This window comes from Equus przewalskii, chromosome 8, assembly GCF_037783145.1.
Source record: "Equus przewalskii isolate Varuska chromosome 8, EquPr2, whole genome shotgun sequence".
In the NCBI taxonomy this organism is placed as follows: Eukaryota; Metazoa; Chordata; class Mammalia; order Perissodactyla; family Equidae; genus Equus; species Equus przewalskii.
In genome coordinates, this window is record NC_091838.1 from 82,078,225 (window position 1) to 82,147,548 (window position 69,324).

A 69,324-nucleotide genomic window follows, 5' to 3' on the forward strand; every position below is an offset into this window, starting at 1 on the left:
TTTGGGCCCACCCAGTTCAAATGCCCCCATGTCTGGGAAGCCTTCCCAGAGTCCTCTGGGTCTGGCTGATTGCTGCCTCCTCTGTTGTGATGGACCAAAAATGACCACAGAATTCCTCCCCTCCTCACATCCCTGCCCTTTGCGGTCCTCCCATCAAGCTCAGTCATTTCCCGCTCCTTGAATCTGATTGTGGCTTTTTGGCCGATGGGACGGTAGCAAAAGTGACACAAAAGAGGCTCAAAAAGCGCTCGGGCCTTGGGGCGTGCCCTACTTTGCGGTTTTGGGAACCAAGGAAGTACCACCCTGTGAACGAGCCCGGGCCAGCCTGCCAGATGCTGAACGGCACGTGGACCTGTTACCTCATTACTCCCATGGACCGCCAGCCAAGCGCCAGACACGCGAGTGAGGCCGGTGCGCATGCACACGAGAGCCCAGACGATGTCACCAGGGGCAGAGAGCAGCCATCTCAGCCAAGCCCTGTTCAAATTGCCGACTCACGGCATTGCGGACACATAAGTGGTCCTGTGTTAAGCTACTGCGTTTGGGGATGGTTGTTACCCAGCAGTAGCGAACTGACACCCTGAGTTCCCACAGCCCTTTCTTCCCACGTCTCTACCACGGCTGGGCCGTGATGTGATGCTCCCTGCGGAGAAGTGGTTAAGAGGGCCAACTTCAGAGTCGGAAGGGCTTGGATTCCAAACCCTGTTCTGATGGATCCTGGCCTGCGGCCTGGGTGTGTCACTTCACGTCTCTGGGGCTGAGAGGGGAAGGGACGTGTCTGGCCTTGTGGGCGCTCAGGCTGTGCACCCCCCGGCCCCAGGGCCCGTTGCCCCGAGGCCCCTTCCTCCGCACCCGGGGAGTCACTCGTCTGGAAGGCTGCTCTCCCGTGATTTCTGGGAACGTCTTTATTCATCCTTCATCTTGGCACTGCTTGTTGACACTCCAAGGACAGTCAGACAAGACAAATGTCCCGTCTCCGGGCCCCACAGGCCGCCTGCCTCCCTCGCTGTAAATTCCCTTCTACCTGTGGAACGGCAGCGGCGCCCACGCGAGCTGGAGGAGGGGCTCTGGAAGCGCTGGCGCTGCCCCGGAGCCGCAGCTGCTGGGGAGAGAGAGCCCCTCGGCTGGATGTGCTCGCAGCCAGCCCAGGGGAGCCCCCGACCGCGCGCCTGTGCCAGCCGTGCCGTGCGGAGCCGCCGGCCCTGAGTGCACCTGGACCACCTGCCTCACGGTTAAACCCTTGTCGCTGTGGTTATTGCTCCTGCGTCCCTACCTCTGTCCTCGGTTCCCCTTCCTGTCAGATGGGGTGATGCTTGACTGTTCGCGCTCAGTGGTGCCCCGTGAATGTGGTTTCTCGTCCCTTCTCTGGTCTCTCCACCGCCTGCCCTGCGGGCTGGACCACACGCACTCCCTTCCCCCGGCTCACTGGGTGCGCCATGCTCCTTGAACAATGTCGTGGGTGCCTCCTCCTTCCTGGACTGTGAGCTGGGACCAGGGCAGCGCTGGACCACACATGGGGAGACCTTGTCTCTCACCTCAAGGGGCCGCGGTCTGGTTTGAGGACCAGAGACAGGCACTCAGCTGGTGCTGACCAGGCAATTGGACTTCAAAAGGTGTTTGTGTCCTTTCTCGCTGAGCCTGCCCACAGCCCAGTGGTGTCCACAGAGAGGGACTGGACAGTGGCTGTGGCCCAGCAGACCTGAGCTGTGGAGCTGCTGCCTGGCTGTGTGGCCTAAGGCAGGTTCCTTGGCCTCTCTGGGCTTCAGTTTCCCCATCTGTAAAACGTGGTGAGAACAGTGTTGGTGTGAGGCTGGAAGGAGGAAGCGCATGACGCAGGCTTGCGTGGCACCTGCTGCACTCCGTAAGTTCAAAGTCTCTGTGTCACTGTCCCCATTTTCTAGACCATGAGACTGGGGTTCAAGAAGTTAGGGGACTTGCCTAGGGCCTTACCTCCATGTGGGGAGAGAGGGTGTGCCCGGAAGAGGGAAAGATGGCCACAGCGAGGCAGTCTGGGAGGGCTTCCTGGGGGCAGTGGCACCTGGGCAGAGCCTCGAAGAATGGTCAGGACTTGGCTGGGCTGTGAGGTGGTGGGAATTTGCCCAGTCCAGGGAAGGAAAGAGAGGCCCCTTTCACAGCCGAGCCTGACAACAGATGGACAGACCTTCTCCCTGCACGGGCCTCCGAGGGGGTGAGGCGAGGACCATCCTGGCCACCGTTCAGATCAGGCTCTGTCCACGGATAGGCAGCTCTCTTGTCCCCACCTCCATGTAGAGGGACCCGAGGTCAGAGAGGGTGGGCAGCTCCGAGGTGCCCTAACTCAGGGTGAGGGTGGCGCTCGGGACTGTCCCCAGGACCCTGACTCCTGAGGCCCTGGGAGGGGAGTGGCTCCGGGGGGGTGAGAGTGTGGCATCCGCTCTGCCAGCTTGGAGATGCAGCAAGTTGAGCCCCGCAGACAAGGTGGGCGGTCGGAGGGCCGAGGTTCTCAGCAGCCGCGCTCTGGGGACCCGCGTCGCAGCCTGAGAGAAGCAGGGCGGTGGCTCCAAGTGCGAACGACCCCCTGGTGGCCGAGCCCGCCTTCCTGTGACGGCATTGGCTGCCCTCTGTGAATGGCAGCAGAGGGACATCACGGTGAACGGCCACCGTGTGCTCCTCTGACCCCCACCGGCAGCTTCCCCGGGTTCACCAGGCACTGGAAATGCCGACAGAGGGGCCGGGCTGGAGGGGGCGGAGGATGTGGTGGGAGGCGGGAAGGAGTGCAGAGACTGGGGGCATTCCCGGGGCACGAGCCACGTGCTGGGCTCCGTGCAGAAGGCCCTGTCACCCTCCAAGGTCTCTGAAGGGTCATCGTCCTCCAGCCCAGGAGGGAGCCAGATGGGGGCAGTGGAAGAGGGAGGGAGTAAGTGTGGACCACCCGTAATGTGAGGGAGCTCGAGGACACGCTATGTGGTCCCCTGGAGGCCGTGTGTGTGTGACTGAAGGCAGGTCACCGTTGTCCTTCCGGTGAGGAGGGACAGACACTACAGGCCACAGTTATGACTGGGTTTTCCAAGTGAGGAAACTGAGGCTGAGAGAGGTGAGTGACTGGCCTGCAGTCATGGCCCGCTCCTAGGTGGGGGCGCCCAAATAGGCATCAACCTGGAAGAGTCCGGGGTCTTCACGGACCTTTCCCCGTTTCCATCAAAGGGAGCGAGGCCCCTGTCCTTGCCTGACCCAGACCGGCTCTCAGCGTGTCCTGGTCTGAATATAACGAGGTAACTGGGGTTGCAACCGGGGCCCTGAAGGGTGGGAAAGACATTTGCACGCGTGTGTGCGCCTCTGTGTGCCTGAGTGTGCAAATGTGTGTGATTCTGGGCTCCTGGCCCTCCTTGCTCCGCTTTCCCTCAGTTTCCTCCGTGGCTCTGGTCCAGCCCCTGCCAAGGAGGAACCCCTTTGTGGACTAACCACAGGCTTTCCAGGAAGAGAAGGTAACCTGCTTGCACACCTCCAGGGCCAGGAGGCTCACCACCTTGAAGACAACCCATTGCTTTGCACATCGCTGGACTGTGAGCAGGTCCCTCCTTGGACCGAGCCAAGCCACACCCCTCTCCCTGCGCCTGGCCTTGCCCACGAGAATCCGCCAGACGGGGACCGTGCCCTGGGCCCTCCCCCGAGAGCCTCGCACTCTCCTCCTGGTCTGGCCCTGGTCACTTCCCTCCAGGCGTGACCCACTGAAGGCCCAGCCCTGCCCTTGAGGGGGCCTCCATCCTTGACAGCACCTCTCTTCACCTGCCACCTGCTCTGGTCTGGACTGGTGTGCAGCAGATGCTCTTGTACACATGTATAGCACACACACACACACACACACTCATGCATAGACACAGACCCAGACACACACGGACACAGATACACCAGAGACGTGCACACAGCACACACAGACACAGATACACAAATGCAGGTGCACACACACACATGCACACACAGGCACACACATCTCTGTGTGGGACACAGCCCCGAGTGGCCCTGAAGTGCCCGTCACATGTGCACAGCCCAGTGTTCCGTCTCCCAGCAGCGGGGGGCAGCCACAATGAGTGCTTGTTGGGTAAGGGCCCTGGAAGCAGCCCCCGGCCTTTCCCTGTATCCTTGCTGAAGCAGGCCTGGGCGAACACGCCACCTCCCATCCAGCTGGCTGTCCTGTCTGCTGCTGAGGGCTCCTGGGGACAGGACGGCACACCTGCACCCTCAGAGGTGGCTTTCCCAGCCCCCTCCCACCCGTGCTGCCAGCCCTGGGCCCTCGTCAAGCCCTGGCTGGTGCAGGCTGGCAGCTGATGTGTTTATTTGCCCGGTGGCAGGGGCGGGCGGGAAGGCACGGCGGTAATTGGTATATTTTGTAAGCAGGCATCTCTCGGCAGCTTCCACCGCAGGGTGTGGGCCGCCCGACCCCGTTAATCACGGCCCGAGGCCTGGGCCTCCCCGCCTGACAGCCTCATTTCTCTCCCCTGGCAGGATGGAGCCGTTCTGGCCCCTAATGGCATTATCTGTTATGCCCCGACATGCTGCTTGCTCTCTCCTGGCACGCAGATGGAGCCAGGGCCTCTGCCCAGGGCCTGGCGGGTAGGCGAGGGGGTGGGAGAGGGAGTGGCAGGCAGGGGATGGCCCTGATTCTGGGGCCTGTGGCTGGCCAGGCCTGGTGGGGCCTCAGGGGCCTCGTCTTGGTTGATCCTCAGCGCTGGCAAAGACACAGGCAGAGAGGCTGATGCCCCACGTGAGGTCATGCAGCGGGGGGAAGGGGGTTGATCCCTGATTCCCCCAGTTATGGCCACCCATGGTCAGGACAAGCCACGCAGTTTGCAGGGCCCTGAAAATGAAAATCAGGGCCGCTTGTTCAATTATTAGTCATTTCAAGAGGGCGACAGTGGAGCATTAAAGCAAGCCGTGGGCCCTTGTGACTGGGACCCTGTGACACTGCACAGGTCGCGTGTGCTCAAAGCTGCCCTGAACACGGCGTTCGCACATCCCCGTGTGCACTCACAAGTGTGCACAAACACAGGCACCACGTGCAAGACATCAGGAAGTGCCACGGGTCACGGCAGAGGGACCTGGACTCAGGCCCCGCTCTCCTGCCCTCATTTCCTCCCCTCTAAGAGGGACCCAGGGGCAGTCGGGCACCAGGGCTGCGAGGGGGTCCAGTGGGGTAGGCAGCTGTGTGGTCCCAAGCAGGGCTCCCGGGGGCAAGCCTGTCTGGTGTCATCACTAATGTTGTTCTCAACGACCGAGATGATGGCCATATATGAGAAAGACAGCAGCGGATTAATCCTCACATGATTAATGAGCAGCCCGAGGTGTGCCGATGTGATTAATTCCTGCATTTACTCCACATGTGCTCGCACACACACGCACACTCAGCACCGCTGGATGCCAGGTTCTTGCAGGGCACTGGCTCTGTCCTCCCAGTGCTCCACCCAGCCTCACTCAGATGTCCACGCTCTAAGCATTCACTCATCCATCCATCCATCCATCCTTCCACCCACCACCCACCCCCCATCTGCCCACCTATCCACTCATTCACCTGTCCATCCATCCACCTATCCACCTTCCTTCATCTACCTGCCTCCCCACCCATTCACCTGTGTGTCCATCCACAAGTTCATCTGTCCATTCATCCACCAAGTCCTCCATCCACCCAACGTCCATCCATCCACCCATCCACCTGTCCATCTATCCATCCATCCATCTACCCGCCTCCCCACCCATTCACCTGTCTGTCCATCCGCAAGTTCATCTGTCCGTTCATCCACCAAGTCCTCCATCTACCCACCCGTCCACCCATCCACCCATCCACCTGCCCAACCATCCACCTGTCCATCCATCCACCTATCCATCCATCCATTCATCCATCCATCCATCCATCCATCTACCTGCCTACACACCCATTCACCTGTCTGTCCATCCGCAAGTTCATCTGTCCATTTATTCACCAATTCATGCATGCATCCATCCATCTGGGAACTCTCATTCCTTCAGCAGGCATTCACCAGGTCCCCTTTGTGCCTGTCCCTGGGGGTTCACACAGGCTCTGCGCTGGAGGCCGTCCCAGGTGGGCAGAGGGGTCAGTGGAGTGAAACCTCCCTCCCGCCCTGGGCTCCGTGCTGCAGCCAGCCGAGTGGCGTTTGGTGGCTGTGGAAGTGGGGCCGGGTTGGTGAGGTGACTGCTCTGGGGCGTGAGGAAGGACTCACTGAGGGGATGCTTGCCTGGGCTCTGAAAGGTGAAGAGGAGTTTTCCAGCCTGGAAACAGCAGTGTGGGCAGAGCGAACAGGTGTTCAAGGTCACCGAGGCAGGAAGGGGCGTGGGTGGTGGGGGTGGGACCTTAGCTCAGCAGCACGTGTGACTGTGGCACCCAGCATGCGGCTGGTCTGTGGGCTATGAACCCTGCTGGACCACCGAGACCGGGGCTCAGCCCCTCAGAGCGGTGCCACCTTGGGCCAGTCACTCCCGCTCTCTGTGCCTGTTTCCTCGTCCGTAAGATGGACGAGCGCTAATACCTTCCCTTCCAGGATGCTGTCGGGGGTTAAAAGCATTAATTCAAGTAGGACCCTTACAATGGTGCCGGGCATACTGTTAAGGGTGCTGTGTTAACATTAGGACACACAAAACTTCTACATTGGTCTTTATGTTTAAAGTTATTACAGCTTGATGGGAGAGTCTGACTGGCCCAGCCAAGATCCTAGTTGAGAGAGTGAGGTGGACGAGGATATTCAATACACAGCAGACATGCAGGAAACCCTCCTCAAAAGGGGCAGTGGGCCAAACCTCCTTAGCCATTGATCCCAAGGAGTGACTTGGCCACCAGTATTTCTGGAAGATTCTCTTGTATGTTATGGCAGGAATGTGTTTTCCACTTGTTCATGGACCAATCAAGCTGCGCAGAAATCCTTGAAACCCACTGTGGTTGGTGCAGCGATGGACGATGAGCAGGACAGCTCCCTGGGGCCTCGGAGGAGAAGCCACTCCTGTTTGAGGGTCAAAGAGAGCCGTGAAGACTAACCCAAGTTGTCCAGGCAAATGGGAGAGAGCATTCCTGCAGGAGGGGCCAGCATGTGCCGAGCCCGGGGGCGGAGCAGACCAGAGGTGACATTGTGCACCTTACAGCAGAGAACAGGAGGTTTGGAAGGAAGGCCCAGGCTGCAGGTGGGGAGACTGAGGGGGTGGTGGGAAGTCCTCGCCTGTCCGGCGCCCACCGTACAAGGACACGGCTCACAAACACCCCCTCTGAGGCAGCCTCGTTGCTCCAGGTCCTGAGAACTGCAAACTGCAGCTCAGAAAGGTTGGGGGAGGGGCTCGGGGCCCCCAGGGGTCAGGGCCAGGCTGGACCTGACCCCAGTCCTTCTGGTTCTTGGTTCAGAGTTCAGCACTCTCTTCCCGTGCCACAGAGGATGGTGGGGGCAAGGGGTGGTGTATGGGAGCAGAGGGAGGAAATGGGGTTTGTGTCTCTGGGTGAGGGTTCCAACCTGCGCTTGTCCCTTTGTAGGGAGGCCAACCCAGCCTGCTGTGTGGGTGGTGGCTGGACCCCTCGGCTGCACCCCTCGGGAGTCAGGACAGCCAGGTTGATGGTCCCTGGGAGCCATGGCTGAGGGGCTGGCAGGTGTAGAGTTGGGGCTCACAGGGCCTTGCTGGACAGGCAGCCCTGGCGTCTTCCGATGGCCTGCCCAGTGTACGGCTCCACAGGGGCGGTGCCTCCTGAGGTCCACGGAGCCGGCCTCACGGAGCAGCTCTGCTCCACGAGGCCCATGGGAGGTCTGGCCGGTGCCTCTCCTCGCTCTGCCTCCACGGCCCTCCCCAGGCCCTGCCTCATTGTCTTTTGCGAGGACACCCACTCAGCGGCCTCCTCACCAGTTGCCCTGCCTGCAGCCTCACTTCCCCTCCACCCCTGTCACAATCCACTTCTCACGCCACTGTGACACCACCTCTCCTGCTCCAAAACCATCAATGGCTCCGCACCCCGAACCTGACACACCCCCCGAGGGCGTGGGTTTCAGTGGCTGCTCTCCTCCTCCGGCTGCTGCCTCCCCCGGCCTTCCCCAGGGCCAGTGCTGAGCCCCGGGCACCCAGCTCGCCCGTCCACACCTGCAGCTCTTCCTCTGCTCTCTGCAAAGCAGGTGAGGGTCCTCTCCTCCTTGGAGCTGTCTATAGCTCCTGCAGGTCCTGCTCATCCTCAGGCTGGACTTGGAGGGACTTGGGTGACAGGCCCCCAGAGCTTCAGCCCCATCCTCCACCAGCCCCCTCACCCGCTGAAATCCCACCACAGGCTCCCCAGACTGTGCTCTGGGGGCAAGGAAGGATGGCAGATCTGCTGGGAGTCACTGCCCAGCCCCCGCCCCCCTTGGGGACTCCAGCGCTATCAGCCTGCCGCAGGGTCTGGAAGCCCAAGATAAGGATCCACTGGACTCAGTGCATCCCAAACCCTCGAAACCCTGAGCTTGGGGCTGCTTTTTCCCAGCATGTGGGGTGACTTGTGGTCTCTGGGTCCCCACCCTTTCCTGCTCCCGTGTTCCTGGGCTCACTGGGGTCACCTGTCAGAAGCCCCCAGAAACCTCTTTGCCTGAAGCTGATTTGGCTCATGAATCTAGAGTCCTGCATATTCCTGCTGGAGACCTAGGGGTCCCTCTGGCCTCGGGTACCGGATGTCCTCAAAGGCAGGTGAGGTGCCTCTTAGCTTGGGGATGGCCTGCTGTGAACTACGATGCCTGAACAATTGAGCCAGAACGCACGCCTTTGAGAGAGCACAAGGGTCCCTTCAGATCAGACCCCGTCAGATGGGTGCTGGGCACGGCTGAGGGTCCAGGTCCCAGATCTGGTCAGTCACCAGGGTGATAAGAACAGGGGTCCCAGGAGCCTGGATGCCTGGGTTCAAGTCCTCGCCCCTACATGCACCACTACGTGACCTCAAGCGAATTACTTAACATCTCTGAGCCTCAGTTTCCCCATCTGTAAATTGGGGAATCTGTACGTTTGTTGTGAATTTATAATTAGTTCACAAACATAAGGTGCCTCATATGTGAAAGGCTCCTGGCATTTAGTTGGCTCTACTGATGGAATGTCCAGGGTCCTCTCCCCAGCCTGCTGTGGTCCCAGCCACCAAGGCTAGGCCTGGTGTTTGCATTGCCGCTTCTCCTAAAAGCTGTAGTCATCGCCTCCCCTGCGGGGCTTTGAAAAGGAACGTGACCTCCCCATCCTTTTGCAGAAGAGCGAGGCTTTCTAAGATCAAACAAGGCCCTGCTACAGTTTCAAGGGGATATCGATCTGTCACAGACACACAGGCCGGCGGCCAGCAGCATGCGCCCCCGCGGAGGGAGATGAAAGACCTGCCTGGTTAGACGTCTTGTGTTCTGACTCATCTCTTTTGACCCTGTAAAGAGGGTCCGGTGACTTTAAGGGGGGCTGTTGCCAAACCCTGTTTCTAGAACACCACGGGGAAATTGTGGGGTTTGCCACTGTTCACCGGAGGGGCCAAGTCGGGGTGGACACTGGCCACCTGATGGCCAGCTTGGAAGGAGAGGGGCTCGGCAGGTCAGCACCATGGACAGCACCACGAGAAGGCGGGGCCCACGGCCTCAGATGCGGGAAGCAGGGAGGCGTGGGCCAGGTGCTCGTAGGTGTAGAGATGCCAGGCAGCCAGCTTCCTGTCGGATGACCACTGGGAGGGACAGAGCATCCTGCACCCCATGAAGGGCTCCCTGTGTGGTTATGCTGGTCCTGGGGGCCACTGTGCAGGGTGAGGGAGGCTGGCAGGTGGGGCACCCCGGCTCAGCGTCCTGAATGGGCAGCGTCTGTATGAACAGAAGCAGAGAAGGAGAGCCCCCTTGGCCAGGACACGTGCTGTAGGTCAGGGAGGAGCCCCGTGGGACTCCTTGGAGGGGACGTTTTTGGCCCTGCACTGCACGCCCTTGGCCAGTGCACGCCCATGCCTCTGCTGTGTCTCAGCTGTTCTCCCTGGCTGTCCTGGAAGCCACAGGATCCTCAGCCTGCACAGGGTTGGCCAGAAGATGGGTGTCTCCACCTTCTGGAGCAGAGCCCTATCTGTGGGGACAGGAGTGGGCAAACAGATGTCTAGCCTCTCCTCTCCAGGGCAGCACTTCTGAGATGTGCTCAGCTCCCAAGTTATGGCCTCCAAGCCCCCGAGTCTTGTGCATCTGGAGTGATCCCTCTCCTGAACTCGGCCAGCCCCTTCCTCATGACATGGATGAGGGCCAGACCCACCCAAGTTGACAGTCTAGGTGTGAATGCACCAGCTGGGCAATCTGGGCCTACCCTTGGCCTCTCTGAGCCTCACTTGCTGCATCCATGAAGTAGGGGAGTAGCACCTCATTTCCTTGGCTTTGCTGAAGGGTAAACGAAGTAAATATGGATAAAAACGAGACTTTGCACATAAGGTTCTGAGCGTGGGGCTGGGCACAGGCTGACTACACACTGTGTTGGTTCAGCCCTGGCTGTGGGCCCCTCTCGGGCCAAGGGGCTGACGCCTGGGCTCTCCTTGACATCTCCCAACAACCCCACCATAGATAACATCCTCCACCACATCCTGGCTGTGTGACCTGGGGCACGGTGTAGTCTCTGAACCTCGGTTTCCTCATCTGTGATGGGAGCACTCACCCCCCAGAGCGAGATTGCACCTGCGAACATAGGTCGTTTGCCACCCGCCATCAAAGTCTGCGAGAGCGGCTAGTTGGAGGTTGTGGTCTGAGGAGGGAACTGGCCAGGGCGGGTGCGGTCCCGGGGAGTGCCTTTTCCTCCTCCTGCTGGCTGCGGGGCCCGCTGCCCTTGCGGTCTGGTCAGTGCGGAAGGGAGGCGGCCTGCCTGGGCAGGGCTGCTGTGGATGGACTGGTCTCAGAGGGCCACTGCTAGATGGACGGCTCGGCCATGTGGAGCACTGAGTGGGACCCCCGGGAAGGAGGAGAGAAATATGGCCTTTCCTCCTGCAGACAGCGTGGCTGTGGCAGCGAGTGTCGGACGCTCAGGCCAGTTATGTTCCCTCGTAAAACAGGGCTGTCATTCTCTCCCCACCCCCAGCAGAGCCCCGGGACCACGTGCCCTCTGAGTCACCTCTGGAGGGGCAATTCCTCCTTGGAGCTCCTTGGAGGACGCACGACCTGGAGGCTGAGGGCTCCAGCTGAGGGAGACTGGGTGACTTCCTGGGGGTGGCAGGGTCAGCAGGCCATGAGGGGGATGGTCTGGGGCTGGGGAGGCCATGGGAATTGGCTGGAATGTCGATTTGAGTGGGTGAAGGATGGTGCAGCGGGCCTGGGAGATGTGGCCTGCTCGGTGCGGCCAGGGCTGGACAGACCTGGGAGGGGACAGCAAACTCTGCTCCTGGCTGCATGGCCTCGAGCTGATCCCCTCCCTGGAAAGGGGCCGGGTCCTCCCCACCTTGCTCAAGTGGGGCCACCTTTTGTGGGGTCTGACGGTGCAGTTTGGTGCCCAGGCCATGGTTCTGGGGCACACCACCCTGTGCCAGATCAGGGCTGCAGGATCCCCCCGACACTGGGAGGCCCCTGGGCGCCGTGTGGTCGCAGGGGCATCTGGGTGTAGCTGGATTCGTAGGTCTCTGGTGTCTCTGCTGCTGTTCTGACACTTAGGTCCCTGTGTCTCTCCAAGAAAGGAGGCTGCAGGCGGCATTTCCTAAGATCTTTTGGGCCTAGAATCTTCTTCAGTAGCATCTCCTGGGGGTTTGCGTTCCCGAGGCGGGAGTTTGGGGACTGCTGCCTTGGGAAGGTGGCGCTCTTCCTCCATCGTTTCGTGAGGCAGCAGCTCAGAGGGGCTGACGAGCCTCAAAGTCTCGCCTTCCCAGCCCTGCACTGAAGCCCACGTTGCCGCCACCTTGGCGCCAGGAGACCCTTGGAAAGAAACAGTGAGGTGTGGGCTGGGACAGCGAGGCCGCCATTCCGGGCTGAGCCACCGGTCATGCCCAGAGCAAAGGCCAGGAGGAGGGACGGCTTCCAGGGACTGGCATCCCTGAGAGACAGGAGGTCCCCAGGTGGGGTGGGGCAGCCTGGAGCCTGCTGCGCAGAGGCAGAGTGTGGTGGGGAGGTGACCAGGTGTCCGGGGAGAAGAGGCTGCCCAGGAGTCCAGGTGCTGACCTGGGCCTGATGGCTGGGTCAGGGGCCCCAGAAGGGGTGGGGTTTGCCTGAGGAAGTGGGGAGGCCCATTGGGTTCCCCCAATACCTTGGAGTGGCCCCTCTTAGCCCATTCTTACAGAAGAGGTGGCTGGGGCTCAGAGAGGCTGCACAATTCCCCAGGGTCACGCAGCCGAGGGCAGGGCCAGACCTCAGACCTCAGCCCAGCTCCGTGGAAAGGCGCAGCCCCACAGGGCCTGACCCTCAGCTTCCACTCTCACTGGCCACCTTCTGAGATTCCCCGTAATTCTCCCCTTGCTCAGACAGGCTCTTCCAGTCCGTCCTGTCTGTGTGTTTATAGTGGGGAGCGAAACCTCTTCAAGGTAGAGGAGTGGTCATGTCCCTCGAGGGGCTTAGTACTGGGGGCCGGGCCATCCTGAGGCTCCTCCTGTCACGGCTTGGCGCTGACCCTTGGCTGGACATGAGCCTTCTCGTATACAAAGGTGGGCCTGGGTTCAGTGGGTGACAGGAGTCGTTGGAGCTGGAAAATCCAAGAAGACCTGGGGCGTTGTGGAGGGAGAAATGACTAGGGGTCCTGGGGAGGCCCCGAGCCCACAGAGGTGCGCCTGGTCCCTCTGCAGTGCACTTTATTTCCTCTGGGTTTGGGTGGTGGGGGCAAGGGTGGTGGCCTGGAAGCAAAATAGCCCCTTGGGAGCCGGGGGTGGGACCCAGGGGTGGGGCCCAGGGGTGGGACCCAGGGGAAGGCGTTATTTGCTCAACGGGAAAGTTTGTGCCTTACGTGCTGAGGTCTGAATTGGAAACCTGGTGTGGTCCTGTTACAAACACCACACTCTCGATGTCACATTCATGAAACCCACCTGCACCACGGGCCTCGGGCCTCGGAGAGGCACCAAGGCACAAGAGATTTCTCCTTGAGCATCTATCTGTACGCACCCTGCCCAAGATGCCCAGCGGACGCGGCCTCCTTGACCCTCACTCTCTGGAGGCGGGGGCTGGGCAGGTGCCCGGGGGGCAATGTCTCCGGGAGTCCTGGACCCGCTCTCCCTTGGTGTCCCTCACGCTCTCCAGAGTTTCCTCTCCTCCGGGCCTGCTCCTACCATCTTGTTCCAGGCTCTTCTTCCCTGGATCGTGCTGTTCCCGGACTTTGGCCTCCACCTCCCCTCCTCTCCTCAGCCAGGAATTCAACCACGGCAGCATCAAGTGCTCCTCTGACTGCAGACCTATTATGTGTCAGGCACATGCTGGGACCGCAGCTGTGGGCCAGGTGACAGTGGCTGGGTCTGGCCGTCTTGTACCCCTCGTGATGCCTAAATTCTCCTTGGTTGGCTGCAGGGCCCGGGGCAAGTGCCCAGGGACCCTCATCCTGTGTTCTCGGGACACTGGCATCCCAGGGCTCTTCATCTGGGTGGTCCACGGATGGTTCACAGCATCTGGGAGCCTGAAACCGTCTGCTCATTTTCTGTGTGTCCTCTCTCTGGGGAGAGGTTCTCAGCTTTCATCAGGAGCTCAAAGGCGCCCAAGGCCGAGGGAGGACCAAGCATTGTTCCTGCCCACTCCCCTGAGGGGGCGGACATTCACACCTCAGGATGTGACGATGTGTCTTCACTGGCCACTGTCCTGCCCAAGCCCCTGACGCCAGCCCAGACCCTACCCCCACTGAACAGCCTGAGCACCCCAGAGCTCCCTCCTGACACCTCCACCTGGAAGCCCCCCGACCCCCAGCATATCCCACTCCCCTCCCTCCTCTCCTCTGCCATCTCCCTCCCACTCTCCTGGGGGCCCCAGCACTCTGGTCCCCTAGGGGTGTTCGGTCCTCAGTGGGGTCCACGGCTCCCTCTGCTCAAGACCTCTCAGCCTCTGCCCGCCGCTCCCCGCACCCCACACGGGGGTCCTGCCTCTCCTCAGCTGCCACGGGGTCTTCTTGGAAGAACACACCGGATCTTCCTTCCCTCTCTCCTGCTGGGAGAACGCCTCTGCCCAGCACTGCCCCGCCCCCGTGGCTGCAGAGTCAAGTGGGGGCTCCTGAGTCCTGTACACGGTCCCCCGCCATGGGGCCCCGCTCCCTTGCAGCCCCGTCCTCCCATGTCCCTTGGTCCCCCTCAGCCCAGCCGTCCTGGATCAACAGCTCCCAGGACCCTCCAGTCCCCTCGTGGCCAGAGCCAGGTGTGGGTCCACGGCTGGGTCAGTTTGTCAGAGACGCGTCAGAGGGGCTGCTCAGGCCGCCCCCGCCTGGAAACGCGCAGCCTGTCCTCAAGCATATTCCAGACGGGCTTGCACCTTCTCCAGGGAATGGGACAGGTGGAGTGTGTCGAATCTGTCTGCAGGTGCGCTGACCCCCTGACCTTGCCGCATGGACTCCAGGCACTTGGGTCACAGGGGCCTGTGCTGAGGCCCGAGAGAAATGCAAGAGCATGCGGGGTGGGGCAGGAAGACGGGAGGGGGACCAGTGGTGTGATGATTACGGAGCTGGCACTGATCATAAACCATAATCAATTTAAAACCCATTTTCTAGGTATTAAACTTCACTACCGTTTGATACCCCTGGTCCTGAGCGTGGGAAGAGCTGCCTCTGCCTGAGCCACCCCCTCGGACATGGCTGGTCTGGGGCTGGTCAGGGCGCCAGAGGACACCAGCATCTCCCACGAGGGTGCTGGGGCCTGGGGCGGGTGGAGCTCAGGCCTGAAACCGTGGCTGGGGGAGCTGGTTCTGGGGCCCCCACTGGCCTGCAAAGCCTCAAGTGAAGCTGGTGAGGTGGTCTGGCCCTCGGCACCCAGGAGAGACCCTTCTGGAGGCGGAGTGGGCAGAGCCTGCAGCCCCAGGGCTGTTCAGTGCCTAGTGGCCAGTCTGTGCGATGGCACAGAGGCACAAGCCAGCTCTGTGAGGCCTCAAGCAGCCCCAGAGGAGGAACTGAAAGGGGGCCAGGCGCGCCGAGAGAGTCCAGAGTGGGGGAGGAGATATTGTCCTCTGGAGGTGAGTGTGCATCAGGGAAGGATTCCTGGAGGAAGTGGCTCTGATGTGAGGGCTGGAGGGTTAGATGCCTTTCAACTCCCTGCGGCCTTTGTCTTCCCAAAATACCGTCGTGGTCTCACCTCCTTTATTTTTGCATCAAAGCATAACCACCCCCAGCTGGGCTGCATTAGAGTCTCCCGGCTCACAGACATCCTGCTCCAGAGACAGGCGCGGCTTCCCCCCGCCAGGTGGGGTGCTAAGACACTGCGGTCAGCCCCGTGGGGTCCAGACCTGGGGACAGATCGTGGGAGGCCGTTGTCCCTTAGAGGGGTGCAGGGCCCAGCAGTCACACCTGGCTCGGTCTGTAGATACTTGATCGAATAACAATTGTTACCAAAACAGCTATGTGTTTCTAGGGTACCCACCATGCCCTAGGCCGGGGCCACCTGCTTTCTGCAGTGATCCCGGGTCCTCGCTAGTTTGGGGAGTCCTCACGGCCGAATCTCACAAATGAAGAAGAGGCTCGACACGATCGAGTGACTTGCTGAAGGTGCCAGCCCCCCTGAGTGGCGGTGTCGGGACTTGGTCCAGGCCTCCGGTGACAAATGCCACCTTTGGAGCAGGCGCTGAAGTCCCTCTCTCCTGGGTGGAACCTTCTCTCGCACTATGAACTCTCGTCCCCGGGGCCTCGGTTTCCCCATTGGTCAAGGGAGGGACCGCCTGTTTGCTCCCAGGCTCCCTGCCAGCACCCATGTGCCCCTTGCACCCCAGCGGTCCCTGCCTGTGCCCATGAGCCAGAGCCCAGTCCCTGCCCGGCCCAGCTGCGTCCCCTCCCCTCCCGGCACCCAGCCTGGAGCCCCACCCAGGGCTGTGCTCCCTTTGGAGGGAAATGGTCCTCTTGGGCTCCCCTGGGAAGCAGCCCTGGGGTGAGGAAGGCTTCCTGCTCCGTTCCCTCTTCCAACCCCGACACGCCCGCCGGGAGCTGTGGGTGGCGGATGGAAGCCGGCAAGTTGTGTGAACTAGGGCGCGATTCCTTTTTAGCAGACGTCACACGAAACAGCTTGAGGCCCCCTTGGAAGGTGCGCCAGGCTGCGAGTCAGGGAGGAAGCGGTCTCTCCAGGGTCCACGGATGGTTCCAGGTGCCAGGCCCTGTCCAGACCTCTGTGGGGTCTCAGCCTGCCGGCCCCTCAGAAGGTCTTGGGGCCACGACTGTGAGGGGGCCACTCAGAAGGCCCCAGCTCACTGTCCCCTGCCTGCTGGGGGAGCCGGGCACCCCCAGCCAGGGCGATGTCCTGGGATGTGTCAGCGGGGGGCGGAGCGGGCTGAAGCCCCCGTCCTTCACCCTCCGTGCATTTGGGCAGGCGGGGGCTTCTCGCGGGGCGGTGGTGGCTTGCTGACTCCGGATTCTGAGAACTGGGGTTTGTCCCTTCATTCCAGAAACTTTTTCTTCCTGGGAACTTCTCTGAGCCGGTCAGTGTCGTGGGTGCAGAGACTCAGAGTGGACAGCAGAAAGGCCGTGCCCCGACCGCGGCGCCCGTGGAGGGAGAGAGGACGCTGTTTCCATTCTGTGGGCCTTTCCACGTGCCCAGCCTGGCGTGAGCCCTTTGCAAAAGCGGCCACATTCAGTCCCGTTGACAAGTGTCCAGGTGAGACCACAGCCCTCATTTGCTGACGAAGAAGAAGCCGGGCATGGCGAGGGCAGGTGATGGCTCATGGCCACACAACTCGGAAGTGGTGGAGCCGACATTGGAGCCAGGCAGCCCCTGCTCAGGTTTCCCAGCTCCCAAACCCTGTGGGATGCTGGGAGCAGGCAAACAGGAGAGAGCAGAGCATCCCGGGTTACAGAGAGCTCTGGGCACGGTGCAGAGTGTCAGCGCTGCTCTGCTGCCTCAGCGGGGCATCAGGGTTGGCCTCTCAGAGGAGGCAGCTTTTGAGCAGAGACCACGATGAAGAGGAAGGGTGAGCCCCTCTGATGTGGTGGAGGAGAGATCCAGGGGGAGGGAGCCCCAAGGAGAAAGACCCCGCCAGGCTTGATGGAGTGAGGGGGCCGAGGGGTGAGTGCAGGAGCGTGGCCCGGGGAGGGCCGGCGGTGGGAGGGCAGGCAGGTCGTGGCCATGAGCCTGTCCACCTTGGCAGAGCTGCCAGGGGCGGCTTCCAAATTCAGACCTGGTGACACCTCCCAGGGCAGCCCTGTCTCTGGCCGGACGCCCGGCTTCTTGGTGGCACGTTCTGTGACCCGTCCTCTGCAAACTCCCAGCCTCATGACCCCCCCCAGGGTCCCATCGCTCGCTCCACTGGCACAGGCCCGGCCCCCCACTCTCCAGGGCCCTGGCATTAAAAGAAGAATCTAGACCCAGCCGAACTCCGCCAGGGGCCCCTCTGATTTCATCTCCTCCCCCATCCCTCATCCCTCCTCACCCATCCCCAAGGCCACCTCCTCCAGGGAGCCTGCCAGGACCCCAGGGGAAGGCATCTGCTGCCTTCTTTGGGCTCCCACAGCATTTTCACCAGGATCATCGCCCTCTACTGCCAAGTGTCCCTCTCTGGGCCCACGGTCCGCCTCTGCTTGTGGAGTGAGTGTTTCTCTGGGGTCGCTGAGGCAGCAGCAGCTGGGAGTGGCCCTCTTGTAGCCCCCATGGTGCCTAAATACCCCTCTGTTGGCTGCAGGGCCCAGGGACTCTCACCCTGAACTCTGGGGACACTGGCATTCTGGTAGCCAGGACTCTGTGTTCCCGTTGTCCCCTACCATCCCCAACAGACACAGCAAAGCCGGGCACCCAGACCTGGTGGGAGGCCTGGGCAGTGGAGGTCTTTGGGGGTCTTCTCTGGGTCCTCTCTCTCCTCACAGGTGGAGGGCGCTCCGTGGAGAGCCAGAGGTCACCCTCGGCCCCGAGGCAGTGGCACTGGCCCACGAGGGTCCATGCTGCAAGCCTGGAGGATGGCCAAGGGGCGGGCAGAGGTGGGAGATGCCCCAGGGACTGGCAGTGACCCGGTCAGAGGTCTGGAGGCCTGACCAGGCGAGGCTGCAGGCTGTGACCGGTTCACACTGGGAATCAGAAAGACGTGAGTGGGGCCCGACATGCCAGAGGTCAGGAAGATGCTGACCTTCTGGCCTGGGAGACCGAGTGCAGGTGCCTGGCGCGGGGCCGGCAGGAGGAATCGCCACCATTTCTCGAGAGCCTTCCGTGCGTCCAGTGTCTCCCTGGACACTTGTCCCTGTTGCCTTGAATGCTCCCACAACCCCCAAAGTGCTCTTGTTTGGGTCACCCGGAGGGAAGGGGAAGAACGATGTGGGGCCCAGGCCCCCAGCTCTGAGCGGGAGTTCTTTCTCCCCTGTGGTCCTGGGAGCCCCAGCCAGATGGCGGCGGGTCTGGGTTTGGACAGCTGAGTCAGGCACCTGCGAGGCCTCTGAGAGTTGGGATTGTGGGTCTGGAACCCGGTAGTGAGGGGAGGGTTGGAGGCAAGAACCCCATTGATGGGGCAGGCTCGGTGACCCCAAGGAGAGGGGTCACGCATCACGCCTCATTGGAACCATTGGTCAACCCATCCTGAAGATGGGTAAACTGAGGCACCAGGTCTCAGGGCTGCAATCCAGCTCAGAGCCACGGCGGGTGCCCCAGCAGCTGCTGCACACAGGGCCCTTGGTTTATTCCCATTGGTCGAGCAGCTCCGGAGACGGCTCGGGGTTTTGTAGGAACCATGACAAACTGGTTGAGAGTCTCACAAATTATTTGAACTCGATTACCAGGAAGGAGGAAAAATGAGTCAGAGCTTGTGGTGCGGAATGGCAGGGATGACGCGTCGGGAGGCGTGGGCAGCTTGTTTCTCCTCCCTTCTCAGGGCCCCGAGAAGGCAGCTCCAGCTGGGAAGGTGGGAAGGACGAGGCCGAGAGCCAGGAGAGCCTGCAGGGAGGACAAAGGCGGGGTTCTGGCCCCTTGAGTGGACAAGGACACACGGGGGGAGTTGGAAGATCCTGCTGACCCCAGATCTTCTTCGTTTTGTAGAAATTTCCCCTCATGCGAAGGCATGATGGATGCTGAGCTTGATCCCCATCATGTACTGAGCCCTGACCCTGCTCACACACTGAGCCCTGATCCCCCTCATGTACCGAGCCCTGGCCCTGGCCACACACTGAGCCCTGGTCCCCCTCATGTACTGAGCCCTGGCTCTGGTCACACACTGAGCCCTGATCCTCCTCATGTACTGAGCTCTGACCCTGGTCACACCCTGAGCTCTGACTCTGTCACACCCTGAGCCTTCTTGATGGCCACACGCTGAGGTCTGATGCCAGTCGCATGCTGAACCCTGACCTGGTCTCAGGGTGAGTCTTGATCCTTTCTTCCAAAACCCCCCACAGAGATCACAACTGGCCACGCGGATGAGACAGACATTCCAGACACAGTTAAATAACAGCACAAGGCTGGATCAATCTGTGCTCAGGAAGTCCTGGAAGTCAGTGTTCACCATCTGTTCAGGACAACCCAGGAGGGCTTCCTGGAGGAGGATCAGTGGTGTGGAAGCTGAGGCCTGAGGGACACCAAGAACACCCAGCCTGGTGGTGAGGAGCGCTGTGTGAAGGTGGGGCGGGGAGGCCGGCAGTGCTCTGGGTGGACTCAGGGACACTTCTGTGTTGCTTCTTCTCCTCTTTCTTGTGCTTCTCCTCTCCGAGGGCCTGTCAGCATTTTGGGCTCCTGGAGAGGTCTCTGCAGTGGCTGTGGGTGCTCTGGTCTCTGGTGCAGCTCCAGCTCCCCACTCCCGCTCTGCAGCCACCTTGCTCATCCCGCACATAAACTCTTAGAGTTTGCCCTGGCTGTGCCTGAGCCCAAGGGGCCTCTGGACCTCAGGACAAGATGGGCCAGTGCCCAGTGGCGCTGGGTGCAGAACCTACCCACTATGGGGTGCTGGAGCCTAGAGGAAGGAGGAGGAGGCTTCAGTTCCAGCTTGATCCAGGGACACCAACAGTACCTGCTGCACTTGACTCTGTTTCTTTGGTCTTCTCTGGGTTGGCTTCATCCTGAGGATCCCAAGGAGGCAGGATGGCAGCCGGCAGCTCCCAGCCTCATTCCTCCCAGATTGATGTTCATGGCAAACAGAGGGCATCTTCCTAGGGGCTTCCCTTAGTCCCAGGAGTCTCTCTGACCAACTAGGGTTGCGGGCCCACCCTGAACCCACCACAGTGGCCGGGAGAATTTGGGGCACCGATTGGCTCACCCTAAGTCAGGTGGCTCCAGAGAGGGTGGGGGGGCCCCCAAAGATGTTCAGGAGATCCTTTGCTCATGGGCCGTGCGTCTCACTCTGCCTACACAACCCTGTGTGTTCTTCCAGGCCTGCCTCAGTTTCCCCTCCTCTGGAGCCCCCAGGCCACAGTAACCCTCCTCCCAAAGCGCTCGGGTCTGAAATGAGCAAAAGGCTGCTGGAGTCTCTGCAGGGCCAGCCCGGGGAAGCGCGAGAGGACTCTCAGGTGAGGACGAGGAAGGGGAGGCCTCGGCTGGGCCCACGGAGGAGCCCACACCTGTGAGGTCAGAGGACGCACCTCACCGAGTGGGAGTCTGAGCTGCGGGGGGAGGAGAGAGGCCATGGGTGCCGCTCCGTGTGATGAGACCTGCAAGGAGAAGGGAACACGAGGGGGTGGATGGAGGTGGAACGCGATGGAGGCGGGGAGCCGACCCCTGGAGAAGGTCGGAGCCCTCTGCAGGGCCAGGCCCCCCACCGCCCTTTAGGAGAGGCGGCCCGCGGCCCTGGGGGCTGAGCTGTCCCTCCACCGTCCGTCCCCTTTGGGGCAGCAGAGGTCTCTGCAGCCGAAAGGGCCTTTTCAGCATCGAGCCCTCTCTCACATCACCCTCGGGGGCGCCGAGGCCCAGGCTGGGGCGGTGACAGTGATCTCGTGGCAGAGCCGGGTTCTGGGGGCGGCTCGAGGCCCAGCAGGACTGACTGACGCATCGGGCACAGCGCCTGGGCCCACGCGCCTGGGAGGGCCCTCAGACAGGTTTTAATTTCTTTTAAAATCAGAAGGAAAAAAAAGAACTTTCAGGTCCAAGAAAAGATTTATTTTATGCTATTAGTATCTTTGTCTTTTTACCAATGTGGTCCTAAAGTGTCATTTTAATACACTTTATGGAGGAAGGGGCCCAGGAATGCTTGTGCTGAAAGGTCCCAGGCGTTAAACGCGGCCCCAGTGCAGGTCCCTGGGGTGGTCCAGGCTCCGCGGTGCTCAGTCCCTGCAGAGCGGGGCGGCGGGGAGGCTGCGTGTCCTGGGGTCAGAGAGGCCCCTGGGAGCCTCTGTTTGAGGACACTGAGGGCAGGGTCTGGACACGGGTTCCAGCCTGCATGCTGCCCCTGGCTTCTTGCGTGGTCCTGGGAGAGGCACCTGCAACCCTCCTTGGGGCCTCAGTTTCCCCTTTGTCCAGGGCATGGTCAGGCCTAGTGGTCCCCAGGGACCCAGAAAGGCATGAACTCCATTAGGTCCCAGAGCTTCCCACTCAGGCTGGGGCCGAGGCACCAGGCGGGGGCTGCCCGAGGGCTGCGAGGGTCTGCGAAGCCCCTGTGGGTCAAGGCCACCTTTGTGGGAAGCCGTGGGCCAGGCCCTGGCTGGCGCTGATGCCCATGGCCGTGTGGAGTAGGAGCTGCAGAACTCAGGGGGAAACTAGGGGACTGTTCTGACCCAGAATGTGGAGCCGCGCAGGCTCCTTATGGGGAGAAGGACGGAGGACGGGGTTCTGTGCTCCCTGCCGACAGGGACCCTCCCTCAACGTTGACACTGAGAAGTGGAGGTGAGGACTGGGGTGTCATCTCCAGGGTGGACAGTGTCCTCCAGGGGCTGACGGTGGGGGCCTGGGCCATCCGTGCCCTGAGAGAGTGGGAGGGAGGGTGAGAGGCAGAGACAGAGACAGAGAGACAGAGACAGAGAAACAGAGAGAGATAGAGACAGAGAGACAAGGAGACAGGGATAGAGAGAGATGAAGAGAGCTGGAGACAGAGGGAGGTGGGGACAGCAACAGAGAGGGAGGCGGAGGAGGACCAGCGGAGGGAAGGCCCGTGGAACAGAGAGTCCGTGCGGCTCTGCCATGAGCCGGCCCAACAGGCCTTTCCCACAAGCTGTCAGCCCTTGCTGTTTCCACCTGAAGACAGGCCCTGAGCCTCGGGGATTCGGAAGAACTCGCCTTGAAGCCCAGAGTGTGAGGAGCAGAGCCTGGGTCAAAGGGTGAGGGAGGAGGGCAGGCCCCAGAGGAAAGAGGGGGCTTCCCCAGGGCTCTTCTGGGGCCCTCAGGGGCTCTGCCCTCCCAGCCAGATGCGCTGGTTCTCTCTCTCCCCACCCTACGCCCCGCAGCTCCCCCCCACCGCCCCATGGCCATTGTGAGCACTGGCTCTGCTGTCAGACTGCCTGGAGGCAAATCTGGGCTCTCCGACCTCCCAGCTGTGTGACCTCAGGTGCCTTAATGACCTCTCTGTGCCTTGGTCTTTGAATCATAGCTATTTTGCAAGCGAGGGCAGAGGCAGGCCGTCCACAGTCACCAGCGCCCTGAGCCCCCACTTGCTGGCCTCCTGGCTCCTGGCCCAGTGGGGCAGCTGTCTGAGGTACTGATCCAGCTGTGTTTGGCTCTTCTCCTCTATCTGGCCTCACGTCTGGGGACCAGGGGCCTGTCTGCTCAGCTGCCTCCACCTGCCTGGAACCTCAAAACCTCACCTCCCTGGCCTGGCAGAGCCCCCAGCTCCGCCCATCCAGCCCCAGAGATGCAAAGCTGCAGCTAGGGCGGGAGGCCTCCAGCCCTTACCTGCTGCCTCCCCCTCCGTGAGCCGGTGGGGGGCCGAGGGGTGCAGGCCTGGGATGGAATCCTGGCTCCCTTCCTGGCTCTGGCAGATTTGGAGAGCGCTCCCCCTCCCTGGGTCTCAGTTTTCCCATCTGCAATGGGGCAGTTGGACTCAGTGACGTTCAGCCCTAGCATTATTATAAGTTCTGGCATCTCCTGGAGGGGGGTGTGCACGGGGTGGGTGTCATCTGCCCCAGGCCCCACCACGGACCTGAATTCCCTGAATGGTGCCCAGAGCTGGCTCCATTCCAGGGTCCAAGCAGCTGGGAATTTTGGCAGGAGCTGCAGGGCCGGTGGGCTGCTCCCGGGACCAGCCTCCTCGTCTTGCCGCCCCACGTGGCACCGACTGCAGGGCCGTCCCGGGGCTCACCGCTGAGCCGTCAATGCAGGACCCATCAGGGAAGAGAAATGCTGCATCTGGTTTCTGAGACTTTCCTTGATCTTATCTTGCAAGAAAAATAGAAAGAAAGAAACAGCAAAGGGGGGCTAGAGAACGGCAGATTTGGGAAGGGGATTTCTGAGGGGACAGCATGAGGCAGGGGACGGGGCCTCTGCTCCCACAGGATGCTCTTTCTGGAACATACCGCTAAGCGTGACCCCGTACAAGTCGTACCAGCCAGCTACGGCCCCGGAACACTGCGTGACAAGGTGCCCCACAACTTAGCGCCTTAAAACAGCAGCATTTATGATTTCTCGTGAGTTGAGGGTGGGTCTGTTGGGTCTGCTGATCTGCTGGACTCTCCGTGTCAGTCATGTCTGACGGCTCTCCCTTCTGCTTATAATGACACGTGTGTGTGGGACGTTTATGGGGACGTGAGTGGAATAAGTCAGCTGTACACTTACCCACACAGCATTGACACACAGGAGGCGCTCAACACACGTATGTTGAAGGAACAAGTTACTCTTTTCAGGCTTGGCCCAAGTCTCACCTCCTCCAGGAAGCCCTCCGCGATTGCTCTAATTGACACGGAGCTCATCCACCTCCTGAGAGTCAGGGCAGCGTGGCCATTCAGAGCACAGACCCCAGAGCCGGGTAGCCCGGGGTCAAATCCTGCCTCACCCCTTCGCAGCCTCTCTGTGCCTTAGTTTCCTTGTCTATAAAATGGGCAAAAATATAGCAATCCAAGAGGGGCTTATCACGTGGTAAACGCTTAGGAAGTGTTAGATCAAGTGAACGAAGCCAGACACAAACGGTCACATGGTCCACTTATAGGAAATGTCCGCAACAGGCAAGTCTGTGTGGACAGAATGCAGACTGGTGGCGGCCGGGGGCGGGGGGAGTGGGGAATGGGGAGTGACTGCTTAGTGGGTGCAGGGTTTCCTCTTGGGGTGATAGAAATGCTTTGGAACTGGGTCGAGGTGGTGGTTGCACGACACTGTGAATGCGCTAAACTGAATTGTCCACTTTAACATGGTTGATTTTGTGTCGCGTGAGTTTCACCTCAGTCAAAGACAGTGGGCTATTCTTCCTCCCCAGACACCCCCCAAACCCTGATGGAGCACCAGCACTGAGCCGGGGAGACAGGGCTGGACAAGACAGATGTGGTTCCTGCTCTCACGGAGCTGACGTTCTGGTTGTTCATTTATTCACTCAACAAACTCCTGGAGAGGTTTAAGAACGTGCCAGCTCCCGAGGTGACGCCCTAGCCTGACCCCTGATTGCCCTCAGCTTACCGCTGACTCTAAGCTTCACTGGCCTTGAAGCCGCCCCTGCCTGGTGTTTGTGCCCCTGGACTGTGGTCCCAGCAGGACCCAGGTTGTCCCAGGACACAGTCCCTATCTTCCCCTCGCTGGTCCTGCTCAGGCCAGTGTGGCTGGACCAGGGGACCCCAGAGCTCACATGCTGGATTGCACTGAGCACGGCTTACCACAGGCCTGCCGGCCCAGCGGGATTCCCAAACCCGGCCTGTGGCTGCCCTGGCGCCTCCTAGTCCCGAAATCCAGGGTGGTCCTCGGGGCCCTCCTGCTCCACCTCCTCTGGGACTGTTCCGCGGTTCATGACTTAGCTCCGCGATTGTGCTGAAGTGTGCGGCGTTCTATTCTGGGCGTCTGGGATCCTGTTCTGATTATACTACTCGTTCCTGTGATCCCACTATTTTACTCCATGATCCGGGCATGCTATTCCGTTATTATCGTCCATGAGTCGATGATTCTCCAGGGCCTGGGGAGAAGCGCTCGGAAGCGGGGGCTGCAGGGAGAGGAAGGGAGGGATGGTGTGTGCAGACGCAGCCCCGTCGACCAATCCTTGGGCGGTGTGCCTCCCACGGGCCGGGTCTCCCGGCCTCGGACAGGCTCTGGGCCGTCAGGGGGTCGTGCCATTGCCTCCGGCCCAAGGAGGCCAGCAGCCTGGGTGGCGGGTACAGATGAAGCCTCTCTGGTGGAAGTGAGGGGTCTGCGCCCCTATATGGTGCATGTCTGTGGGGTCCACAGAGTGGACTCCCGTGCCTCCTCCTCTGTCACCTCCCAGCATCACCCCTCTTCCTGCTGGGCCCAGGGCCCTGCAGGCTTGTCCCACCCGGAAGCGATAAAGACCTTCGGGTGCATTTTTCTGGCTGCTCTCCCCTCCCTGGGCTCTCCCAAGGCGTTAGGAAGAAGAGCGAAGCCTGATGGAAATCTCTTGCAGGGTGCAGGCTGGTCCAAGCAGCTGGGGCGACGAGGGGTGGAGATGCCTGGGCAGGGCCCTTCCTTGGTGGCTCGGGAAGGCCGAGTCTCAGCTCCCAGGCACAGCTGGGTGTCTCGCCCCCCTTGGCCAACACCAGGGACCCCAGCCAGGACTGGTCCTCCCACTGCAGCCCGGCCAGGGCTCTCTCTTCCTCCCTGTCTGCTGAGGCAGCCTCCTGGCTGCTCCCTGACCTTGATCCCAGTCCGGAGGCCACAGCTGTTTCCTGGGGGGTTTTCTTGGAACCCAGAGCTTCTCTCCAGGGGGAGCTTCAGGCTCGCCTGCCCTTTAGATCTCTGCCCAGTCTCCACTTTGAGCTGTCTCCTTTTGGATTGACAGGTGGACAGTGTCAAGGAAGGTACGGGACTAGGAGCTTTAAGAAATAGTCTTGTCCCGGTTCCTCTGGGGGCTAAAGTGACGTGACTTCCCTTTCCAGCCTCGGTCTCCTCCCCTCACAGAGCTGGTGCCCGGGTGCACGCTGCCCAGCGGTGAGTGAGGCCGCCAACAACTCCTTCGTCTCCCCTTGGGGGTCCCGGCCAGCGGCCCTCCTCGTCTGGGAGGCTGTGCTGTCCTTGCATGGGGACCGATGGACACGGGTGGACAGAAGTCTGGCCTCTGCATCAGGGTGGGAGCTCCCATGGGACGAGGCTGCCTGCATGTCTTGCTCCTTCTCCTGTAGAGCTCTCCTGCGGGAGGCCACCACACAGGGATCCCTGTGCCAGGGAACCGGCCTAGACACTGGGACCAGGAGTGGCCTCAGCAAGTGGACCGGGAGGGAGGGGCTCTGGAGGCGGCTGTGTTGCCCGCTGAGGGCAGTGCAGGCCCCATTGCTGGGGCAGGCCCAGCGTATATGGTCACCAAAGGCTGTAGGGGTGGGACAGCCAAGTGAGTGAGCTGGAGGGCCCAGGTGGGAGGGGAGAGGTGAGTGAGCGGGAGGGCGCAGAGGAAGCGGGTGCTGGAGCTGACGCAGCATCCCCGGCATGGAGAGGTACGGGGAGGAGTCAGCCATGAGGACCACGCGGTCCGGAAGCTGTTGCTAAGAGCCACTGACGTGTGGAAGACAGACAACGGCAGGCTCAGGTCTGTTAATCATCAATTTAACAACTGTTGTGAGGGTCAGAGGGCGTCCTTGGCAGCATCTGAAGAGAAGCTCGTCTCCCGTGGTCGGGGACGGAGCGAGTTTGGAGATGAGGCACAGAACTTAACCACGAGCAGGCTGCATTCTCAGGGAATCGTCCCCGCCCCCACTGGGGTCTGACAAGGAGGCAGTGGGCCCCGAGACTGGGGGCATTTCTGGGAGAGGCACTGGAACCCCAAGCCACGGGATGCCCCTGCTGGAAGATGACTCAGAGGCGCCAAATGAGGCAGGTGCACGGGAGACCGTTTGTCCTTCCTGGATCTGCCCACCATCCCCGCGCGCGGGTCAAATCTCAGAGAAGCCGGCCTGGGGGAGTGCTGGGCCTGGTGGGTGGGTATTGATGACACGACCAGGAGGGGTGGGGCCTGGCCAGGGTATTGCAGGTCTGGGGAGAGTGCCTGGGCGAAGTGGAGAGGGTGGGCATGGAACTGGATAAAGGGGGCTTGCCAATCTGGGGACATTCTCCTGTGACACTGGATTTCAGCCCCTGGACAGACTGGCCTCCGACATTCCCGGATGGCTCTGGAAGCTTCCAGTTAAATTAAGTGGAGATGCCAGAAATGCCATGGCAATCTGCGGAGGATGGATCAGAGGCTCAGAGAAGCAGGCACACCGGGACGGTTCCACTGCACACGACCGGAAACCCACAGTCTGCTCCCCAAGGGCATAAGGACCGCCCTGGTGCGGGCACGATGTCGTGGAGGAGATGGCGGTGGCCGTCCTCGGTAGCCGGGCGGATGGTGAGAGATGCTGTTGCAGCCCAGGGTGACGAGGTGTGAAACTGCAGAGGCCGGAGCAGCTCCGCCCTACAGGAGCGGGTGGGGGTCCCCGTGGTGGGCTGTGGGCAGCTGGCACCCCCTTGCAGGGGACTGTGACGGTGGCTCCCAGAACACAGTGCTCTCGGGGCAAGAAAGTTGGGCAGCCAACAAGAAATATGCTAATATATAAAATCTAAAGAGGTGAAGAATGGACAAGCAGAAGCTGATGTCAGCTGCCCTGTTACCAGACGAGAGGAAGTTCTCAGACCCAGAACCCATCCATGCGAGCAGTGGGCACTGTGACCCACGGCCCGCGTCTACAGCTGCGGTGCCCGCCATTCCCAGAGGGGCTTGGCTGTTCCCTCAGGAAGCCACTCCCTGGGGGGGGGCACAGGGTTGGGAGGGTGCTGGTGTAAGGTTGGAAGATGCTGGTTTCTGGGTCTCCGAGGCGCCGTGCTGATCCCTGTTGAGAAGTTAAGAAGGAACATGTCAGGGCAGGTGCTGAACACGTCTGTACAGATGTCCACTGGGCCCACACGCCTGCCCCCTGTGGTCCTCCCCTTACTCTGAGCGTGGATGGCAGGGGTGTGCGTGGTGTTGGCAGAGTCTGACATTGATTCTTTGCCCTGCAGAGCATGCGCCTGCCTTCTGCACCCTGCCCCTAGTCCTCTGACCCTTGGAGACCCCGTCTCGATGGCCCCTGTTTGAGTCCGCTCTGCCCCTCTGTGCCCCGCCTCTCTCTGTCACCATGTGTTCAGGAGTCTGCCTCTGCCGTCCGCCTTCCCTATCCCGTTATCCTCAGCGTCGACGCTGTGTGGATGCTGCAGGCATCACGGAGCATCTGTGGCCCTTCTGCTGGTCTTCAGACTGTGCTCGTCCTGACTCCTCCCCACCAAGTCTGCATGCCCTTGGGCTGACCTCTCCCTCTTGGACGTTGCTGTCCAGGGCAGGACACCTCCCTCAGGACCTCTGACCAGAACAGAGCAATGGCACCATCCCGGCACGTCCTGGACACCACCCTCTAGCTTCGGCCACTGTCTGGCCCTATTGACTCCTGAGCAGCTGGCAACTGAAACCCTTAACATCTTTTCCCTCACCGAAATTGGGGTTGATTCAGTGCCCTGCTACAATTTGGCTGGGGACCCCAGGTTTAGTGCACATGTTGGGGTGCACGTGTGGGTGTGATGGGCATCTATCTGGCCTCTGTGTTGGGGTGTTCCCCGCTGTGGGAAGCATTCCCCCACTCTAGTTACCATTGTATTGTGACAAGGTCTGGCAATGGAAGGAGAATTGTGCAAGGCACTTCTCCAGGGAACATACTTCTTTAAGCAGAGTCCTTTGTCCTCCTTTCTAAAGCCTATTACTGATTAACGTCTTCCCTCTGTCCTGGAAACCTTGTAAAAACAGGCAGAACTAGCAATAAACATATCTCAAAGAACAAACAGCAGCCCCCAAGGAGGTGGGGGTCTATAGTCCGTTAATTATGCTCGCTGTCCTCCTAACTTCTTTGCAGACCCTGAAACTGTGTAACCTCTTCCTAAACAATCGATATGTCTGCTGCACATCTGGATGTAGATGACCACCTTTGATTATTACCTTTAGTCACGCCTGCCCCTCATCTATTGTTCCCATGACGACAATAGTTAGACCACCTCGTGTGATTTTTCCCTATATAAGTGTACGCTGTCCCCGAAATAAATTGGACTTGCTTGCAACTGCGTCGAGTCTCACGTCTAGCACTTACACTTTCGCCGACGCCGTCTCTCCCGCGGGAACATGGACTCTGCCGAGGCTGGACCCCGGCACCCTGCTGTGGTCACCAGATGACGGGGGGATCTCAAGAGCATGGTGTCCTAGTCCTCGTTCAGCCCGAGCGCCCGGCCCTGTGCGTACTTCTGTGGGAGCGAGGATGCACGGGCTGCCCACCGAGGGCACGCATCACGGGTGGGGCCCTGCTCCCTCTTTCCTCTCTCCAGCTGGGCAAGCAGGTTCATCCCCTTTATCGGCAACCCGAATCCAAAACGTGCTGAGGACAAACCCACGTGGTGGCCTGCACGGCCTGAACTGACGCATTCGGGGTCTGTCTCTCCCGGTAGGAATATTCCCGGGTTTGGTGTCAGAGCTCTCAGTGTGTGTATCCACGGGGCTGCTGTGTGACATACCTGCACCATATATTTTTCTAAAATCTAAAACATGCAGGATTCATGTTCCCTCTGGCCCCGGGGTTCAGATCAGGGATGACGGAGGTGGAGGGACAGCTGTCCTCCACGGGTGGCGGGGCCGCTGGGGACCAGCAGAGCTGGTGCAGGCGGGCACCATCTCAGTGACCGCCCTTTCCCACGTCCCTGCTGTCAGACCCAGCGGGCCCCTCCTCAAGGTTCTCGTGTCCCGGAAGCTGTCTCAGCCCCCGGCTGCCTCCCGCAGGGGCCCGGGCTGTGGGTGAACAGCCGGTGCCCACGTCCACGTCCCTGGGGACCTGCAGGAGCAGGGATGGAAGTTCGGGGCGGCTCAGGGCTGCTGTCCACGCTGGTGGCCCCAGCTCCCCGTCCTGTGGGTAAACTCTGGCTCCCTCCCAGCCCGACGAAGAAGAGGTGGTCTGTTCGCTTCCCCGGGGGTTTACGGCTAAGGAGGATCCCCCCACTTTCCCATGGCCCCCTCCTGGCAAAACTGAAGTCCTCACTGGGTCCATGGAGGTTTCATCCTTTGCTGGTCACCGGCACAGAGGTAACTTTTGTCATTTGCGGTCACGGGGGTGAGTCCTGCCATGGTGGGCAGACCTTCGAGCTGACTGCAGTGCCAGTGGCTGTGGGTTTTTGCCTTGACGTCTCTGAGCCTCAGTTTCCTCATCCGTACAATGGGGCCCACAGTATTTCTCTCCCCAGAGGGTGTACATCCTGAAAGAGCTGCATGTACAGTGTGGGCCCCTGTGGGACCCCGGGTGGCCCGCAGCACTGGCTCCTGGTCCTCCTCCCGCCTCGTGCCCGGGCCCGGGTTCTGCACTCCTGGCATGTGCTGTGCATGTGGCTGGTTCAGCTGAGTGTGTTTCTGTGCGAGGCCAGTGCTGGGCACAGGTGAGTGTCTGAATTCCGGGGACCCGTTGTCCTCCCGTTTCGGTCCCTCCACTTGCCAGCTCTGTCCTCTCCCCACCCAGGAGCTCGTGCCCCTGCAGAGAAAGGCATTTTCCCTTCACACAGCCCCTTTGGTGAGATCTACGGGGCTCGAGCCTACCCGTGCATCTCCTGCTCTGCCGTCTTCTCACCGTCTCGTGGATCTGATTCTCTTTCCCTCGGCTCAGGAAGCCTTGCCGCCTCCGTGGTGACCTCCTCTCCTCGGAACGCTGGGGACCCAGCCCATCACTAATCATCGGGACCAGGGAGGTGCCACCAGGGAATGGGCCAGTCTCGCAGTGACCACACTGCACATCCACACCTCGGGGTGGATGGACGAGGGACGTGAGGTGGCAGCCTGTACTGGTGGCCATGTGGGCATTGCCACTCCTGGGTGCTGACTCAGGGCCCCTGTGTGCCACGCTTGGTCCTGGAGGAGACCCCAGCTCGTGCCCTGATGGCTCCCGTGCAGGGAGTGCAGGCTGGGAGGGGGGCTCAGGGCTGTGGGAGCAGCTGAGGACGGCACCTGTCCCCGGCACCCGGCAGGAATTCAGCACTATGGGAACTTGGGCTGTCAGGTGGGAGAGGGCCCTGCAGGTGCGGGGACCAGTGTGAGCAAAGGCAGGGAGGGGGCGCCACTGGGCGCAGCGTGTGTCCATTGGCAGACGCTGATCCAGTGGCCACCGCAGGACAGGCCCAGGGGGTTCAGTGACAGAGCAGAAGGCCTGCCTGTGCGGGTGGACCAGAGCGAGAGGAAGAGCTGTGCTGGGGAGGGCAGGGTGTGACCCCCTGGCTGCTGTGGGGAGGGGGGCTGTGGGAGGTGAGGGTGGGGCGGAGGCTGCAGGAACCCAGCTCCTGGCTCCCCGGTCTGGGTCTCAGCCTGGCCTGGCCTGGCCCACCCTCCTCAGTCTCTCTGTCCCCAGAAGTGCCCGGAGGCCAGTTAGAAGGCAGTGTGCGCAGCCTGGAGGGGCTGTGGAGGGAGAGAGCCTCCGACACCAGGGCTGATGGCACTGGCGGACTCGTTTTCTCATCACAAGATGCTCTCCGCTACCCCAGCTGGAGTTTTCGGAGCCCTCCCTCCCAAACGGCTCTTTCCATCACTAAGGTTCCAGCATGCCCATCTCGCTGAGTCCTCACGACCGCCCAGGGCAGTGAGCACCTCTCTCACCCCATTTTACAGATGAGGAGCCCGAGGCCCCTTGGACTCAGTGGCAGAGCCTGGATGGGGCCTCCTGCTGTCCGACGGCCAGTCCTGTGCTTGGCCTCCCCCCTAGAAGAGGCTGCTGGGGCCCCGCTCAGGCCAGCGCACAGGAGGCGCTGGGTCCCATCCTGTGGGCCTGTGTGCCCACCGATCATGGGACTCCAGAGTGGAGGGGGCCGTGGCCCTGACCCCAGAGCACCCCAGAACTCAGAGAGGCAGCCCTGGCTCCTGCACACGCTCCGGTGGGACCCGGGGGCAGGAGACCTGGTTCCACTCTCAGCTCTGCACATGTTCTCTGTGAAACCTGAACAACCCTGAGCCTCGGTGTCCTGGTCTGAGCAGTGGGGCTGCTGGATCTGCTGGGGATCAGGGCCACTAAGCACCCAGCCCGGAGCCGACCAAGCAGGCGCCTGGCGGGGTTGCGTGCTCTGTCAGCGCCCGCTCTCCTGTGCCCTAGATGAAGATTCATCATTCCTCCCATCTTTTCGGTGACATTTAATCTATGCAGGGGCTGGCGGATGCTTTATTTTTGGCCCTGGCTTTGATTAACAATACCCTTTGGGGAGGGTGTTGTTAGCTGCGTCCCCTGGGAGTGGATTTAAGAGCAAATATTACTGTTTCTTATCAGAGGCATCTAAGAGCTTCTGCAAAGCCGCCTCCCTCCCACGGAGAATTCCAGACCCTGGCTGCTTGGTGCCCAGCCAGAGGAGAGCCTTGTTCCCTGGGAGGAAGGAGGAAGCCTGGCCTGCGGGTGTCCCACCGGCTCCGCCTGGACAAGCTGGGTGACCTCGGGCAGGTCCGTCCCTCCCTCTGGCCTCGGTTTCCCCATCTGATGCTTGCAAGGGTGGATGACAGGGTCTCTCCTGGCCTGACATCTTCCCAGCTGCTCTGGGAAGCTGACCCTCCTTCTGCCCCAGGACCTCCAGCTGAGCTGGGTGGTGGTGTGATTTGCATAGGATTTGCATAAATTTGCATGCAGATTTCATGAAGGCCAGGTCTCCAGGCATTTAAGAAAATTTCAACAAACAGATGGGGCAAAGTGCCTGTGATCGACCTGGACCCCAAAGGCAGTTTCTATGAGGATTGTCCTTCAAGTGTCCTGCAAGCTGTGTCCCCTGCATTTTGTCACTTGGGCCCCTTGTCAGGGCGTCAGAAGGGGTGGGGTGGGGTGTTAGTGTCCCCTGTCCTGGCTGAGGCTGCTGGGCCTCTCTGATGGGCCTCAGGACTCCCCGAGGGTTGCCCAGCAGGCCAGGGTGGAGGGGGACTTCTGGGTCCCAAGGTCGGGACACCCCGGGGGAGCATCCAAGACCCTCCCATTTCTGCAGAATTCCTCGCTCAGCGGGCCCCAGAGCGGGAGAGATGGGCCCAGTAATTCAAGTCCAAGCTGCCCCCGGCCCCCTCCCGCCCCTCCTCCCCGCTCCCCATGGGAGGGCTCCCTCCTCTGAGCCTGGAGTCTGGAACCTCCCGTCATCTGCCGTCCCATCTCGTCAGTTTTACTTCCTAAATGGCTCTCGCACTTCACATTGTGAAGCTGAGCATCACCCCCCACCCAAAAAAAACCCAAACAAACACAAACCCGACACTCCACTGGCTTCTCCTTGCTCTCAGAATAAACACAAAACTCATATTGTCAGCAGCCTCCTGCCAATGGTGGTCCCCTTGGTGGGCAGTCTGAGTTCTCTCCTCCTCCCTCGCCTCCTCCCCAGTTCAGCCGCTTCCTCCCCTCGTGGGGCATTTGCACGCGCTGTTCCCACTGGAGGAATGAATGAATGAATGAATGACTGTGTGCATGATTCCCACCTTAGTGTCAGACAACCCCACAGATGCTGGCTCCCTCCCCTCCCCTGGTGGCCCCCCGCTGCACAGAGCAGGTAGCACGGCCTGCCCCAGAGGGACCCAAGGTTCTGCAGACTCTGCCCCCAGGGACAGCAAATATGGCCACGTCAGGAGCCTCCTGTTCTGGTCATTGTGGGGGGCACATGCTATTAGAGGCCTTTGTTTTGACAGCCATGTTTGGCCGTGTATGGTGTTGTGTTCACCACTGCTGGTGGCAGAGCCGTGCTGGTGGATGACATGACGCTGCTCCAGAGACCTGCCCCCACCGGAGTGGTGGCCGTGGAGCTGTGGCCTGGCGTAGGGATGGAGGCAGTTGGCTTCTGAGTCTCTGACTGGGCCAGGCCATGGGTGGCTGCCATCAGGGGTAGCACGGCATCCTCGGTGGCAGGGGGTGCTGGTGCCGGTCCTCTGGCAGTGCAGAGCCAGGGCCAGCGTGCCCCGCGGTTCAGTGTCAGCAGGCACCTGCCCACGAGGCGAGTGCGGGGTCAGGCAGCTCCCTGAGCAGGAGGTCTTTCTGCAAACGGCAGGGGGGGACCCGCAGGCTCCCTGATCGTGTGGAGGGAGCTTCCAGGTGGCAGCAACCGCGGCTCAGAGGTCCCAGGCTGGGCCATGGGGCGAGCTTGGTACTTTCAGGGAAAGACCTTTCAGGGTGCTTTCAGGGGTCCGTGTGGCCGTCCCTGCTTCCCACCTGCTCAGGTGTCCTGCCCTGGCACTGGGGCTGCCCCCACGCCCCTCCCTGGCCTTGGCTGAGAGCAGAAAGGACACACACTCCTGCCAGCGAGCACTCCCCTCCCCCTGCTGCCTGCACAGTGCCACGGAGCAGCCAGCGGTGAGGTCCAGACGCGCTCAGTGTGCCCTGAGGGCGGGAGAAGAGCCCTGGGGCACAGCTGGGGCTCGCTGTCGCTGCAGCATTGCCCAGCCATGCTGGCCGGGGCAGGGGGCAGAGGAGCATGGAGAAGGGGAGGCGCCAGGCTGGGCGAGCTGGGGCCTCGAGGGTGGGGGTAGGGGGCTGAGGCGTCTTCTGAAGGTGACGGGAGCCACTGGAGGGTCCGGAGAGGAGGGGGATGTGCTCAGACGTGATGGTTTGGGAAGATCCCTCTGACTCGTGCTGTGGACTGGCCTGAAGGGCAAACAGGAGCAAGACAGTGGGCAGGCCGTTACCGCAGCCCCGGAGGGGGCAGGAGGGGCGGGAGGGCCAGGTGGGAGCAGGCACCGGGGCGGGGCATCTGGGGTGCGTCTGAGTGTGGGCTGCGCAGTAGGTGGTTGTACACACCATCCTGGAGCTCAGGGTGCGGGCGACGCCCCACTGCACCGTAACTGGTCCCTTGGGCTTCTGTTGGGGGCCTGAGGGAAGGAAGGGACCTTTCAGAGTCTCCCCCTGTCCATCAATCTCTCTCCCCTCCCTTTGCCAACCGCCATTCCATCACCTCGATGTCCACATCCCGGCACAGAGTGGGCGAGCGTGGTCTGCTGGACTCTGCTCCCGGCCCCTGATTCCTCCTCACCGGCAGCCGGTTGAGCGGGTCCCGGAATCTGAAGGATGGAGATGAGCTCACATGGGCCGTCCGTCTGTCTCCTGAATCTGGCTTCTCCCTCCCTCCTGCCGTGGGCCTTTGCACATGCTGTTCCCTCTGCCTGGAATGCTCTTCCTACCCCCATCCTGGCCTCCTAGTTCAGGCCTGACTTCCGCACAGCTCTGGGCTCAAGCATTACCTCCTGAGGAGAGCTTCCCTGCCCTGTCCCGTCAGATGCCTCGCTCGTCCCAGGCCGCCGACCCCTTTCCTCACTTGCCTGGAGGCGGGCTCGCTCCTTTCGCTGACATGGTCTCCTAGACTGTGGGCTCCGTGGCGGGTGGGGGGGCTGCTTTCTGCCTCAGAGGTCCAAGCCCCCCACCTGGCTCTTCTTGCCTTGGAAGAAGGGCTCTTCACGCCTTCCTGCCTCCCTGCATGAGGGCTGGGGTTGGTCCTCTGGGAAGGGCGAGGCTGGGCAGGGGAGGCCTGGGGAGTCTCCCTCCGGCTCACCCACGTTTCTGCTCAGGGGTTTGGGGTTTGCTCTGCACCTTGGGAGCCGTGCTCGCTGGTCCCGGACGGGCGGGTGCAGCCAGTGTCAGAGCCCATGGGGGCCTTGGGACACGAGCACACGATGTGGGGCTGGCACTCCTCCCCCATTCCCTTGCACTGTGCCCCAGCCCCCCAGGCTCCCTTGCCTGTGGCTCCTGCTTAGGTTTGGCCCCTGGGTGCCCCAGGCCCCTGCGCCTCTCTGCTGGGCTGCCGTTCGACCACAGGGGGCTCCTCCACGAGGCCTCGCTCCCACCGGCAGCCCTCCCTTTGGCCCTGGTGACTGCTCTCTCTCTGGTCCTGCCCCACGGGATGGGCTCCACCTCCTGAGCTGGGGTCCTTCCCCCTGGCCTCTCCTCCGGAAAGGGCCCTGCTTTAGACGCTCTTGAGTGACTTCGAGCATGCCCTCTCTTTCCCGTCAGGACCCCGGCCCATGTGCCCACCGGTGGCTCTGTGACCCGGGCTCCTCCTCCGAGCCCGAGCCCAGTGCTGGGCCTGGAGCTCCGCCGGAACCTCCTCCAGCCCCTGCTCCTCGGGGCTCTGCAGGGAAGCGGCTGCCAGGGAGGAAGGTGGTGGCTGCTGGGGGCTCAGAAAGCTTTTCCCCAGAGGAAGGGGGACATCAGAAGATGAAGGGCCAGGCCGCGCGGCCGAGGCCTCAGTGAGCTGAGATCCGAAGTCTGGGATAGGAAGAGAGAGCTGGGAGGCCAGCAGCCGCCTTTCTCCAAGTACAGTTAGCCGTCAAGGTCAGACGCACAGGCCCTCTATGAGGGGCGCAGGGGAGCAGAGCCCCTGATCTAGCCTTCTGCCTCCAGAACTAGCTGCTGTGTGCCCTGGGGAGAACCCCTGGCCATCTCTGAACCTCATTCTGCACCAGCAAATGGAAAGAGGGAACACTCCTGGGGTGGCAGTCAAGGTCAAGGTCAGAGTCAGGGGTTGGAGAATCTTTCCTGTAAAGGCCAGACAGTCAATATTTCAGGCATTGTGGCATACTTAAATGAATGGGCATGACAATTTCAATAAAACTTCACTTATAAAAACAAACAGTGGGTCAGCTCTGACTTGCAGGCTGTGGGCTGCTGACTCACAGTCAAAAGGACAGGAACTCCTTTGTACGTGCTCCAATCCTGGAGAAATAAACACCATCCTTCAGTATTCCTGCCACGACCTTGTCAACAGCATCCCCCAATTCGTCTCTCATGAACAAACTTATCCTTAGTGGGAATATCGAGGAGGGCTTCCTGGAAGAGGCGATGTCTGAGCTGCCTGGAAACACAAGAAGGCACACTACAGGTTGGAGGGAGGGGAGAAGGGGATTCCAACTGGAGACGTTTTCTGCGCTAAAAGAAGGGTGGTGGTAGAGGGAAAGGGTCGGCAATTTGCAAATTCGAGAGTGAGCAGGCTGTCAAAGTCCCCGAAACCGTGATGAATGCGCCCGGGCTTCCAGAGCCGGCCCAAGCGCTCCTGAGCGATGGTGATTTATGACGGCTGAGATTTTTCTTAAGCAAGTGGTTTTCGGAGAAAAAAGAAAGGTCACAGTGAGTTAGGCCTTACATATCTTATCTTGTTCTCCGCCAGCCGGCAATCCTGAACTTGGCGGAGCCCGTGGGAGTGTGGGCTGCGGGAACGGCATTAATACCCAACAAACAAGTGCAGGGGTCCCCCTGACGGGTACGCGGCTGGGCGGGGTGCTGCTCTTTTTCTCGGCGTTGGTGACGGGGGCAGGCAGTGGGGGTGGCTCCCCGCAGAGCCCAAGGGCTGAGATGAGCAAACCCAAGCTGAGCTGGAGGAGGAGGCCGCTGGGCTGGGGGTCCCGGGCTATCGTGGGGAAGAGGGAGGCGAGGTGGCCGTGAGTGAGGAAGGTGGGCACTGCCTGATGTCCGCCAGTGGTGGGACTTGGTCCTGGTCCCCGCTGCAGCCAGGCTCTGGCATAGCTGTGCCAAGCCCTCCACACTTGACATGAATGGGCGGGCTTGGTTCGAGTCCTGGCTCTACTCCTTTCAGGCTGTGTGACTCTGGGAAGCTTGCTCAACCTCTCTGGGCCTTGGATTCCCTGACCACCATAGCACTCATTGCTACTCGTTCCAAACAACGTGGTCTGTCTGGTTATGGGCTGTCTCTCCCCCCTGTTCTCGGCTGGATCCAGTGCCCAGAATGTGCTGGACGCGTGGTAGGTTCTGGACATTTCTCTGTCGTTAGATGAAATGGAATGAGTGGAGGTGTGAGGGTGAAATGAGGCACTCCTGGAGTTCGGAGGACAGTCAGGAAGACTTCCTGGAGGAGGCAGCCCCTTTGGTACACCTTCTCCCCATAATATCGGCTGCCTGCCCAGAATGGGGCTGCAGGAGGACACCCAGCTGGTGTAGAAAGAGGGGTCTGCTTAACCGATGGTTGGGGGCTGGCTTCTAACCAGCCCGTGGGGCAGCGCAGCAGCTTTGAAGGTGGCTGTGAGAGGAGGGAGGGGCGCCCCACTGGCCTGGACCCCTGGACAGCACTCGGGCTGTGGATGCCCTCGCTCGGTGCAGCACTGGGTCTCCGGCAGCCCCTGGCACGCTGAGACCGGTGGGGCTGGGGTTGGACTGTAGGTTATCTGACTGGAGGGCCCAGAAAGAGCAGCCCGGGAGCCTCAGAAACAGGCCAGGGAGGGAGGAGGCCCGGCTCTCAGGAAACAGCTGGCCAGCCCCCCTTGCAGGCGCTCCCGCACTGCTCAGCCGGGCTTCCCACGGAATTCTGGGGAAAGACCCCTGGGACCATCGTGAGGAGATGGCCAGCCCTGGTCCAGGCGGATTGGGACCCCCAGGCCTGTGCCTGCCGCGGCCCTGTGGGCTGTGCCTGGGCCCTGGTAGGGATGGAAGATGTTTGCCCTCCTGGTGTCTGGAAACATTTCTTCCTCCCAGGCCTGGCCCTGGGGCCTTGGCACGTCCTGCTGTCTCCTGCTCTCCTTGGCTGCCTTCTTCAGCTCTCGCCCTGTGTCCTGTCTGCTCTGGTCCGCCTGCCTGGCCTGGTCCTGGCCTCTTATAGTGCCCTCCTCCCAAAAGGGGTATGTCCACCTGGGACCTCAGAATGTGACCGTTTTTGGGAACAGGGGTATTTGCAGATGTGATGAACGTAAGGATCTCGGGATGAGACTGGCTGGGAGCGGCGTGGGCCCTAAGTCCAATGACGGTATGCCCACGTGAGAGACAACAGAAGGACACAGATGCCCAGAGGAGAGGCCACATGAGGACGGAGGCGGAGGCTAGACAATGTGGGCACAAGTCGGGGGATGCCTGGAGCTCCCCGAAGTTGGAAGGAGCAGGAAGGACCCTCCTCTGGAGGTTTCGGGGGGACAACGGGCCTGCCTGTACCTTGATTTTGGATTTTTGGCTTCCAGAATGTGAGAGAATATGTTTCTATGTTTTTGTTTTTGAAATATTAATTCTGGTAAAATACGCATAACATAAAATTTACCATTTCTAGGTGTCCAGTTCAGTGGCACTAAGTACATTCACATTGCTGTGCAGCCGTCCCCACCAGCCATCTCCAGAACTTTCCATCTTCCCAAACTGAAACCCTGTCCCCATTAAACATGAGCTCTGCCCCACCTACCACCGGCACCCACCATCCTACTTCCTGTCTCTGTTGGTCTTCTGACCGCTCCAGGGACCTCACGTGCACAGAATCACACAGTATTTGTCCTGCTGTGACTACCTTCTTTCACTCAGCCTAATATCCTACAAGCTTGTCCGGGTCGCAGAATTTCCCTTTTAAGGCTGAAGAATATTTGGTGGTAGGTATATGCCACACTGGATTTATCCATTTGTCTATTGATGGGCGCTTGGGTTGCTTCCACCTTTTGGCGATTGTGAACGATGCCGCTGTGAGAGTTGGGTGTGCTGCTGCAGATCTGTCATTTCCGGCTGCCCGGCTGTGGCGGTCTGCTCAGTAGTTCTGAGAGGCGGACACGGGCTCCAGGTGCCCACAAGCTGTCCCAGACCTCGGTTGTGATGTGGCGGAAAGGGCATGGGCTCTGGTCCGACCCTGCACCTTGGGGAGGGGACACTGAGCCCCGCGAGCCCTGAGCGCTGAGACGTGGGTGTGAGAATGGATGTGATGAGGGCGCACGGGCAGCCGTGGGCTCATGGAGGGTGCCTCCAGGCACCAGGAGGAAGACGACAAAGGAGGAGGACCGGTCCCCGCTCGGGAGGCTGAGCTTCATTGGGGAGCGCAGGAATCCTGAGGGGGAGGGCGAGGGGAAGGCGGACAGGGAGGCAGCGGCCCAGGGCCAGGCGGGGAGGCCTCTCCTGGCCACACCCAGCAGCACCCGGGGCTTCTCTCCGTTGGGAGCCTCGGGCAGCAGGTGAGGAAGGAGGAAGTGCGTTCTCCACGCCTGGAGCTGACGGCTCACCGGGTCTCGGCGGGATTGGCATCTCCTCGATGGCATCAGCTCCTTGGAACCGGAAAGGCAGTTTCCATTGGGTAAGGGAAGTTGTTCCCGTTTTCGCGACCAGGGCTGAGACTGGGGTGAGGCGAGCGAGGCGCTGGGGGAGGCGTGTAAGGTGGCTCAGTTTCAGGTGCCAACCTTGCCTTGCCCGGCCCTGGGAACCAGCGCGGCCTTGAGCTCCAGCCCTGGCTGCCCTCCCTCGCCCTGGAGCGCCAGCTGGCCTGCTTCTCTCGTGAGGGCAGCCCGCTTGCCGTCCGACAGGCTGTGCTTATGGGGCGTAGGCTCTTCCGCTGCACAACTCGGGGGGCCCCAGCGCCTCCCTGGCCGCTGCCCTTGGGAATGCGGCCCTGGGTCTTTCCTCGCTCATCGTCTTCCCCCGACTCGTGACAATCGGCCGTGTTTCCTGCTTGCAGACTTCATCCACATGGGTCTCTCGATCAAGTTGAGATGCAGATGGACCCCCTCCCCTTTCTTTCGACAGGTTTGTCCTGGCCACCCACCCAGGGAGACGGAGTCTAGCCTGGTTCCCAGAGTTTGGGCAAAGACCGATCAATGGCCTGGCGTCCGAGTGAGGACGTGCAATGCATTTTTGGAGGAAAAATGCCTCTTCTCGGACCTCCCCCAGCAGAGCCTTCCCCACGGGCGGGTTGGCTGTGGAGCGAAGGTGCAGGGACCTGACTCACGAGGATGACGGCAGGGGCCAGGCTCCGCAGGATGACAAGTGGGCGGGGACAATGGGGGAGGAGAAGAGGGCAGCCTGACCTGCAGGCGGCGGGGCGAGGGGACCTGGGCTGGGCAGGCACAGGCAGAGCTGTGGGCTCCGCCAACCAGCCTTGGTCCCGTCTGTGTGACCGCAGAGTGGCTGTCGCTGCCGGTCAGTGCAGCTCAGAAACGAGATTCCAAAGGAAGGGGTCTGGGTCTGGGGGTTGGGGGTGGAGCCGAAAGATGGAGACCACGGCCTTACTCCCTCCGCCAATGGGACTTGTCAGGGACGTCCGCCACCTGAGGCCGGCCAAGCGGGTGGCGGTGATCCAGCCAGCCCAGATTTGTTGAGCACCAACTATGTGTCTTCAGGCCCAGTGCTGGGTGCCAGGTGACAGAGGGGACCCTCCGGACGCCATTTCCACATCCTGGAGCCTCCGTTCTGGAGGGGTGTGTGTGTCCTATGGTGTGGTGACTGATGACCAGAGACCGAGCGGCTTAAACCAACAGACACTCCTTCTCCTCCAGCTCTGGAGGCTGGAATGTGAAATCGGCGTGTGGGCAGGCCCAGCCCCCCTGGAAGCTCCAGGTAGGAGCCTTCGTTCCCTCCCAGCTCTGGGGGTCCCGGTGTTCCTTGGCTTGTGGCCGCATCCTTCTCGTCTCTGCCTCTGGGGTCCCACGGCCTCCTCCCTGTGTCTGTGTGTCTCACTCTCCCCTCGCCTTCTCATAAGGACGCTTGTCCTTGAATGGAGGGCCCACCCAGGTGCTCCAGGTGGAAGAGCTAGCGTAGGCGGTTGCGGGAGGCTGGAGGCTGAGCCTGGCGGCCTTGACATTCTGGGGCGAGGCTGGGTTTGGGGTTGGAGTTGGGACTGAGTGGATGGGTGGTTGGGGCGCAGTTGGGGTGTAGGCAGAATCAGAGAATTCAGGCAAGACATCTGGGTTGGAGACAGGCCTGGTTGGGGGGAAGTCACAGATTGGGGGGACTGGGGATTGGCTACGGTTTTAAAGTTGGGGTAAAGATGTGTCCAGGTCGATGGGGAGGCAGAAGTGAGGAATTAGGCATGGTTAGGTCAAGTGCCATAGAGGCCTGAGTTACAGATGAGAATATGGATTCTGATTCAGTCTGTCTGTACTGGGTTGGCCCTGGTGTGACGATCAGCCGCTGTGGGAAGCCCTCCTCTCAGCCTGGTTAATACTGGCCTGCGAGGGTCCTTGGACATCCTGAGCTTGCTTCTGCCCCAGGGCCTTTGCACTACTGCTCCCTGACTAGAGCACCCTTCCTCAGCTCCTCACGTGGCTCTCTCCTTCACCGTACTAGGTCTGAGGGATTTCCCGACTTTCCCGCCCACATGGTACCCCTCTCCTCGTGACCATGTTACTCCACATCTCTCAGCCCTCTATCTCCACCTGAGATGCCTGGTGTTTGGCTATATTCATCTATCTCTCCCATGGGAATGTGAGCTCCTTGGGGGCCGGGGCTTTCAGACAGTGCCAGGCACCCGGTGGGCACTCAGTGTCCACTTGTTGAGTTAACGAATGGAGAATGACTTCCTGCATCACTCCACAAACATTTATCGAACGTCTCCTATGTGCCAGGCACAGCTCTAGGCCCTGAGATGAGACACAAAGACGAACAACGCCAACGCGGCCCCTGACCCCATAAGATCACATCTTGGCAGGGAGGGTCAGACGGTGAAGAAACGAGTAACTCCTGGTGCCAAGGTCAGGTGGCCGGAAGAGCTGCAGAGAAAACCAGACCTGGGGGGGAGGGCGGGGTCAGCGGTTCCCGGAGGCTGTCGGGAAAGGCCTCCCCAATACTGGGCCTTGAACCAGGTGGGGTGAGGGTGCCGGGATGAGGGGTGACCGGAGGTGAGCAGGGAGAAGGGGCATGAGGAGGGCTGGTTCCCAAAGGGAGGCTGCGTGTATTCAGTGGGCGTTGCCTTCAAGCGCCCCTTGTTCATGGCTCCGGCCATTTCCGGCTTGGCCCTGGACTTGACCCCTGTGTGTGGGTCCACAGAGGCACGGCTTCCCCCGAGCTAATCCTGAAGCAGAGGGCTTAACACCCGCACCCTGCAAACCTCAGAAGGACCGGCCTCCTCTGTCCTTTTGTTGTAATCATCACAAGCTTCCTTTGTTGCTGCCTCCAGGTAGCGGCCGAGACGGTGTGTCTGGAAGCTCCGGCTTCCGAGCCTGTGTTTCTGCTCCAGACCCCGTGTCCTGGCGCCAGCCCAAGGAGGCCGTGAGCCCCTGCTGTTTCCCGCCTGGCCGAGCGCCCGCTCCTCCGGGATCCCTCCCGCCCCTCCACACCTGGCGCTTCGGCCTCCTTCTCCACCTGCCCTGACGGTCGGCCGGCAAAGGCACTTGATAGTTTTCTGGATGCCTCCTAATTTCAACTTCCATCCACTGCCTGCTGGGGGGTCTTGGCTTCAGGGCAAGAACTGGGCAGGTGGCAACCTCAGCAGAGGCTCCGGAAGCTTCTGCAAGAGCACCGGGCTTGTCTTTACGAGGGACAAGCAGGCCCTGGCCCTCCCTCATGTTGGAGCACAGGTGAGCTTCAGGTGTAAGAGGGTCCTAGGCCCAGATTTGACTCCTCTTCAGGTGGTGGGGCTCCGAGGGAAGTTGAGGTACAGAGAGGCGGGGGGCCTACTGGGCTTTGGCCTGGTGCCCGCCCAGGTCTCCAGCCCCGCAGCACACGATGGGATCCCAGGAAGCAGAGGGGCTTGTGGGCTGACCTGGCCTTACCTCTCACAAGGAGACTGCGGCTCTCAGTGGGGCCGCTGCCGAACCCTGCCCGCCTCCTGGTCTCACCCTGTGGGGGCTCTGTGCCCTTGTGGGGCTGTGGGAGCCACATGCCTGGGTTGCCCGCCCTGTCCCGTGCTGCCTCCACCCCAGATGGGCCAGGTACCCTGTCTGCTCCTGCTGCCTCCCTCTCCTCTGGCCGTCCCTCCTCCAATGCCGGGGTCGGCACTGGGGGCCCAGGGAGGCCTTGCAAAGTCCCCAGGCCTGTGGGGAAGACAAAGGAGAGACTGCAACACGGAGAGAGGAGTGGCATCCAGACACTGGGCCGGAAGGAGGGTCCTAACCCCGTGGTCCTGACAAGCGGGGCACCTGGGAGCTGGCTGTGGTCAGGCCCAGCCTGGGGGGCCCTAGGCTCCACTCAGGCCCTCCCATGTGCCTAGCCCCCCGTGGCCCCCGTGTGCCTGCTTCTGAGCCACCATGAGCCTCCCCAGTCAGGGAAGTGGGCTTTCAGTTGGTCCTTTGCGTGGCTTCCCGGTGCACCTTTAAGTCCGGGGGCCCAGACATGTGAGCCTGTCCTGAAGGGCACCGCCCACCCTGCCTGGCTGGGGTCCGGCCACCTCAGGAGTAGGTTGGGACAAGACAGTGGACGCTGCCTGGCCACAAAAATATCTCAGTGGACTGACTCTGGACCCCGGAATTAAGCTAAAAGCTGCTGCGATTGATGTTTTCAGGAAATAGCATTCGGTCAGAGGCAGGGAAATTTTTTCTCAGTGGGCTCCCTTTCCATTTTTTTGGGTGCATCTTATTGATTTCTGCACTGAAATAGTGCTTTCAACGTTTTAAAATAGAATCCTAGGTGAAGGGATCCCAGACTGGGGATTTAAGTGGAAATTGACACGGCTCTTCATAAAATCACCTTAAAAACAAGGCTCTTGGCTTTGGACGCCGGCCCGGCGCCTCCTGCCCGCCCCTTCACTTGCTCCCGCTCCCTGCTCTCAGCTTTTGGGCTAAAATAGTCACTCGGACTATTGCTCACTCGGTTCCATCTTTCAGCTGTGGATATTTTCTCTTTTCTCTGTTGCTAGATGTGGTGGGAGAGAGAGCGAGGCTGCAGCTCAGACCCCGGAGTTGCCTGCAGACAGTGTGGTGGCCGGCCGCTCCTGCCCTCTGCCATGCCCCCAGCGCCCGCGACAGTGCCTGGCTGTGCCCAGGAACCTTAAGGGAGGCGCTCCTGCTGGTGGCGGGCTGGGCGTGCTCTTCCTTCTCCGAGGGCCGCTTTCTGCAAGGGTCTGTGCAGCCGCTCGTCACCCTGATGCAGCTGCCACAGGAGACCCTCCTCCCTCCACTGACGTCCCGGGCTTGGGGTGCTGGCTCAGCCCACGACAGTGCAGGGTCGCCCCATCCTGATCCCCCGCTGGGCTGAAGCCTCTGTGTCCTCCTCCTGCCTCCTCCTGCTGCTGGAGTGCGTTCTGGCCCATCCCTGCCACCCAGGCCCGAGGCCGTCCACATCCTCCTCAACCCGTCCGGTGTGTGGGTCTGTGTTTCCTCTCTCTGGTCAGTCTCGCAGCCTCTGCTGCTGCCCTGCTCAGGTCCCAGGGAGGCCGGAGCCAGCTGGGCTGTGGTGGGAAGCGCCCCGGTCCCCCAACTGGCCCCTCTGTGCGACCCACGGCTCTGACTGTGGCTTTGGCGTCTACAGAACCCGTGTTGCAAGCACCTGTGAGTGATTGGCCCACAGCCCGCTCGTCCTCACTCCTGCCTTTCCTCTCTCCGCCTTTTCTTGCTCCTATACCTTTGCTGGCTCCCCACTGCCCTCAGAATTCAGTCTGGCTCCCTGGCCTGGCGTTTAATGCCTTGAAGGCTGCAGGCCCCTCCTGCTGGTACCCCTGCGTGCAGTGCCCCCAACACAGCATCATCCCTCCATTGGGTCAGCGTCCCCAGTCTGTTGGCCACCCCCGTCCAGATCACATGGCCCTTCTGCTTTGCAGCACCGGCCCTTCCCCGAGAGGAGATTGGTCCCCACAGGCTGTGCACTGCCCCTGTCCAGCCTGCTGGGGGGCTGGGAGCATGCACAGGTGGGCAGGGCGCCTGGCTGGTCCTGCCAGCCCAGCTCCTTGCCCAACCAGGTACTGGTGGCAATGACCAAGTTCCAGAGGGCAGTGAACATGCCTGTGGGTCTCTGCACTGCCCGGAGAGGGTCCCTTGTGTCCTTTGACCTTGGGACCACTTTCCTGGTGGGTTGTCTTCCTGCTGCCTGAGCCCTCAGCTCCCTCTGCCCGGAATCCCCCCAGCTGGCCAGAGCCCCCCGTGCCTGGAGCTCCCTCCCCCCGCTTGCTTCCTGCCAGCAGCCTTCCTGCCTCCCAGACCCTCTGCCCTGCCCCCTAGTTATGGTACTTCCAGATGTGGGCCTCCAATGATCGGTCTCTGAGACCCCATGCAGGATCTCCCCACCTGCCGACCTGCCCCCCTAACCTGACCCCATCCCTGTGGTTTGGGGCGTCTGCTCCCTAACTCCACACTGGGCACCAGAAGAGAGGAAGAGAGGGCCTTGAGGGGGCCAGAGGGACTGGGAAGGGAGGGAGGGACAAGAGGGGAGGAGGCAGGCTATGGGGGGGCACAGGAAGCAGGGCAGAGGTGGGAGCTGAGAAAAACGGGGTGTAGGAAGGGAGAGAGAGATTGCTGCGGTGGGCGCAGCCCTGTGGAGCCCACAGCCTTTCTGGGGGGCAGCACTGTCCTCCCCATTGAAGGAGCCCCTGTTCAGGCTGGGCTGGGGGGCCATCCCTCTGCCAGCCTCTGAGAAGCCGGGGGTGAGCTGGGGCGCAGGGCACGGCAGACGCTCAGCCTCCTTGGGGGACCCTCCCAGGCCCCTTCAGGGTGCACGTGGCCCCCGCCTTGGACAGCCGGTCCTGGGGCCCCTCCCCACACCCCCCTCCTCAGCAGCCTTGCTTCTCCAGCTTTCACTGCACTGAGGATGGAACCAGGCCCGTCAGCTGGGGCCACATTTTCTGAGCAGATGCCAGTGAGATGATAGCTGTTCCAGAGTTGCCAATACATAGACTCTCTCTCCTTTTATTTAAAATGTGCAATGTCCCTGCTTTCTCCTCTTCTCCCAGGCTCCTTTTCTTCCCATGGATCGAGGCCGGGCTGTGGCGGCCGTGACCACGGGTCCAAGGGCCACTTCCTGCCCTGTGCCCAGTGTGGGAGGCTGGAGGCCGGGATGGGCTCCCAAAGGGGCTAAGCAGAACCGCACGGCCCCACAGGAGTAATGAGGACACCCCAGGTGATGAGTGGCTGGGCCCACAGCAGCTTCCTGAGGCCTCCAGGGTGCAGGTCTGAGTCCTAAGTGATTAAGTTGTGACAACTGTGATTTTCAAACAGGGAAAACTTTCTGTGACTTGTCCAAGGTCATGGTGCAAACAGAGAGCCCTCAGGGGGTCCCTGACCCCTCCCCCCGGATTCTTCCTGGAGCCTGCAGGTGAGAGCCCGGCCCACCCACAGGGCCTTCTGACCTCAGGAGCTGTGAGCTAATAAATGGGAGCTATTCTCAGCCGCCGAGTGCCGGCCAGCGATCTGCATCGACGGAGAACCAACAGGAGACCCACGCGGGCTGAAGGCAGTGGGGCGGGTTTGGACTCGCATGTGCTGAGCTTGGGGGTTTGTAGGAGTTGGGGGGGCGGTGTTGGCAGGCAGCCAGACGCTCATCCACAGTGCCTGGAATGGACCACGGAGTCTGAGCTCAGAGTGGGTCCCAGAGGGGCCGAGAGCGTCCGTGGAAAAGCCACATTGCCACCAGAATTCCCGGCTCCACATGAGGACACGGGGTCAGGACGTCCGCAGGTGGCCCTTCCTCACCTAGAGCCCCCGGGGGGTGTGAACTGGTGGTCGCCACCCACCCTCCCTCCGAGCCCTGCTGTGGGAGTCCCTGGGCCCTGGGGCGGTCGGCCCTGTGGGGCCCACGGGGTCCGGCAGTGCCTTTCTTTGCCCTGTGTGCCGGCGCGCAGACGGGTGCGGGAGGGAGTCACAGGGCTCAGCAGGGGGGCTGCCGTCCTCTCCCTGATACCATGGTAGCAGAAAGTGGCGCTGTTCACGCAGATCGCAGCAGAGTCTCCGAGCCCGTTGCTTTGAGCCTAAAAGGCACCTTCTGCCAGCAGGAGCTTGGTCTGCCCATCCCTGGCCAGTTTCCCAATTCCCGGGGGTTTCTCCTGCCTCTCCCCGTCCACTCCTCAGCCCCATTGTTTCGGCTTCCCCTTCAGAGTTGCCTTCAGCTCTGCCACCAAATAGACCAGGGCCGCTGGGTCCTTGCTGCTCAGAACCTGAGATTTTCTCCGCAGCCGTGGGAGGCCTGAATCTTATCAGAAACGGAGCAAACAGGGTCGCTGGAGTGGTGACCTCAGGCGTGGAGAGACTGTACAGGCACGTCTGCCCCCCTTGGCGGGGCCTCTGGGCCTGTCCGGAAGGGAGGCAGGCTCTGCGGCCACAGGGGATGTGTCCTGTGGGTGCCGGGTGTCGTTGAAGGCTGAGCAGGGAGTGACATGTCAGAGGGGCTTTTCAGGACGTCCAGACTGCCAGCAGGTGGTGAGCAGGGAGAGTGTGATGGGGAGGCTGCCGTCCTGCCCTCCCCACCCCCCTGCTGGAGCCCGAGGCCTCCACTTGCTCAGCCGCCAAGGCAGAGAAGAGCTGGGGCTGGCCCTGACTGGGGGGGAGGTGGCATCAGCCTTGATGCCGTCCCAGGCTCCACCACCATCCGGGCATCCTGGTGTGCCAAGCGGCCGGGCCTTCTGGCCTCTGCCCAGCTTGAGCCGAAATGCCTGGCACCTCACCCCCACCTCCCAGCAGGGCCCAGGCGGGAGGCGAAGGGGCTGCGGTGCAGGGCAGCCTTGGCAGGCCTTGCAGCCAGAGCACAGGCATGAGTTGCAGTGGGAAGGGTTGGCGGCTGGTGGGGATGAGAGGGAGGGAGGCCCCAAGCTGGCCTCTGAGGCTGGGTGTCCGAACTTTGCCTTCCTGCCTCACTCCTTCCTGTTAGGCTCCTCACAGTGCATGCCAGGGATCGGGGAGCAAGGAGAGGTCAGCCCCCTGGGACTGTGGGAGTAGGGTAGGGTGGGGGAGCAAGCTGCAGGACAGGATCCAGGCAGGACCTTCCCCCTCCAGCCAGGTCTCAGCCCCACTGCCAGCAGGTCTCCAGTATCCGACTCTTGATCCATTCATCTGGACAGATAATAATGGAGCACCTACCATGGGCCAGATGATGGTCTCCTGGCACATTAGCAAAGAAAAGAAGATGGAGAGGAAGCCAAGGCCGGGCCGTGAGGAAGAGAAGGTCTGTAGCCAGAGCGGAGGGTGGCCTTGCCCGTCAGCATCGAGGAGGCGGGAGCCAAAGGGCTGGTTCTTCCTGTGGATGGGGCCTCGGGGTGCACGGCGACACCGTGAGTGACCAGGCCTCAGACACGTGCAGTCTAGGCTCCCACTAGGGTTTGCAGGATAAAATCCAGGACATGCAGATCAATTTGAGTTTCAGATCATCAACGAATCGATTTTCAGGATAAGTATATCCCATCTAATATTTGGGACATACTTATACTAAAATATATTTGTTGACAATCTGAAATTCAAAATTTCAAATTCCTATAGTTTTATTTGATAAATTTGGCAAACCTGATTCCTCCCTGTTTAGAAAAACTAGGAAGACCTTCGGGACAGGGGCTCCCCTGGCTCCCGTGCTGGGGCAGGACGGCAGGAGGAGAGCAGCTGGGAAGAGGGTGGGGTGCAGCATGGCTCCCCCACAGTGGGGGGCTATCCTGACGAGGACTGTTTCACACTGGTCTGTGGTCCCTGGGGGAGGGTCTGGGCCTCTATTTCACACATTTTCCCCCCCAGAAATGGCTCCTAATCGGATCGAATGGGTGGATTTCCCACCTGATTTGGCCGAGCCACTTTTCACATGTTCTTCTGGGAATCAGGTAACTCGGAGTGTTTCCTGGCTGCTCTCGGTCACCCGGCTTAACCGAATGTGAGTCCCTTCTATTTGTTGGAACAGAGCAGACTTGCTGTCTCCGTGTTGTGGGGTTAGGTGTCTCGGTCACCCCACTCCCTGCTCTCCAGCCAGCCAAGGTGGACGGCGCGTGCCCATGTGCTGCGGACCCCAGCAGACCTCTGGAGGGTCCTGGGCACAGAAGCTGGTGGCAGCGCCACTCTCTCCCTCCCTTTCAGTGCAACGTGCCTTTTGTGGTTTCCACGCGTCCTTCCTTGGGGCGTGCTCCACCCGGAGGTCACTTAACCCTCACCAGATGGACCACACCCTGAAAAGCATCCTCTGGGTGGTCAGCAGCGCTGCTCATGGAACTTCTCTGTGACCCGCCCCCCTCCCCAGGCACTCGGATCCCAGACTCTCCCTCTCCCACGGTGGCCGGCAGCATCGGAGATGGGGCTGCCTGTCAGGAAGGGCCCCTGGGTGACCACAGTGAGGAGACCCCCGTCAACCCTCGGTGGGCACAGTGTCAGTGAGAGACAAACTCCTGGCAGTCGGAGATGCTCTTGTTACCATGGCATAAGCTAGCCTGTGCTGACCGACCACCTCCAGAGGCACCGGGTGAAGATAGCGCCAGCCAGTGGCCTGGAAGCTTCTAGAATGATGGCCTCTTCTTCCCAACAGATCTGTCAGCAAATCTCCAACCGTAGCATCATTGAGCGAATCAATGCTGAGAAAAAAATGGGCAAATTCCAAATAATTGAAAAACGATCTGAAATACGGACTCCACGCACCACCACTAATGAAAATCTCTCCCTTGGTACTTAGACATGAGCGGAGGTTGGCACATTATATGAGCTCCAAACAAAGAAATATGCCTATGCTGGGGGTGTGCACTTTAGGGTTTTGGGGAGCACAATGAAAATGTTGGGAGACGGCAGCTGTGGATGGCTCAGAACATTCTGGAATGGATGAGGCCATGCTGTTATTCCACAGCCTGGGAGACGGCGGTCTGGAGGAGGAAGGGGCCCGTGGGATGTGATGGACCCCTTGCATTGTGGCATTTCTTAGGTGCTACGGCCCCAGGCTCTCGGTCTCCTGTCACTTGGAGACACTGCATTGTTCTGCCCCCTCAGGCTGTGCCTTGGGTTCGGGGTCCTGACCAAGGTCACCTCTGCCGCATGGCCTCGCCCGGAACCCTCCCTCGCTCTCCTCTCCCTTCTTCCGGCCACACGGATTCCTCCCCATGGCTCTCTGGTTTCATCACAGTTGTCAGAACACGTGTCCATCCTGTGCATGGTTTCTGAGCCCCTACTGGGTGTCAGGATGGGGAGATGGACGAGTCCAACATGGTGGCTGCCCCCGGAGCCCGTCCTCTGACCTCTCATCCTTGTGGCCCTTTCCTACCACTGACACGACCACACGAAGACGGAGCCTTTCATCCACGGTGTCTCTGCCGTTTTTATCCTCCTTATCTCACTTGATCCTGTGTGCATACACAGGTCTACGGTTTTTCTAATTTCCTATAAAGCAGTGCCAACCTTTTTCTCAAAGAAAATCTTGCATGGGTCCCAATATAAAAGAGATGTTAAGTGAATCCACTTAGGGTAGCAACATGGACAGACCTGGGCAGATGCCTGGCCTGCACCTGTGCCTCAGTTTCCCCCATGGGATCGCTGAGGCCCCCCACAGGCTGAAACCTCGGGGAATCCCTTGAGGTCAGAGGCTGTGTGACTGACCCATGTCTCCAGTGTCCCACATGCAGCTGGCACCCAGCAGGCACTCAGTGTGGTGGGCTCCGTGCAAACACTGATGGTGGTACCGTGGGTGCTTTGGAGAGCCTGAGGGGCCACCTTTGGTGCTGCCTTAGACCTGGGGAGGGCACTGCGTCTTTGAGGGCCCCAGCTGTTGGGGGGTAGTTGGTGGGGCCAGGGGACAGGCTCACCTGAAGCTCACACTTGGTTTTAGGCCATGTTCCAGGTACCTCGGACCTGGCATTCCCCACCAAATGTCCCCAAGCCTAGCCCGTGGCCCATGTGGGTTTAGAGCTGGGTCTGTCTTCTGGAGGGCAGACCAGCCTGCAGGCATGTATCCCTGGGCCTGACTGAGGGCAGACCAGCCTGCAGGAGTGTGTGTCCCTGAGACCGAAAAGTGTCCATGGGCCGTGTTTTGAGAAGACGGACATAGCTTGGACATGCAGTTTGGGATGTCTGCACACACAGGCACAAAGTCCTCACAGCGTAGGACGGGCCTGGGGTGGGCAGGTTGGGGGGCTGGAGTCTGGGCCCAGCTGCCCTCCGTCCCTTCTCCCAGTGCCTGATGGTCTTCCTTGCAGCCTGAGCATCCTGACCGGGGAGCCGGCCTTCCACGAGGTTCTGAAGGGTCTTTGTTGAGGCTGGAGAAGAGAACGTGTTTCCTTTAGCAGCCTGTTGGAAGGTAACACCCTGATGACTCACTCGGCCTAATTGGGCGTGTGGACGGTGGGCCTCCACGTGGACGCTTGTCCTGGCCCCGAGGCTGTGGGTGGGGCCGGCTCTGCCCACGTGCTCTGCCTTCCTGGCTGCAGTCAGCACAGAACACCCACCTCGGGCCCCTGCGCTGGGCCGTGTGAGCCACGCCTGCACTTCACAGCTTGCCTTCCCACCCACCCCAGGAGCTCGCCTGGATGACGGGGTCACCTGACTTGTGTCCAGAGTGAGGATTCGTGGCGTTGTCGGCACCTGTTATCACAGGTTCAGATGGGTGAGCCAGTTGCCGTGCTGGGCCGCCCTGGGAAGATCCCGGTGGGATGGGGCCAATGCACAGGGCCTGGCGAGGCACAGACCCCTCCCTCCTCTCCCTGGACGTCGGCCACGGCCCCCATGGTCACTCTGCAATCAGCCTCCGCATTAGTCTGCTGGGGGCCCCTTAAATCCCACAGACGGGTGGCTTAAACCCAGGAGTTTACTCTGCACCGTTCTGGAAGCTGGAGGTCTGTGGTCCGGGGGCCGGCGTGGTCAGGTTCCTGGTGAGCCCTCTTCCTGGCTTACAGACGCCACCTTCTCGTGCTGTGTCCACACGTGGAGGGGAGAGAGGAAGCAATCTCTGTGATGTCTCTTTTACAAAGGCACTAATGCCGTCCTGGGGATCCCGCACTCCTGAGCTCGTCTGACCTGATCACCTCTTTCTCCAAATACCACCGTCAAATGGGGGCGCAACTCAGTCCACAGCAGCCTCCTTCCCTCTGAGTCATCTCTAGTTTATCTTCCAAAGCATCTTCGTACACGCAAATCTGATCCGTCATTCCCCAGCCTAAAGCCTGCCCGAGGCTCTGAGCCTGGGTTCCACGGTCCGGCAGTCAAGGCTCCCACAGCCGGCCCCTGCTGCCACCAGAGGCAGGAGATGAGGCCCTGCCAAAGTGGCGGCTGCGGCTTCTGAGATGAGGTCACAAAAGATGGTGACTTGCCCCTTGCTGGCCCTCTTGCACTCTCTCAGAGCCCTCGCTCTGGGCACCAGCCTCCACGCTCCAAGCTCCCTTAGCAGAGGCCACACACCAGCCAGGACTCAAGGCCCCTCAGTCCAACAGCCACCAGAAACGGATCCTGCCAAGAGGCGTGTGGAGCAGATCCCCTCCCTAGTGGAGCCTGGAGAGGACAGCAGCCTGGGAGACCCTGGGCAGGGACCCCGCTGGGCTGCACCTGTTCCCTGGCCCACAGGAACTGTGAGATGATTCGTTGGTTGTTTTGAAGCTGCCATGTGTTAGGGTCTTTGTCACACAGCAGGGGTAGCTCACACATGTTCCAGCTCCGGGCCTCACTGCGGGGTTCTCGCTCACCCTGTTCCTTCACACGTTGTCACCTCCGTGCCCTTCCCACTTCTGCTCCCCGGTTAAGACCAGCGCACTCTGCATCCCGCAGAGCAGACATCACCTCCACCAAGAAGTCCTCCCACGTGTCCTCCTGCCCCGGGCTGGGTTCCCCTGAAGCCCTGGGGGTGCTTGTTCCCAGGTAGCCTGTTACCTCTGGAGACCCACGGGACAGAGGTGATGAGTCTGCTTCTGAGGTCCCTGTCACCACAGCGAGTGGCCTTGGGAAGCGCAACGGCCGGTGTAGCCTGGGGCCTGGGCTCGTGCTGTGTGGTCTGGCTGGGCGGTTTTCCTGGGGTCAGAATATGAGTCTGCTGAATAGGAACCCCCACCCCTCCCATATATATGTTCTTTCCCCCACCGGACCCTCCCAGAGCTCCGAGAGGGAGGGAGGGAGGCCAACGAGTTGGAGTTGATTGATCAAATTCACATTCCTTATTGTGATCCCTGTGTGTGTGCGTGTGTATGTGTGTGCGTGTCTGTGTGTAGATGAGGGAGCGGCCGAGGCCAGGTGGGGGTGAGTAAGCAGTGGAGATGGGGTGCGACCCTGGTCTGTCTGTCTCAAAGCCCCTTGCCTCCCGCCACACCCCGCAGCCTCTCTGTGGAGGGAGGTCTTGCTAGTGCTCGAGGCTGGAAGGACTTCCCGGGTCTGGGCCTGCACCGTCTGCAGCCACGCACCCCGGCCCGTACGGGCAAAGGACACTGGTGGCCCAAGCGGCTTCAAGGGCCCCTCACGGGCCGACCTCCCAGCACACGCAGCCCTGGGGGGTTGGCTGTCTTGAGCTGCCCCGTGTGTTTGGGAAGGAACAAGGTGGTTCCTGTGGTCTGCACCATCTTCAAGACTCGAGGAACCTGGGCTGGCCCTGCCGGGCTCCTGCGTCAGCTCACTGGGTCCCCACAACCTCGAACGATGAGGGAAATGGGCCACTGAGAGTCCCCCTGGGAGAAACGGGGTGCCAGGATCTGAGCCAGGGCTGGAGACAAGCTTCACACCACAGACTGATCCCCTGGATGGGAGAGCGAAGGGCTGGGGGAGACTAAATTAGAGGGGGGCGCAAGTGTCGGGCTCAGGATGCTGCCGGGTGACCCCTCTCAAGAGCCGTCTGTGACACTGAAAAGCCACCAGCTCACCCGTGGAGGGGTGAGAGCCCTCGGAGGGTCCTCCTGAGACTGCCCAGTTCGGGGTCCATGACCACCCGGGCGCTCACACTCAGCTCTGCTTGGCTGCCTTTCCCAGCCCGGTTGAGCTGCCCCCAGGGCCTCAGTTTCCCCGCCAGCTCCTGGTCTTCCAGTCTCTGCGAGGCTGAGGGCAGGGCAGTGCTGGGTGTCGTCCTCCCCATGGGCCTATCTCTGCGACCCATCCTGCCCCAGTGCCCCGCCCCCCGCGTCCACCTGGGACCCCGCACCATCTGGAAAGTGGGGCTCTGAAGGGAGAAGAAGAAAGATTAGATATTAATTTAGTTCGAGTTCTAATCGTCTGGAGAAACTGCTTACGCACTAACACGGATTTATTTCCACTTAGGGCCAGTTACGCTAATTCAAATCCGCTTTAAATATTAAAACACTGATATCGTGAATCAGATAATAAAACGGACTGAGGGATCCAGGCAGCAGGAGGAGGCTGTGCCCCAGCTGCCTCCCTCCGGGGATGGCTGGGGTGAGGGGCGCGCCCCCTCCCCGTGACCTTGACCTTGGCTGGAGGAGAGTGACAGTCACATCTCTCTCCTCCACCCGCCTGAGCGTCACTGTCCAGCGTGTAGTGGGTGGCTCTGACAGCGCTGTCACCACTGCCACCCCCAGGTGGACCTCTGGGGTGCTCCCCCATCATCCTGACGGCCCCTGCCCACAGTCCGCGGTCCTGCCCCATCACCACCTGCCCCAGGGTCGGGCAGCCCTGGGGTTGTGTGCCATCCCCTGGGAGCTGTGATCTGCTCACGGTCCCCTGAGGGTCGAGGCTCAGGTTCCCCCCGTCACACGGGCCGGCCCTGGGGTGTGGAGGGGAGCTCAATGTGGGACACGAACGCAGGGGCCAGGGGGCGTGACCTGCTGCTGACCTCGCTGCCATCAGCTCTGTGGTCACCATCGTTGGCACCTGTCACCAGGTCATCCCATCATCCCTATCATGCTCCAGATTGTCGCTCAGGCTGTGCCACTCTGCCCTGGCGTCCTGGCCACAGCGGGCTCACAGGCGGCTGCAGAGGTCTGTTTGAAGGGTCAGTGTGCAGGGGCTGACATGGCCGCTCTGATCCCAGTGCCTTGGGGTCTGTTCACAGCAGGTCCCATCCTTTATGGGTTCAGGGCCTGGCCCAGGAGAGGTCAGGGCACTGGCGCCCACCCCAAGGAGGCAGTCGGATGGGCGGCATCTAGAGGCCAGGGTTGCCGTGGCTGGAGGGGCTGCACATGCAGCTTTGCCCCGGGCCACTCTCCAGCCCGTTGGAACACCTTCTCCAGCCTGAATTGGGTCTAGTCACCCGGCTGCGGCTGCTGCCCCGCACACGTGGCACTGTCCTGCTTCTTGGGTAAGCCGGTGCTCCGTTATCCCACTGACCTGCTGGCTCCTCCCCGTTAGCTGGCCTAGCCCGCATCCTCCAGCAGCTTCTGCATGCACCTTGGAGAACATCCCAACAGGCACAGCAGCCCCTTCGTGCAGCCAGCCCCTGGTGGAGCGAGCGGAGGTCCCTAAGAGGGGCCGAGTGAGGACAGTGCTCACGCAGTTACCTGCTGAGTTCCCGGGTCACAAGAGCAGCTCTCGGGGGGCCTCTTAGCTGCCTGGCACACCTGCTCCAGCTGCGTGCCCCCAAGTCCTGCTCTCGATGTGGTTGTGAGCGTCTTGATGACGGCTTCCAAGATGATGGCCTGAGCCTTCTGTCCCCAGGACCCAGAGTAAATCTTGGGTTGGACGCAGGGCTCCATCAACATTTTTGGGGTGAGGTGATGCTCTTTCTGCTGCCCAGAGGAGGGACATGATGATCCCGTCCCCGGAGATGTCCAGTAGGCTTGGTGCCATTCCTGGCATCTCGCGAGCACAGGTGCCTTCTGTGAGATTCCAGGTCGTGATCTCAGTGCCGGAACCTGACAGGGCTGACTCGGGTCCCCCAACCCTAGGCTGTTCAAGGACAGCCCCTGCAGGTTCGTGGCCCCGACCTTCCTCCCAGCGCTTCTCAGATGCTCCTCCACACGCCACCTGCCATGTTTCCCGAACAGGGTGCCCCCAAGCAGGAGACCCCATTCCCCTGGGAGGAGGCGTCTAGCACCTCCCGCAGGACAGAGGCCGTGCAGACATTGTCTCCAGTTCCAAGCTTAGAGCACCGCTCGCTCTGTAAGCCGGGGGCCCTGGCAGGCTTCTCAAGACTTCATTCATTCCTTCATTTATTCACTCATCACTCAGCCAAGCGTCCAGCTATGAGCCTGGTCCTGTGTTAGGTCCCAGGAATCAGAGGTGGGTTCAAGTCACCGCTTTCAAGGGGGAACAAGGAACTGATCATGAGGGCAGGCAGGAAGGCGTTACAGGTGCCACAGCACCGCGTATGCGGGCCCAGGAAGGTCTCGCAAAGGACACGGGTCGTGGGTCAGGGGAGGGAGCAGGGGACGGTCAGGCGGACTGCTCCCACGGCTGGGGCTGCTGTCACCTGGCAGGGTGGGCGGGGCCCTCACTCGGCAGCCTGTCAGGTCTAGAGGGCAGATGTGGGGCTCGCTCCCCCAGCATCCTCTGTGCCCAGCGCAGGCTGGATGCTCCATTCACACTTGAATGAACGAATGAACGAATGAGTGAACTGCAGGGAACGACCATGATCTGTGGCACCCAGAGGGAACATCAAGGCCAGAGGACAAGTGAAGGGAGGTGGACCAGGAGGAAAGATCCTGGGCCTACAGCCAGGCAGACCCAGTCTCCATCACAGCCATGTCGCCTGCTGACCTAAGGCCAGGGCAAGAATTTGTCGCCTTATGGGGCCTCATTTCCGCATCCAGTGGGGGACACTGAGCTCTGTGTGGGCAGGGCCTCTTCTCTCTGGGTGAGGTTGATGGGGGGAGCGAGTGCCAGGAGGTGGGGGCCTGAGTGAGGAGGGGAAGCCCTTGCCTGGCCGGGAGCCCATCTGGACGCATGACCCCCATGCTGGCAGAGACAGCACAGCGGCTGGCGGACGAGCTCCGCCAGAGGGCCACTGGGGTCTTGTCCTCTCTGGGACCTTCATGTGCTGTGTGGCTCTGGGTGAGTTGGTCGCCTGTCTGGGCCTCGTGGCTTCAATGTCAAGGTGGGCTGGGGGATGGGCTTCTCATGGGGTGGGCCTGGGCTCCAGAGCCCTTGACACCGAATCCCACCCACAGGCAGGGCAGGACGTGCCTTCCTCCCGGGCCTTGTTCCCAGGCTGGGTGGCGCTCACTCAGGCTGTGCCCCGGGCAGGCTGAGTCCTCAGTGTGGGGGTGGCTGGATCGGTGGGCCCCATTTGCCAGCGGCCATGACTCATCAGGTGTTGACAGGGTGAGTCATCGGGGGAGGCGAGGAGTGGTTTCCAGGCTCCAGGATGCTGGCCCAGAGCAAGGCTGACTGATGGCACATCCCGGGGGCAGCACAGTGCCAGCTCATGCACTCGCTGTCCCATCCCTGGTCCCCACTCTCCCCACGCACCCCAGGGCTGCGGGGGAATCTGGGCCAGGAGAAGAGCTGGTCCTAGTATCCCATTGCACAGACGGAGAGACTGACGTCCAGAGAGGGGTCCTGGGGGAGACAGGACGAGAACCCCAGACACCACGTGGGGGTAGCCCACAGGCACCACACCAGGAAGCAGGTGCCGGGGAGGAAGATCCCAGAACTGGCCTGTCTGCTACTCATGGTCCCGTTGGGTGTGGGGCAGGTCCAGGGTTACTTACTTTTACCTATGACCTGGGTGGGGGGTGGGGAGAAGAAGGAGCCCAGGGCTTGCGCCACTGCCCCGGTGGGTAAAACAGTGCTGTGGGCCTGGGACATTGGTGGGGCGACGTCGGGAGGAGCTCTGAGAGGGGCCGGAGTGGGGTGCTGGGAGCGTCTCCACTTTCCCAGAACGGTTCTGCTGCTTCTCGTTTTCTCCAGCCTCCCAACCCCGCTTCCCCAGGTGCACTAAGGGCAGAGTCATGAGCTGTGTTTTGGGGTCTATTCCGGTTAGAATTGTGTGCTGCTCTTGTTAAGTCAGAGTGAGGAGCATGTAGGTTTATGCTCAGCAAACGTTCTTGGATGGAGGGACCCGAGAGAGGATGGGAGGGTGGGTGGATGGATGGATGGAGATACGTGGATGGGAATGTGGAGGAATATGTGGGTGGGTGTGAGTGGGTGGGAGGTGGGTGGGTGGATATATGGATGGGTAAAAGGATGTGTGGGCGGATAGATGGGTAGACGGTTTGGGGGACGGATGGACAGATGGATGATGGATGCACAGGTGTGGGGAAGACAGACGGATGACGAGTTGGTGGGAGAATGGGTGGATGGATTGGTTTGTGGGAAAGTGGGTGGGCGAGTGGGCGGGTTGAAGGACTCATGGTGGATGGGTGGATGAGCTGGTGGAGGAGGGATGGGTGGATGGAAGGATACACGATGGGTGAATGGATGGGTGGGTGGATGGGAGGATGGCTGGGCAAATGAATTTTGGGTGACTGGATGGATGATGTCTGTGACCTTTCCAGTGCTGAAACTTTAGGCTTCCTCTCCGATTAGCAACTAGATACTTGGTGGGTCAAGTGCATAGCAAAAGCCCTGGACTGGCAGGTAAAGCCCTGGGCTTAATTTTCACCCTGTCACTGTGTGACCTTGGGCAAGTTGCTTACCCTCTCTGATCTACAAAAAGAAGGGGTTGGAGTCATTGGCATCTAGGTTTCATTGCTTTGGTGAAGTTCTAGGGCAGTCCCGCCCCCTCTGCCCTCTGCCCCTCCTCCCACTCTCCCTGCTGGGCAGAGGTCCATTTTTGTCTCCCTCCTGCACATCTCAGACTCAGGGCCTTCCCGGGGGGGCGGCGGCTCAGCTGGCCTGTGGTGAAGCCTGGCAGGTGGCCCTGCTGTGACGCCTTCTGGAGCAGGGCCTGTCGATGCCAGCTCCCCGGCCAGATTTGGACAGGGTAGCCCGGCCCGATTGTGGGGTTGTCATTGCAGTGCTGCGGGGGGCTGTCTGTGTGTGTAACCTCCCGGCTGAGGACACAGCCCCCTCTGGGGCCCCAGACAACCACCATCTGGCCGCGGTGGTCAGTGGTCACTAGTATAGCGTTCTTCTCCTTCTGATTTGGTAAAATGGAAGTGCCAGCACTCACCTGGATCTGCTGCAGGACGCTGGCCCACCCTGGCGTTTGCCTCCCCCGCGCCCACCGCTCGGCCATCGTTCGAGCAACCGCAGGGATGTTGCCCCAACTGCAGGCTTAGGAAAAGGAAGAGAAGCTGACACTTCTCCGTGACAATTCTAGAATGGTAGCAAGAAGAACAACACAGACGCCGTGGCTCAGAGGCTGGCCGCGTGGTTCCGGGCGTGTGTGTTGTGTATTGGAGCAGACCAGGGTCCTCGGTGGTAACAGCTTGAGTCTGGGGGCTCTGCCAGCTGGGCCCCCCTCCCCAGGCCTGCTTCCTGGTGCTTGGGTGACCTCAAGACAGTATCCTCTTGTGTAAATCGGGGAGAGTGTGACTCCTCCCAAGCTGGTTGTGAGGATAGAAAGAAGGAATGGCCACTAAGGGTCAGCCCAGCGCCTGCCACTGTCTTGTCCTGACGAGACCTTTGTCCCTCCTTCCAGTCTGCACGGATGCTGCTGGGTGGGGCACGCAGACCCCGCCAGCCGGATCCCTTGGCCTGGGTCCTGTGATCCTGGTCCTCTTGCTGGGCCCCTGACCTGCATCTTTGGCCTCCTTGGGGCCAAAGGCCCAGCATGGAACATCACAGGCCAGAGACCAACGTATTTGATGAGAGAGATTGGGGACCAGGAGACAAGGGCTCACCCCAGCTGAGTCCTGGGGACCGGCCACCTCCCTGTTCTGGGCCTAATCTTCCCTTTGAGAAATGTGTGTGGGAGGATTTGCATTCCCCACATTCCTTAGATCCCTTTGTGGCCCTGCGTTCCTGGATCTAAGATGGGGAGAGGGAGGGAAACACAGGTCACACCACCCTCGGCGCTGGGGCCATCGCTCCAGCTGCATGACACAGGCACAGTGACATCCCTGGAGAGGCACCCCCGGAGTGGACACCTTTTGTCATTTCACAGGTGGGACCGGGCACCAGGGTGATGGGTACAGCCAAGGCCAGGGCTGGGAAGGGAGGAGTCCTGGGTACTAGTCCCCATCGGCCACGCTGGGAGCCTGGGGTCAGCAGCTGCTGCAGGAGAGGGTGGCTCTGAAGCCGTGAGGCTGGCCTGGAGGCGGAGGAGGCCGCGGGAAGGATATCACTCACGGTCCCTCCTCCTGGGCGACGCCTTGGCTGGGCACGAGTTTCCTTGGAAGGGCAGTGGAAGGTGCCGCCCACCCCCGAGGCCCCGTGGCTGAGCCTGGCTGGGGCCCCAGGTCACACTTTTGCTCCCACTCCATGCCGGACATTGTTCCTGGCCAGCCTGAAGGAGGCCTGGCCCACCCCAGGCACTGTGAAGCCACTTTCCCTCCGTGGGCCTCCTGTCCTCACCTGTGGTGAACTGGTGGTGGTTGGGCAGGGGGCCTGCCGGGCACAGGGGGTGGGACTCTCGCATGGTGTTGGGTGAGGCAGGGTCCTGAGGGACGGGCACGGCCAGGATGTCAGGTGCAGAGGGGTGGAGAGCGAGAGCCGAGGCCGGGGTGGGGTGCTCCGGGAGGACTGAGGGCTTCCGAGGGGCTCGGATGCCGTGCGGGACGTGGCGGCTCCTAACGGCCCATCCGTCCTTAGAAAACCAGCCCCACCAGTCCATGCTGTGGGGAAAGGTTTGTATCTTTGCTTTACAACTTTTTTCCCTGGGAAATGTGACAAACAGGCTGGGCCCAGCCCCACGGCAGGTCGAGGAGGGAGCTGCCGCTGCTCACCCGCTGGGTCTGCACGGTTCAGGCCATGAATCCCAGGGGGGCTGCATGGAGGAGGAAGTGACGGACAGGAAGCGGAATGCGGTGAGACCAGATGGAAGGGGCAAGGGGCTTCGGCACAGCCTGGAGAGCATCTCAGGCTCAGGGTCCCTTGCCAGCGAGGCTGCTGAGGCCCAGGGAGGAGCAGGCCTTGTGGAAGGAGACCCCCGCTTCCCCCAGCCAATCGTCTCCCCATGAGGTGGAGGAGTTGCCTGGTTACCTGGGGTGAGTGGGCAGAGGGTCTGAGGCTGTGACTGCCCCCGCTGGCTCTCTGGGTCCTGGGTCTGCTCCGTGACCTCTCTGAGTCTTAGGGTCTGATCTGGAGCCCCACCCTGGGCTTGTGGAGAGAATTGCTGGGCCGAGATGAGCCCCTCTCCCTACGGGGGGCCTGGTTGGCCGTGTTCTAGGGTCGTCCCCGTGCCGGGCAGCCTGGCTCCCGGCCAGCCTCTGGGTGGCAGTGGTGGCCCAGCTACCTCCCTGCAGCTGGGCTCTGCCTCAGGCCTCTGCTCCGAAGGCCCCACCCGCCAGTGTTCATGGGGGCGTTTCCGGAGCTTCCCTGCTTCCAGGTCGAGCGGGAGGCGGGGCCGTTGGATGGGGCAGTGCGGCCACAGCAGCCTCTCCCTCCGCTGGAGCTCGTTGTGGGGCTGGGCCGCCCACCAGAGGGTCCACAAGCCCCGTCCCACCCGCTCTGTCGCAGGGACTCGGCACGCGGCCCTCAGTCCCAATGGAGCTGCCTGAGTACCCCCACCCTTGTTCTGCACGTGTTTCCTCCTGTCCCCGGCATCCAGCTCTGCACTGGCACGGCAGAGTTCCTTCGAGAACCAGAGAATCTTGGAGAATATTCCATGGCATCTATACTATGGATGCTGCAGCCTCAGCTTGGATGCCTCCCCTGATGGGGGCTCATTACCTCCTGCTCCAAGGCAGCTGGCTCCAGGCAGGGGTAGTCTGCACACAGTTTGCTGAGTAAAGGGCTGCAGACCCTGTCCTGTGACCTCCCCCCGCCGTGGGAGGAGCTGACGAGGCCGCCCGTGGAGGGTGCCAGGCCCTCGCTCTCACCCTTCCTCCCCGCTGCCTTTCTGCTGTGAGAATGTTGCCTGAGACCAGCCCAGGGCTCCCCAACAGGCCCTGCCTCTCTGTCAGCGCCAGCCCTTCAGGGCTGTGTGAACAGTGACCCCCTGCCCACCAGGGCTTCCTCCAGGCGCAGGAAGACGCCTACTGCGTGCACACGGCACCGCGAGACCGTGGTTATGAGATGGGTGCCCCAGGGGAGCACAGGGTTCGAGGAGTGGGAAGGGTGGCCTTTCCACCTGGAGGTCAGGGAAGACCTTGCAGGGAAAGTGACCTTTAAGGTGAAGAGTCCTCAGGTAACATAGGAGCAGGGGCACAGGTGCCTGGAGCAGCATGGGCAAAGGCCCTGGGGCAGGAAGGAGCTGAGAGTTGTCTGTTAAGGTTGGACTCAGAGCTTGTGAGCCGAGAATATGGGGTCCTGGGGGCGCATCCGGGAGTTTGGGCTCCGTCCTGAGCGCACGGAAGCTGCTCGACGGAGCTAAAGGGTCGGCACTGGGAACCAGCAGGGAGCCCGGCCGGTGGAGGGAGGAGCTGCCCTGTCCACCCCCATCGCTGCCTGTCTGTTGACACTGTGGGCCTCCCGTGGCTCCAGGGCCCGCAGGGGCCACCACCAGGCCCTGTCCCTGTGGGCAGCCCCACCACGCGACGTGGCCTGCATCCCTGCTCTGGAAACGCCACCTCCAGTCCTCCCCTCTGCTCAGGCCAGTGGCCTTTTCCTGCTGCTGCCCATCTCTGGGTGTCCTCCGTGTCTCCCAGTTGGTTCCTCTGCTGTTCCACCCCTCCCCATGTGAACGCTTCCTGCAGTCACGTTCCCTCTGTTTGAAAATTCTGGCATGTTTTCTGTGTCCTGACTGGACCCCATCTCACACCACTCTCCTTTTTTTCTTAAGCTAGTTTGAGTTGGGTACATGTCACTTGCAGCCCAAAGACCCCGGACTCCTGGGCCTCTGGGCGTTTGTGAAGAGGCTGGAGGAGGGCGGCCCTGGTGTTGTGTCTCGTCTACAAGGGAAACGCTCTGGTTTAAGGACTGTGACCCATTAGGGCGTATGAGAGAAGACACTTCCTGTATTCAGGCAGCTCCCAGGACTCCTCAGGGAACCCTAAAGCAGGGCCCAGGGGCCCCCACGCAGGGCGCAGGCTGGCAGGGCAGGGGCGACAGGACTATCAATGCTGGCGTGGCGCAGGGCAGGGAGTTTCCGAAATGCCGGCCAAACTGCCTGCGATCCCGGGGCTGGGGACAGGTCCGCGTCCGTCCTGCTTGGTTCCATCCACCCCCCCTCCGCCCTCTGCTGCTGAAGCGGGGATGATGGGTCCCACGGGGGACTCAGAAGACGGCCGCAGGAAGGGACGGAAGTGTCCCCTCATCCATCTGCTGCCTCATAACCAACCGCCCCTGACTGGGCGGCTCAGAGCAACCGAGATCTATTACGGCCCACCCTGCTGTCCGTCAGCTGGTTTCTTCTGCTCCAGGGGCGTCAGCGGGGTCACTGATGGGGCGTCCGTCAGCCAGGAGCTCCACTTGGGCTGGAATGCCCAGATGGCCTCATCCACGTGAGGGTGGGCCCTGGTGGTCACCACTGGGCGGGAGCCCAGGTGCGCTTCACGTGGCGGGTCTCTCCTGGGGCCGTCCTCCCTCCAGGGGGCGGGTCTCTCTCTCACGGAGCTCCCATCAGACAATGGTCCGTGGAGCTTTTCTGCCTGGCGCTGGCCTCTAAGAAGGCGAGAGGGGACACTGCCAGCACCTTGAAGCTTGGCCTCCGGAACTCACACAGCGTCCCCCATGCCACAGCTGTGGTCACAGAAGGTCACAGCCAGCCCAGATTCAAGACAGAGAAACTAGACCACTTCTCTCAGTGGAGTGGCTACAGAATATTGTGGTCATGACTCCCCGATCTCTCGTGGGAGGGGAGAGGCCAGGGCTGGCATACAGACCAGGGGGCCACTGAGGGAGGCTCCCCACCCCTTGGGGAGGCCCCCCACCACCTGCCAGGCCAGTGATGGCTTTGACGTGGCGAGAAGATGTCTGGGATGTGCTTGTGGACAGTGGGGTGTGATTAGGGAAAGAGGATGGCGGCAGAGAGATTTCAGAGGCATCTTCATTCGTTCTTTCATTTGTTCATTTATTCATTCATTCTGTATGTATGTGTGTATGAGGCAACTACCACCTACCAGGGGCCAGACCCTGGGGAACAAGGCACGGCCCCTGCCCTCACACGGCTGGTGTTCTGGTTGGTGGGAAGAGGCAGATAGACCCAAGCATGTAATCCTGAGTGCTCGAGGACGCGAGGGAGAGCAGCAGGGTCTGAGACAGGAGCACCAGAAGGGATAGTCTCAGAGGGCTGCCTGGAGGAGGAGACAAGGACGCAGCAAATTCAAAGAGGATAAGGGGCCAACCACCCTATGAAGAGTGTAGGAAGACCCCGAGGTTATCTGAGGTTTCAGATACTGGCAAACTCTTTGGGGAGACAGAGAGGGAAGGAGCTGTCGCAGCTCAAAGGTCATCACTCATGTTTGAAAATGTTTCCAGAAGTGAGTTTGTGTACATTGGAGTCTGTGTGCATGTGGAATTGAGGTTAAAAGCAAGTGACCTGTTTCTCTGGGGGACACGGCCTTGTCTGGGCCTCCAGCTGAGGTTGGCGAAGCTTGCCCACTCCCTGTGGAAGGGTCGGTCATAGCCACAGAGGGAGGCGATGCTCCGTCAGGGCCTCAGAGACAGTGTTCCGCGAGGCCCACGAGCTGGGTGCCATGAGGACAGCTGCAGGGGTGGGACTGGAGGAGTGGCGGCTGCACGGGCCCCGCCCCCCACCCTTGCCTGGGCTCCCGCGGCAAGAACGTGTCACTCCGGGAGGGGACTCAGGCTGTGGGTGTGCTCTGCAGTGTCCTCTCGGGCTGTGCCTGGGAGGGGCAGCAAGGACGGAGGGACCAGCTCAGTGGGCTGGCGGGGCAGCCGCATGCATCTGGGAGAGGGAGACCCCGGGCACACGGCATGGATGCTCAGCAAGACCGCATTTCCCTGGGTGGCAGGTCCACACGGCAGGAGCACCTGAGGTAGTCTGGGGTGTGCTGGAGCTTCCCATGGCACCGGCGTCCCCCAGGGTGGCGGTGCCGCCTCGTCAGACTGGAGCCTCCCCAGCGTGTGGCTCTGCCTCTGCCATCAGCTTGGGGCCTCCCGGAGGTGGGGCCTCATCGCCCCGCTCAGGTGAGAGGTGTCCGAAGCCACGTCTTTATGCTTTTCGCTGCACGGGGCTAGGACTGCATCTTCTCCATCCAACCCGGAGAATAAGCACCCCCCTCCTCCCCTACCTCTTTTTTTAACTTTCCATTTTCCTTAAGCAAATCCGCCTCCTGCTGCTGGTCTCTTGGTTTGATTAGAGCAGTCACATCTAAGCTTGAAAATACCCAAGTTGAGGGAAGAAGAAAAAGACCACAAATAAAAAAAAAAAAAAAGAAAAAGGATGAAAACTCCATCCCACAGTTGTCCTGGCGGAAGATTTGCTTATCTCCCGGCCGCAGTCTGCTGGGCTGTGCGTGCCTAATAACCTGGCAGATCTTGTCCCTTGCAGAAGAACATGACAGCCTTTCAGGCCGGCAAAGCCCTTCACGGTGGGACTTTTCTCCCGCATGGCCTGCCCCTTCCTTCGTGGTTCCAGCCCCCGGAGCGGGGTCTGCTGATGCAGAAAGAGACAGGCCAACGAGGCTGCAGCTGGAAGAGGGGAGGACGGAGGGGCCTTGTTCACCGGTGGTCCACTCGGGGCCAGGCATTGTTCCGGCACTGAGTATGCACGGCCCACGTAGGCCTCTTGGGAGCTCTGCAGGGCAGGCCTAACAGACCCATTTTTAAGATGAGGAAACAGGCTCAGAGGGGGGTGGAGGCAGCCAAAGTGGAGCACGCGGCCCCTTGAGAAGGCTGGAGACCCAGAGTCAGAGAGCCTGGGCCTGCCTTCACCTTTCTCTGGACTCAGTTTCCCCACCTGTACGATGAACAACTGGGATTAGATGATCCCTAAATTCACAGGGCCCCGTCTGGGCACAGAGGGAGGGCAGCCGGGTGCCAGGCTCGGCTTTCAAGTGTGTGCCCATGGGAGGAGCGGCTTTGGACAGAGGGAGGGCCAGGTGCTCGCTGGGCCGTCCACCACCAGAGCTTCCTTTGCACTTTTGAGGAGCATTTACCTGTCTCCCACCCACTTAGGCAAGTCGATGAATCTCTCTGAGCCTGACTTCCTCATCTGAAAGACGGGGACAAGGATCCTTGCTCTGAAGACCGTCGTGCGGCTTTGCAGGGTTAACAGGCTGGTGCCCAGCACACGGGAACTGGGGCGCCGGCCCTCACTCTGCTCCAACGCGTAGCATTCAATTAAAAACAAAATCCCCCGCGACTCCACTTGCTTTCGCTCCGGGAGATTGCTCTCGGTGCTGCAGCCCAGAGCACGAAGTGGTCCTCTGCTCTCCCTTCCGCTCACCAGGCCATTAACTGAGCCGGAGGAGCTGGAATTGAAGTGCAGTACGGAGACCTCGAGAGGGACTGAAGGGGTCTTGCAGGAGCACACCCCAGATTGGAAGACTTCCCATTAGGAGGGGCTGATAAAGTGCAGGGTTTAGTGCAGAGATGAGAGCGATGAAGGGAGACATAACTGTGAGCCAGCACGCCTGGAGAGCCGGCGGGGGGAGGGTGGGCACTGCTGTTCTCTGTCTTCAGGGGCAGTGGGCCAGGGACAGGCGAGGGGCCCTGTAACCTGACCATGTGCGTTCCATGTCAAAGCTGGGGGTGGAAACCTGTGGAAGGGGAAGATGCCGCCTCTGAGGGGCCAGGGGTCAACACGTTCTGGGAGGCGCCAGGGGAAATGCCTACGTTTAGCACCATGGACAGCGGCCACGCGCCCCACACCTTGGGGACCTCCCATCTGTTGCCTGGTGGTGCAAGCCATCTCCAACCCAACCAGCGTTGACTTCCCGACAGTGCACTAGCCGCAGCCCGGCTCCCAGGCCCTCTAGGGCTGGTGGGAGGAGGACAGGGGGACAAGAGTGACGTGGAGTGGTGGACGCCGTGGTGGGAGATGCAGCAGCCCCCAGGGACAGTCAGAGGGACTGTGCCAGAAAGAGGAGGCCTCGCTCTTCAAGGGTGAGCACGTGGAGCTGAGGCGTCTCCAGCTGGCCTCCTCCGGAGCAGCTGGACGGCCATCTGCCACGTCGACTTGAGAAGAGGTTCTTGCTCTGGGTGGGCCATGGGGCCAGAATCCACTGGAGTTGCTTCAAGCCGATCCAACCTGCAGCAACCGCCAGCGGCAGTCAGATAACCGCTAACTTGCCAATGGTAGAGACTAGTTAAGGGGCCAGTTTTCCTGGGGATGGACCATGTCAGCGTTTCCATAGATGATTTTTTTAAAAAAGGCTCAAAGATGAACAATTTCATGGTCTCAGGTCTCAGTCTCATCCTAGTGGAAACCAAGTGACTTCCCTCTCCCACGGACCACCTCTGGTCTCGGAGACTAAGTCCGAGCGATGGTGACACTGTCGGGTCCCTGCGTGCATGGCCTGGGGGTAGGGGCCTCGTTTGTCCCGTTGAACTGGTTGACTGAGCCCTGTCTGGGTGACCTGGGTGCTGGGACGCCCAAACGGCAGCCTGAAGCTGGATGTGTGCCCAGGCTGGATTGGGGTGCAGCCCCGGGCTCTGCGGTGAGGGGAACGGGAAGCGAGGCAAAGGAGCAGGGACGTTGGGATGCAGCTGCTCCCTCACCAAGGTCGTCTCCAGGAGAGAGGTCCCACCAGGAGTCAGAACAGGAGCCCGGGGAGGAAGGCATCTGCCACATCCTTCCTATCCTGTCTCTCACTCAGCAAAGTGGCTCTCCATCTGTCACCCGGCCCCCCACCCCAGGGCAGCCTCTGGGGAAGATCCGAGTGCCCCCAAGAGGCTGCCTGGAGTCCAGATGGGGAAGCCAGTGATGGGGAGGGGCGCGTTCTGCTGTGACAGGTGGTCCACAGCCTGGACCTCACCCTGGGGCCAGTGGAGAGGGGCGTTAGGGGATGGGGCAGCGGGGCAGCAGTCAAGACTCTCCACTGAGCAAGAGCACAGAGCCCGGGTGGGTGGGGCACGTGAATCAGGGAGGCCAGTAGGCTGGGTCCAGCTCAGCCTGATGGCAGGATCCTGTGTGAGCCATGGGGCTGACAGCGGAGGGGCACCCTCAGCTCAGCTGGAGGGAGGGACGGGGGGCTTCCTGGAGGTGATGGTACCTTCTAGCTTTGGCCCTGGCTCACTTTTTGCCTGGTGTGAGGAGGTATGTGGGCCCAGGGCTGTAGCATCTATCTGGGAGCAACACACAGTCTACCCTTTGTGGACTCCGGGAAGGCACCCTGGCCATCGCCTGCCATGGGCAGAGGGTGCTCTGGCATAAGGCCTGCTTCTGAGCTCGTGGGATTAACTCAGTGCTGCAGGGGTGAGGGTCCTTTGGCGCCTGGGAGCAGCAGAGACAAGCTCGGGCCCGACTCTCCCTCCCCATCTGCTCCACTCTCCCTGACCCCCTCGTTCTCTCCTGCTCCCTCTGTCACTGGCCTGAGTGTTCTGGAATTTTCCTAAAGTTGCCGTCTCTTGAGTGCCAGCTCTGTCTCGGGTCCTGAGCATTGCACCTCTGTGCCTTGTCCCCTCATCCTCACAGGCACCCTCCGAGTGGGCGCGGTCACCTCTGCTTTGGAAATGAGGGGCAGGAGGTCGAGCGCAGCCGGACGTCTAGCCCTGGCTCACCAGCTGGTCCCACCGGCCGAACTGTTTCTCCACTTTCCCTCCGACACGGCAATCGTACCACGTCACCCCGTCTTGCCTCCCCGAGATCCTTCTTTTGAAAATAAGTACGAATTGTTATAAATAGTGTTGTAATAGCTATAATCGTTGTGGAAAACTCCCCTCCTAGACTGAGTGGAGAGAACCATGTGATGGACTGCACCCGTCT

General features: G+C 61.0%; 1 long non-coding RNA gene across 2 annotated transcripts; it reads left to right on the forward strand.

Annotated features, from left to right (window-relative positions):
- Positions 1-40,813: 40,813 nt before the first annotated feature.
- Positions 40,814-46,550, forward strand: LOC139085180 (uncharacterized). Of its 2 annotated transcripts, XR_011543282.1 has the most exons (4): positions 40,829-41,331; positions 42,339-42,464; positions 42,890-43,289; positions 44,567-46,550. It is a non-coding gene; the product is annotated as an uncharacterized lncRNA (long non-coding RNA). The 2 variants fall into 2 exon arrangements; XR_011543283.1 differs by lacking the exon at positions 42,339-42,464 and having other exon boundaries at positions 40,814-41,331.
- The last annotated feature ends 22,774 nt before the right edge of the window (positions 46,551-69,324 follow it).